Source organism: Balaenoptera borealis (genome assembly GCF_965194805.1).
Source record: "Balaenoptera borealis genome assembly, chromosome: 10".
NCBI classification, from domain to species: Eukaryota; Metazoa; Chordata; class Mammalia; order Artiodactyla; family Balaenopteridae; genus Balaenoptera; species Balaenoptera borealis.
Genome location: NC_138874.1, coordinates 117,779,172 through 117,840,119, shown reverse-complemented (window position 1 = coordinate 117,840,119; position 60,948 = coordinate 117,779,172). Strand labels below are relative to the sequence as shown.

The 60,948-nt window shown below is 60.3% G+C and overlaps 5 protein-coding genes and 1 long non-coding RNA gene across 12 annotated transcripts; 5 read left to right on the top strand and 1 right to left on the bottom strand.

Annotated features, from left to right (window-relative positions):
* The first annotated feature begins 1,504 nt into the window (after positions 1-1,504).
* Positions 1,505-3,043, top strand: LOC309635710 (homeobox protein MSX-3-like). Its single transcript, XM_082407275.1, has 2 exons — positions 1,505-1,936; positions 2,569-3,043. Exons 1-2 carry the CDS (start codon positions 1,588-1,590, stop codon positions 2,967-2,969), a joined length of 750 nt encoding a protein of 249 aa, XP_082263401.1. The 5' UTR covers positions 1,505-1,587; the 3' UTR covers positions 2,970-3,043.
* Positions 3,044-15,798: 12,755 nt separating this feature from the next.
* On the bottom strand, positions 15,799-19,543 carry ZNF511 (zinc finger protein 511). 4 transcript variants are annotated; one of them, XM_082407271.1, is made up of 6 exons: positions 19,264-19,538; positions 18,941-19,014; positions 18,436-18,652; positions 18,194-18,318; positions 16,924-17,073; positions 15,799-16,133 (listed from the first exon to the last, which is right to left on the bottom strand). In XM_082407271.1, the coding sequence occupies exons 1-6, from the start codon at positions 19,414-19,416 to the stop codon at positions 16,055-16,057; spliced, it is 798 nt and encodes a 265-aa protein (XP_082263397.1). In that variant the 5' UTR covers positions 19,417-19,538; the 3' UTR covers positions 15,799-16,054. The 4 variants fall into 4 exon arrangements, with proteins under 4 accessions (XP_082263397.1, XP_082263398.1, XP_082263399.1 ...); XM_082407272.1 differs by having other exon boundaries at positions 18,436-18,637; positions 19,264-19,535; XM_082407273.1 differs by having other exon boundaries at positions 15,952-16,104; positions 19,264-19,543.
* On the top strand, positions 19,440-38,158 carry TUBGCP2 (tubulin gamma complex component 2). 3 transcript variants are annotated; one of them, XM_082407267.1, is made up of 18 exons: positions 19,440-19,572; positions 21,388-21,557; positions 22,465-22,593; positions 23,318-23,494; positions 24,356-24,515; positions 27,922-28,129; positions 28,294-28,511; positions 28,763-28,952; positions 29,532-29,677; positions 31,102-31,282; positions 31,675-31,855; positions 33,868-34,040; positions 34,190-34,318; positions 34,588-34,708; positions 35,220-35,363; positions 35,486-35,614; positions 36,317-36,480; positions 37,904-38,158. In XM_082407267.1, the coding sequence occupies exons 2-18, from the start codon at positions 21,408-21,410 to the stop codon at positions 38,037-38,039; spliced, it is 2,736 nt and encodes a 911-aa protein (XP_082263393.1). In that variant the 5' UTR covers positions 19,440-19,572; positions 21,388-21,407; the 3' UTR covers positions 38,040-38,158. The 3 variants fall into 3 exon arrangements, with proteins under 3 accessions (XP_082263393.1, XP_082263391.1, XP_082263392.1); XM_082407265.1 differs by lacking the exon at positions 19,440-19,572 and adding an exon at positions 20,156-20,828; XM_082407266.1 differs by lacking the exon at positions 19,440-19,572 and adding an exon at positions 20,160-20,828 and having other exon boundaries at positions 28,312-28,511.
* Positions 38,159-40,215: 2,057 nt separating this feature from the next.
* Positions 40,216-52,706, top strand: ADAM8 (ADAM metallopeptidase domain 8). 2 transcript variants are annotated; one of them, XM_082407269.1, is made up of 24 exons: positions 40,216-40,491; positions 41,596-41,699; positions 42,641-42,717; positions 42,876-42,954; positions 43,049-43,125; positions 43,289-43,472; positions 43,788-43,850; positions 43,942-44,010; positions 44,316-44,485; positions 44,584-44,665; positions 44,973-45,121; positions 45,251-45,428; positions 45,684-45,773; positions 45,861-46,050; positions 46,146-46,227; positions 46,534-46,696; positions 47,134-47,211; positions 47,835-47,919; positions 48,645-48,804; positions 49,303-49,489; positions 49,934-49,999; positions 50,183-50,233; positions 51,546-51,623; positions 52,001-52,706. In XM_082407269.1, the coding sequence occupies exons 1-24, from the start codon at positions 40,446-40,448 to the stop codon at positions 52,049-52,051; spliced, it is 2,559 nt and encodes an 852-aa protein (XP_082263395.1). In that variant the 5' UTR covers positions 40,216-40,445; the 3' UTR covers positions 52,052-52,706. The 2 variants fall into 2 exon arrangements, with proteins under 2 accessions (XP_082263395.1, XP_082263394.1); XM_082407268.1 differs by having other exon boundaries at positions 40,338-40,491; positions 48,645-48,759; positions 52,001-52,705.
* On the top strand, positions 52,229-55,071 carry LOC309635629 (uncharacterized protein; the record flags this gene model as incomplete). The annotated part of the gene is made up of 5 exons (XM_082407118.1): positions 52,229-52,291; positions 52,653-52,887; positions 53,493-53,604; positions 54,604-54,864; positions 54,963-55,071. 5 exons carry the CDS (start codon positions 52,229-52,231, stop codon positions 55,069-55,071), a joined length of 780 nt encoding a protein of 259 aa, XP_082263244.1.
* Positions 55,072-55,112: 41 nt separating this feature from the next.
* LOC309604737 lies at positions 55,113-57,940 on the top strand. The gene is made up of 3 exons (XR_014231034.1): positions 55,113-55,672; positions 55,785-55,964; positions 56,500-57,940. It is a non-coding gene; the product is annotated as an uncharacterized lncRNA (long non-coding RNA).
* The last annotated feature ends 3,008 nt before the right edge of the window (positions 57,941-60,948 follow it).

Sequence of the window (60,948 nt, the reverse complement as noted above, 5' to 3'; positions counted from 1 at the left end):
ACCCCCAGGCTAACCAGGCCGCAGCCAGGCCCCCACTTCATCCACCCAGAGGCCACCTCCGGAGTGTCCTGAGTGGACATGGGGCAGGCGGAGGCAGCTGGCTGTCATCCTCATTAAAATTCTTTTTCAAACGCTCCTGTAAGTGGCCTGCTAAAGATAAACTATCAGGAGAGAGGCCTTCAAAGAAAGTGCTCTAATGATGCAATTATCTTCAATCAACTCAGAACATCTTTATTACATTAGAAAGGGGCAATCCATCTTGGAATGCAGAAAGAACTGATCTAGCCACAGACGCAGGCCTGGCCTGGAGGGGTCTGAGGGCCCCTTTCAGTCATGCTTCTAAATTTGCATGGAGAGAAACTTTCTAATTGAATTTCTCTAGCTGAACTGGATAAAGTGTCACCCAAAGCTAGATTTCATTAAACAACTTTGGTTTTTCAAAAATAAACATGTACGGATTTAGGCTGCTGTTTCCGTGTTCTGGGATATTAATCGGACATAAAGGCGTTACCTGCAAACCAATCTCATGATTTATTCTAAAACGCAGTCGGGGTTTCTTCCGTTCCGGGAGAGGCTGCAGAGCGGTGCCTCGTCTGCAGCACCCCAGAAGGTTTTTAAACCAAAGATTGGTTCAGTTTTGGAAAAATAATCCGAGTAAGTGCAAATCTCTGTCGGGCCTTGGCTCCACCTTCTACGAGCCGGGTCAGGGATCCCTCTCCGCCAGAGCCGCGGGGGCCCCGGGGACAGCCCGGCCCCGTCTGGCCGCGTCGGTCGGAAGCCCGCGCCGCGGGGCTTTTCCCAGGTCCCAGGTCCCGCGACTCCGGACGATTCGGCCGAGCAAGTGCGGAGCGGGAGAGGCTGACGGTGAATCCGACACCCAGCGACTGACCTCGCGCCCCGGCGGCCCGAGGCGCCCTGCCTGTGCCCCAAGCCCTGCGTCGCAGGCGGGTGAGAGGTCGGCCCCTCCGCCTTCTCCGCGGCTCCGGACCCTGCCCGGGGACCTTCGACGTGCCCCGCCGGCCGCTCCTGGGGCCAGGCCGTGGGACGCCAGGGAGAGCGCTCGGCAGCTACGGGTGCCTGAAAAGCCATTAAGGTCAGGGCACCTGAGGCCCGACCACAAGGCGACAGAAGCAGGGTCCTCAGTCCGGGCGCAGCGTCAGTCAAAAGCAGCCCCCAGGGTTCGGAGGGACGCCTGGGACACAGCAGGCACGCGCCGAGGGTTCAGGCTCCGGGCTGGGGGCAGCGGGAAGAGCAGCCGGCCAGCGACAGAGGGACGACACTACGGGAGGCGCCGGCGCCGCCTCTCATGGCGCCGAGCTCTCCGCGTCTCAGGGTCCGCGCGCGGTCCCGACCTGTGCCCGGACCGCGGCTCAACCAGGTCGCGCCCACTGTGGGCTCCTGCGAGTGGGGAGGCTGGGGCCAGCTCCTCGTGCTGCCCGGGTGTACCAGCCACCTCCCAACCGGGCCGCAGCGCTCCGGGAGAGGACAGCCGGGCTCTGGGAAACCGACAGGCGTGCGCCAGGCAGGCCGGGGCTGGGGCGCACGAGTCCCAGTCGGCCGTCCCGCCCTCCCGGGTCAGCGAAACCAATGGACGCCTGGGCCCACGCGGCAGCGACAGCGGCGATTGGAGAGCTGGGCATGAAAGGGGCGCCGCCTTTTTACAGGGCTCTGAGGGCGGGTCGCCGTGGAGCCCCCGCCAGCCCCGCGCCCGCCGGCCAGCGCATGGCCCCGGCGTCGCTCGGCATGAACCCTGCTGGGCTCAGGACGTGCAGCGGGGACCGTGCGGGGCCCGGCCCGTTGCCCTTCAGCGTCGAGTCGCTGCTGCAGGCAGAGCACTGGCTGGGCGCGGAGCCCGCGGAACCCCGGGAGGAGAGGCCGCGGGGCGCCGCGGAACCCGGGGCCTGGGTCCCGGCGGCCGCCCCCTTGTCCTCCCCACGTAAGTGCCCTGTCGCACGGTCCTGGGCTGCGAGAGGAGCCCGCCCGGCCCGGGGTCGGAGGACTAGGGCGGGAAGGACGCTGTCTCTCCTAACTTTGGAAAGTAACCAGCCACTAACGCGCCGGCCTGGGTGCAGAGAAAGAAACCAGCCCACAAGAGCCCACCCGACCCCTCCCGCGCGCGCGAACCCCACGGCGGCTCCCCGGTCCCACGCCAAACAGGCTTCTGCTCTACCCTGGGGCGGAGCCCGCAACCCAAGACCCGGGGCTTCTTGCCTCGGAGTCTGTCTGGCCGAGCACTCCCCGCGATCGTTGACTTCTGCTTGGCCTCTGCGCTCACCGCTCAGTTCTTGCGGCGGCTTCCCGCCCAAGTTTTTCGCTTCTCCAAGTGGGCAGAGTTCCCCTCCTCCCGAGGGACGCAGGGCCACCGATCTGGGGAGGAAAGCCCGAGTCCACAACGGCCCCCCTCTCCGCGCGCCGTGTCCCCGGTGCCTCGCTTCTATTACCCCGGAGGTTTGGGGGGATCTTGTCTCCACTGAGGCCCGCGGTCACGAAGCCGGGACACGCATCCGGAACCGTCCTTGGCGCGCACTGCTGGCGTTTGAGCGCCCGCTTTGTGCTCTTTCCCCCCAGGCGCCCCCAGCCCTTCACCCTGCGCCCTCAGGAAACACAAGAACAACCGCAAGCCGCGGACGCCCTTCACCACCGCGCAGCTGCTGGCGCTGGAGGGCAAGTTCCGCCAAAAGCAGTACCTGCCCATCGCGGAGCGCGCCGAGTTCTCCAGCAGCCTGAGCCTCTCCGAGACGCAGGTCAAGATCTGGTTTCAGAACCGCCGGGCCAAGGCCAAGCGACTGCAGGAGGCCGAGCTGGAGAAGCTGAAGCTGGCGGCCAAGCCGCTGCTGCCCTCGTTCGCCCTGCCCTTCCCGCTGGGCGCCCACCTTCACGGCTCCCCGGCCGTGTATGGCGGCGCGGCGCAGGTGCCGGGACTCCTCGCCGCGCCCGTGGCCGCCTACGGCATGTATTACCTGTCCTAGGGCTGCGAGGCCGTGTGCCCTGGGGGTCCGCTGGGGAGGAAGGGCCCGCGCGCGGCGGGGTGGGGGGTGTTGTGTTCCGCCACCGGGGCCGCCCCGTCCCAGGGTCGGAGACGGGTCCCCGCGAGCGAGCGGCGCCCCGGCCGGGTCCTTGCTCCTGGTGCGCGGCGGGCGTCTCGGGGTTCTCTTCTTGTCTCGTTTTTCAGGTTTTTGTTTTTGTTGTTGTTAATACTGTGTTAAAATGGATGCCGCAAGACTGTGAGTATCTTACGGATATTTAAAAACTGTTTTTAAAAAGTTATGTTAGTGCAAACTTGCCTGAAAGACAGTGAAAATAGTTTTATAGTGTCCTCGAAATGGACAAAATAGGGCTTTCCAATGTGTACAAAGCAGCCAATAAAGTATTCTGAGGTTTACTCTGTGGACCTGTCTCGGTAACCGCGGCGGCTCCGAAGAACTTAGTAGATTGTTTCTGGCTGCGGCGGCAGGAAACTGATTCGGAACAAAGAAACGACAGGAACAGTTTGGTGCCGGAATTGCTAAAGAGAAACTTACCAACTACTTTCACTAACTAGGTTTCTCAGCGTTGTGAGCGAGTGGAAACTTTCACGCTTATTGTAGGGAATTTTTCCCGCGTTCCTTTATTTATTTATTTATTTTACTAGAGAACGTCCGAGGCGAAGTGCTGTCTCTGTGGCATCATGTGCGCGAGGGTGTGTGTGGTGAGTGCGCGCGGGGCGTCCACGCGTGGGCCCCGCGGCCTCGGAACCGCGGACTCGGTGGAGCGCGGACCGCACCGCGGGCCTGGCGCCGTCGCTTGGCTTCCGCGGGGACGGAGCTGGAGCGGGACAGCGGTCGGCGTGGTCCGGCGGAAAGAGAAGGAATCGCAGCGCACCCGCCGCAGGACCGGCGGCGCCAGCGGCCAGCTACGTCCTACCGACTCGCCCGGATTGCCGGCGGCCGGGGACCTGCCGCTCAGCCTTCTGCTGCCTTTGACAACGTGCTGACATAACGTAGGAATCGGGCACCCAGGCGCCAAGCAAGAGGACGGTCCGACCCTCTCCCCTCTCCGAGGGTCTGCCCTGCCGCCCCCAATCCTCCGACTCAGGGCTGGGGCCGTGGCAGGCGATCTTGGGGTTAGCTCACCTCCCCTCCCTCACCCGCAGGGCTGGAGGGGTCACCTGGGTGGCAGACCGCCTCGGCCGCGTGGGCGTAGGGACACGCAGTGACCACGCGAGAGGCCAATTCCAGGCCCTTCTCTCCCTGTAATCACTGCAGGGCTGGGGTCCTGCCGCCTGCGAAGGGGAAGCACTGACTTTTACTGGGCAGGCAGCGGAGGTGCCGCTCCACGGGAAGCAAGGATATTACTGCATTAATTTGCATGTCCTAACCATCATTCTCCCTCGGTTTCCTGGAAAAATGCAAACTCAGGATGAATTTGAAAGAGAAACTAACGCAGTTCTTGAAGTGCAGCTGCTAAGAATGAAGGCCTGGTGATGGGAAGGGGGAGGAGGCCAGACGCGTCCATTCCCTCCTGGGTTGTGGGCCAGCGAATCCTGAACCTGTGCTGCTTAAGCTCAGAACCCAGCTCCAGTCACGATTTTCAAGGGGCCAGACCCGCCTGTGGTCTTGAAAGTGCCAGAGAAGGCAGGTGGGGGCCACTGCACCAAGGGAGCTGGACGAGGGGCCCAGGGGCCCTGAGAGCGACCACCCGCCTTCTGTGTGTGCCCAGGCACCTGCAGGAGCACATCTGCAACTTTTTAAGGCCCGTCAATACTTTGATCCTCTTCTCCACACCCCAGAGCGCTGGGCAGCCCGGGGCTGGCAGAGGAATCGGCTGCATCAACTTGCTACGGGTCTGCGTAACCAGTTCTGACCAAGACACCTCCCCAGGGCGCCTCTCCTCTCAGGACCCCACGGAGCCGCTCGACCATCCTTTGTCTGGCTCAGGGCTTGGCCCCCAGACCACTGGAGGGTGAGGGAGGCTCTGTGGAGGCCCAGAGCCCACCAGCTGGGTGCCCTTGCTGGGAAAGGCTGAAGCAAACTTCTCAAGACCAGGACTTTTCCGTTGTCCTAGACCAGGCTCCCAGCCAGGGCAGGAGCATTGTGGACCTCTACTGCCTGGCCACCTTCTCATAGACAACTCGGGCCCCTGAACGCCTTGGGCCAGGTCCTGGGGCCGGGGGACACTGCCGGCCATCTCCTCGGCCACTGTGTCTCCAAGGCCTTGAGGCTGCCCAAGCTGGCCTGAGCCAACGCGGGAGGATTCACCCATCAGGACCCTGCATGGAGGAGTCCGAACTCCAGAGTCCTGCTCCCCCCAACCCCGCTGGTTCCCAGCCACCTGCCTCATGCCCGGCTGCTGGATTTGGGGACAGCAGCCCTGCCCTTGGGAGACTACCTGGACAGGGGGACAGGAGAGCAGTTCAGGGCAGACCACGCCTCTCTGGAGGTGCAGGGGCCACCTGATCTGGGGACAAGGAGTGGGCCAAGTTATGCAAAGGTGTGGACTGTGGTGACCCCGGTAGTGCCAGAGTGGGGAAGGTGGGGCCATGGAGGACCCTAGACAGTGACCCACCCAGCAAGCCTGGGTCTCAGGAAGACTGCCCTGAAGCTCCCACGCCAGGGTCACCTCTGGTTCCTGGGTGGGGATCAGGCTGGACCCCAGGGTCCCTTCCTGTCACCCAGTCAGCTCTAGGGCCCCTGCTGGCCCCCGAACCAACCTTGCCTACTCTGTGTCTGGGGATGCTGCTCTTGGCCCACCCCAGGCATGGACCCCAGGCCACAGGTCTTGCGCCTGTGGACCGCTCAGAGGGTTGGGCCAGGTCAGTCCTGCTTCAGTACTTCTGGGGGAGGGACTCCCGCAATCTGACCATAGGTTTTGAACGATCATAAAGAAGCAGTTGCCGGGAGGGTAGAGGCCCTCTCATGGGACTCCTAAAAGTAAACACTGGCTGCTTCTTAAGCTGGGTTGTGGGGCTGTGGTATCTACTGTCCTTGCCAGGACGTGTGATTTATTTTATTTTATTTTTTATTTTTATAAATGTATTTATTTATTTATTATTTATTTTTGGCTGCATTGGGTCCTCGTTGCTGTGCGCGGCTTTCTCTAGTTGCGGCGAGCCGGGGCTACTCTTCGTTGCGGTGCGCAGGCTTCTCATTATGGTGGCCTCTCTTGTTGCGGAGCATGGGCTCTAGGCGCACGGGCTTCAGTAGTTGTGGCTCGCAGGCTCAGTAGTTGTGGCTCGCGGGCTCTAGAGCGCAGGCTCAGTAGTTGTGGCGCACGGGCTTAGTTGCTCTGCGGCATGTGGGATCTTCCCGGACCAGGGCTCGAGCCCATGTCCCCTGCATTGGCAGGCGGATTTTTAACCACTGCGCCACCAGGGAAGCCCAGACGTGTGATTTTACATTTGCTTTTGTGCGTTTAAAACATTTCATAACAAGAAAACACTACTTAGGCAGTACTTCCAACAGACTGTAAAGGTAAAATGATTGGCATGTTAAGAAAAATGCCATTTCTGCATCGCCAGAGATGTCATGCTTCATGGACACAGCCAGGGGCAGGCACAGGGCAGGGTTCTCTGCTGGCCTCGCTGGTCCTAAATCTGTGCACTCCCTCAGGAAGTATTTCTGAATCACTGTACTGCACTGTGTTTCCCTGGTGTGATAATGCATAATGCTATCCAGATGGCCTGAAGCTCTGGTACTTTCATTTGACTTTTAAAAAAGTGTTGCCTCATTAACTAAATATACACAGTGTTTGCTATTGCTGATATTCTATACATTATGCTGTATTTCCATTGATTAGACCATTAAGAAAAATAACCATATAGCAAGTTAACTGACATGGCCATGATGATAAGATGCTAAATTTCAGAGGCAGTAAAATGTGAGCAGGAAATGTCTCAGCATGTTATGAAGCACGTGTTTTTGAAAACCACACCAAACAGCTGCATTGTTCCTTTACGCATCCAAGAGGTGTTACCGTTCTTCCAGGCTGACTTTGAAAATCTGTAGAACGAGGAACCATGTACTCACCCCTACCCTCAGCGAGCCCCTGTTTCCACAACTTGGGGCGGTGAATGCTGCACTCAGAGGCCCAGAGGCAGCGCCCCCGGACCCTGCAGGAGGCTGGGGAGGCCTCAGGGGCCAGAGAGGATTGCGTTCCTACCCGTGTAAGCAATTGTTTGGGTTTTCTGTTAAATGGAACTGAAACAAAGCGCAGTGGTACCTGTCTCTTACCTCTTTCTCCTGTCTTACTGGGCTGGCTAGAGCCTGCAGCGTGAGTGTGGCTAGAAGTTTCCAGAAGGGGCATTTTGTCTTATCCTTGCTTTTTAAAGGAAATACTTTTAACATTTCACCATAAGCATGATATGTGCAGGGGGGTTTTCAAAATACCTTTTCCAGGTGACGTACATTTCCTTCTGCAACTAGTTAATAGGACGTTTTATCATCAGTGAATATTGTACTTTATCAAATGCTTTTTCTGCATATATTGAGATGATCAGTTGATTCCCCCATTCAATCTGTTAATGTGGTAAATTATAGTGCAAAGTTCGATTTCTCCATATTCTTTCCAACACTTGCTATTATCTGACATTTTGATTCCAGCCAGCGTAGTGGGTGTGAAGTCTCAGGCTTTAATTTGTGTTTCCCTGATGGCTAGGGATACTGACTATCTTCTCATGTGCTCATTGGCCATTTATATATCTTCTTCAGAGAAACATCTATTTAAGTCCTTTGCCCATTTTTCAGTTGGGTTGTCTTTTGTGTTGAGTTGTAGGAGTTCTTTATACATTCAGGATATTAAATCCTCATCAGATACAGGATTTGCAAATATTTTCTTCCATTATGTGGGTTGTCTTTCCACTTTCTTGATTGTGTCATTTGAAGCACAAACTATTTTAATTTTGATGATATCCAATTTATATATTTTTAATTTTGTTGCTCATGCTTTTGGTGTCATACCTAAGAATCCTTTGCCAAATCCAAGATCATGAAGATTCACTCTGTTTTTTTCTTAAGTGTTTTATAGTTTTGTCTCCTACATTTAGGTCTTTGATGCACTTTGAGATAATTCTTGAATATTTTGTGAGGTAAGGGTCCAACTAGATTCTTTCTCGTGTGGTTATCCAGTTATCCCACACCATTTGTTGAAAAGACTACTCTTTCCCCATTGGATGGTCTTTTTATGCTGTCAAATATTACTTGACCATAGGGGTATGGGTTTATTTCTGGACCCTCAGTCTATTCCATTGATCTATATATCTATCCTCCTGCCAGCACCACAGTGTCTTGACTACTGTTGCTTTGTAGTAAGTTTTGAAACCTTCCTATTTTGTTCTTCTGAATGTTTTGGCTATTCTGGGTTCCTTGCAATTCCATATTAGAATTAGGTTGTCAGTTTCCACAAAGACGTCCACTGGGATTCCGATAGAGATTGCATTGAATCTGCAGATTAGGGACTGTTTCAGGAAATATTGACATTTTAACAATGTTAAGTCTTCCAGTCATGAGCGTGAGATGTTTTTCCAATTATTTAGATCCTCTTCAATTTCTTTGAACAATGTTCTATAGCTTTCAGGGTATAAGTTTTGCCTTTTTTTTTGTTAAATTTATTCCTAAGCATTTTATTCTTTTTGATGCTATTGCAATTGGAATTGTTTTCTTAAGTCAATTTTTGGATTGTTCATTGCAAGGGTATAGAAAGATAATTGATTTTGTACATTGATCTTTTATCCTGCAACCTTGCTGAGTTCTTTTATCAGTTCTAATCATTTTTCAGTGAGCTCCTTAGGATTTTCTACATACAATATCATGTCATCTGTGAATAGAAATAGTTTTACTTCTTCCTTTACAATCTGGATGCTTTTTCTTTCTTTCTTTCTTTCTTTTCTTTTTCTTTTTTGCCTAATTACTCTGGCCAGAACCTCCAGTACAATGTTGGATAGAAGTGGCCAGACAGGTATCCTTGCCTTGTTCCTGAAAGCATCCAGTCTTTCAGCATTGAGTATGATGTGAGCTGTGGGGTTACCATAGATGCCATTATCAGATTAAAGAAGTTCCCTTCTATCCTTAGTTGGATTTTGTCAAATGACTTTTCTGCATCAATTGAGATGATCGTGTGGTTTTTGTTTTTTATTCTATTGATATGATGTATTATACTAAATGTTTTTCTGATGTTAAACCAACCTAGCATTCCTGGGATAAATCCCACTTAGTCATGGTGTATAATTCTTTTTTTTTTTTTAATATTTATTTATTTATTTGGTTGCACCGGGTCTTAGTTGCAGCAGGCAGGCTCCTCTTAGTTGCGGCTCCCAGGCTCCTTAGTTTCGGCACGTGGGCTCCTTAGTTGTGGCATGTGAACTCTTAGTTGCAGCATGTGGGATCTAGTTCCCTAACCAGGGATCGAACCTGGGCCCCCTGCATTGGGAGCATGGAGTCTTAACCACTGCACCACCAGGGAAGTCCCATGGTGTATAATTCTTTTTATATGTTGCTGGATTTGGTTTGCTAAAGTTTGTTGAGGATTTTTGCATCATAGTCACAACAGATATTGGACTATGCCTCCCTTGTGATGTCTTTGGTTCTGGTAACACACTAATACTGGACTATAAAAGGAGTTGGAAAGTGTTCCCTCCTCTTCTGTTTTTAGGAAGTTTTTGAAAAATTTGTATTAATTCTTCTTTAACTATTTGGTAGAATTGGTGAAACTATCTGGTCCTAAACTTTTCTTTAGGGGTAGTTTTTTTGTGTGTTTTTTTTTTAACTAATTTAATCTTTTCAGCTGTTATAGGTCTATTCAGATCGTCTGTTTCTTCTCGAGTCAGCTTATGATTCTGTGTCTTTCTAGAAATGTGCCCGTTTCATCTAAGTTATCTAATTTGTTGGGATACAATTGTTTCATAATATTCCTTCATAGTCTTTTTTATATCTGTATGGTATGTGGTGATGCCTCCACTTTCATTCTGATCACTGGATGTAGGATTCTTGACAAATTTTTTTTTCTTTTTTTTTTGGCTGCGCCTCAAGGCACGTGGGATCTTAGTTCCCCAACCAGGGATGACCCATGCTCCCTGCGTTGGAACTGTGGAGTCTTAACCACTGGACTGCCAGGGAAGTCCCCTTGACAGTTTTTTAATAGCATAAGAGCACTTTGAATATGTTATCTCACTTCTTTCTGGCGTTTGTTATTTCTGATGAGACGTCAGCTGCTACTTTTATTATGATGTGCCTGGACGCCCTTTGCATTTATCCTACTTGGAATTCATTGAGATTCCTGGATGTATAGGTTATTTGTTTTTCAATAAATTTGGGAAGCTTTCAGCCATTATTTCTTCAAATGTTTTTGCTCTTTTCTCTGTCTTCTCCCCCTGGTACTCCCATTACATGCATGTTGGTGTTCTTAATGGTGTCCCAAGTTTCACTGAGGCTCTCCTCATGTTTCTTCATTATTTTTCTCGATGTTTTTTGGCTTACATAATCTCAATCAATCTGTCTTCAAGTTCATTATTCTTTCTTCTGCTAGTTCAGCTCTAATGTTGGGTCCCTCTAGTGAGTTTTTAGAATTTTTCAGTTTTTGTACTTTTCAACTCCAGAATTTCCATTTTCTTTTTTAAAAAAATAATTTCTATCTCTTTATCGATAGTCTCTATTAGATGAGACATTGTCATCAACCCTTCTTTTCATTCTTTAATCATAGTTTCCTTTAGTCCTGTGAACATGTTTATAACATGCTTATAATGGCTACTTTGAAGTCTTTTCTGATAGATTTGACATCCTGTAATGTTCACAGGCAGTTTCTGTTGCTTGCTTTTGCAGATATATGGGTTATACATTCCTGTTTCTTTGCATGCCTCATAATTTTTTGTTGGAGATTGGACATTATAGATAGTATGTTGTAGCAACTCTGGGTACTGGTCCCCCTCCTCTGGGGCTTATTATTATTTGCTTGTTCATTGTTTTGGTGACTGGCTGGGTTATTTCCGTGAAGACTATCTGCCGCCCCACGCCCACACCCACAGTGTTAAGCCTCTGATGTCCTGAGGGAGATGCACCTCTGGGTAGGTCCACAGTCACCTGGGACCACACCCAGCTGTTAAACTCCAGTAATTGCCAGCTGATTGCTCTACTGTTTTCAACAATCCCCTAGGCATAAATTCCTCTACAAAGTAATCCAATCAAGTTCTCTGACACAGTCTTTTCTGAGTCAGCGTTTCATGTTTGTTTCCACCCCACCCCGCTTTTCTTATCACTTGTTTCCCTCCTGTGAACCAGCCTCCAACTTAGCCTGTATCTTGACCCTCCTCCTGAGTGCCCACCACTACCTCACTGTTCTTGAGAACTTGGGCTTGAACTTCTCCACAGTCTGTTGCAAACAGAGTCAGTTCCTTTGGGAAGAAATTAGGAGTGATCTGTTTTTCCGACTTGCTCATCACACCCCCCCATCCCCCCAATCTCTGAGCTGTGGCTCTGGAACTGGGGTGAGGACAAGGGCAAACTTCTGTGTGACGCCCCCTCCAGGAGCTCCACGAGAGGGGCACCAGCCTGGTGTCCTCTCAGCCGCCTCTCCTGGTGAGAACCACTGCCCCACAGCCAGGGAAGGTGAGCAGGGCCTCAGCACCCTCAGTGGTGCCAAGGTAGAGCCTCCACTCCAAGAGCTGGGCTGGGCAGGAGGGAGCCCCTGCTCTCAACCAGCCTCACCCGCACCTAGCCTCAGCAGCAGGCACTGGGCAGATAGAAACACCTAGGCCTGCTGCTCAGGTAAGGAAGCCCTTCCACGCGGAGCCAGGGGACAGGAAGTCTTGTGTTCTCAACTGCAGCCTCTGGCGCAGGGTCCCTGCGTCCCCGAGCTGAGTGGGGAGGAGGGAGTGGTCTTGGGTCAGATACCCCACTCTCCTTTCTTACCAAATTTTCATAGATTTTCTTGGATAGATGCTTCTCTATTTGCTGTTTGCCTGTAGGACCATTCCCAGAGGTTGTAGGTATTGTTGTCTTTTTGTTTTTGTTGTTATAGTTTTCACCAGTTTCATTGGAAATGGGTTGTGGAGCGCCTCACGCTGCCTTCATGTAAGTTAACCCGCAGGTAGTCTTGGTTTGGTTTTTTCAGTTTGTTTATTTGAACCTGGATCTCACTAAGGTCCACACACTGCCGCTGACTGGCGTGTGTCTTGGGGATTTGGTGTCTGGGTCTTGCTCCCTGCGTCCTGGGTGTGGTTCACGTGTTCTGTGTCTGGAAGCTTGACCAGGGCCCCGGTGCCTCTGTGCCTGCCTCACATCTCTCCGGCCAGCTGAGAAATGAGCAACTCCTCCTTGGGAGCACTCCTCCCAAGATGCCTGGGCCTGCCGACAGCATCTCCCACCGGCCGCTCTGAGGCTCCCCGCCCTGCGGCTTCTCTGACCACACTGACCCTTCACACTGCAGACCTGGAAGCGTGAGGGAGCGAGTTCATGCCCGTGGGGACGCCAGTGGACGAATCCTCTGCTCTCGGGTCTCCAGTGGGACAGAGCCTCAATTGCCCACAGTGGGGACCACTCCAATAATGCCCCCCTAGGGTGGGCTTTCCCTCTTTCCTTGTTTCACCCTCCCAGCCCCCCACTCCTGTCCCTCAGGATCATCTCTCAAAATAAACCACCTCCATGCAACCCCTTACCTCAGGCTCTGCCTTGATGTTTTGGCAAGACTATGTAATAGGTTGTGTGGTGAACATCTATCAGGAAACAGCCAGTGTCTGGTTCACCCTTTTCGTAATGTCCGCAGATGCTGACATCAACACCTCGTTACCCAGAGGTGTAGTTCTTTCCAGAAAGGCAGGAGAAGTCCTTGACTTTCCCTTGATTTAGCAGTTTTCAAAAGATGTCAATTCCTGATATCCTCCCAAAGGTAGTCAATGAGGTTTTGCTTTTAAAGAATGATCATGAACTCATGGATTTAAGTATATTTCATGTGTTTCATTCAATGGTAGCTACTGTTCTCAGTGCCACTCACGCTGCCCAGTTCTCGGCCAGCAGGACCTTTGTACGGTGGCTCCTGACGCCCAGCTTGGCGCTCCTCAGTAACTTCCTTGATTCCAAACAACTAGTCCAGGCTTTCAGTGAAGTTACTGATTTAATAAATATGGTATATACATTATGGGTTTATAGCAACACTTCAAATTCAGGACTATGGGGTTTTTATTAACTTCAGTGATCCTAAACCTGTATCTTCTTTCTCCCAAGCCAAAAAATTTAAGTTCTCAACACTACTCAGATCATTTGGTACTTGGGACATTTGAGCTGTTCTCAGTAATTGGCTATTAAAAATTTCACTGAATAGTGAAATACCTTTAGGGTAGATATTTTGAATTTTTGCCAATGTGAGTTCAGGACACATCCCCAGAAGTAGGACTGCTAGGTCAAAGGGTAAGTGCAGAAGTGATTTTGTTAGGCATTGGTAAACTCCACTTCGTAGGTGGCTGCAGCATTCAGCACCCCACTGACAACGTGTGAGAGTATGAGATGCGTGTCCCCCCGCCCCCTGCAACAGGGTGTGCCATCAAACCTTTGGGTTTTGTCAACTGGATGTGTAAGAAAGGGTCTGTGTGTTTTTATTTCTCTTTCTCTTGCTATGAGTGAAATAAGGGTGTGTGTTTCTGTCACTCAGATGCTCTGCTTTGGCTAAGGTTGTAGAAGGACAACACAGAAAAGGCATTTGCGGAAAAGTGAATTGGGGGTGAAAACTCATACCTAATGATTTTTTATTTATTTATTATTTTATAAATTTATTTTATTTACTTATTTTTGGCTGCGTTGGGTCTTCATTGCTGCGCGCGGGCTTTCTCTAGTTGCAGTGAGCGAGGGCTACTGTGTGTTGCGGTGCACGGGCTTCTCATTGCAGTGGCTTCTCTTGTTGTGGAGCACGGGCTCTAGGCGCGCGGGCTTCAGTAGTTGTGGCACGCGGGCTCAGTAGCTGTGGCTCCCAGGCTCTAGAGCGCAGGCTCAGTAGTTGCAGTGCACGGGCTTAGTTGCACCGTGGCATGTGGGATCTTCCCAGGCCAGGGCTCGAACCCGTGTCCCCTGCATTGGCAGGCGGATTCTTAACCACTGTGCCACCAGGGAAGCCCTTTTTTTTTATTTTAAATTTTATTTTCTTTATTTTTTTGGCTGTTTCGGGTCTTAGTTGCGGCATGCGGGATCTTCATTGAGGCATGCAGGATCTTTTCGTAGAGGTGCAGGCTCTTCGTTGTGATGCGCAGGCTTTTCTCTAGTTGTGGTGCGGGTTTTTTTTTTTTTCCTCTCTAGTTAAGGCGCATGGGCTCCAGGGCGTGTGGGCTCCGTGGTTTGTGGTGCTCAAGCTCAGCAGTTGTGGCATGTGGGCTTAGTTGCCCTGCAGCATGTGGGATCTTAGTTCCCCGATCAGGGATTGAACCCACATCCCCTGCATTGGAAGGCGGATTCTTTACCACTGGACCACCAGGGAAGTCCCTCTTTTTTTTCTAATAATTTATTTTAAAGTTAAAGTGGTCCTAGATCATAGCTCCCCAGTCACATGGCAGAAGCAAATACTAATTTTTTCAGGAAGAACCCAGATATGTCAGAGAAACTCCAGAGGTAAAGTTCCAAGAAATACAAACTCACAGCCAAAAATCACAGAATTCACCAGGAAACAAGGCACCATGAGTGAGTCAACAGAAAAAATGGACAGAAGAATCAGACCCACAGAGCCTTCAAACATTGATATTATCAACCAGAGAATGTACAATAAGTTTAACATGTTAAAAAAGAAAAGAATGAGTTGAAAATGTGATAAACGAAAGCTATAAAGTCCAGCAAATTAGAACAACAACATAGAACTTAAAGACTTGAAAATCGTAACTATGGAAATTAAACACTGAATGAGTTCAACAGCACATTTGATAACAGCTGATCAGAAAATTAGTGAACTGAAAAGTGGATCTTAAGAAATTATCCAGAATGTAGCAAAGACAGATAAGGAAAGGGAAATATGGAAGGGCTGTTAGAAGACAGAGGGAGGGTGTCTGACGTACATTTGGTTGGGGTTTTAGAAGGAGAAGGATCTTAAGAAATTATCCAGAACGTAGCAAAGACAGATAAGGAAAGGGAAATACGGAAGGGCTGTTAGAAGACAGAGGGAGGGTGTCTGACGTACATTTGGTTGGGGTTTTAGAAGGAGAAGAACAGAGATTGGGGTAAAGACAATATTTGAAGAGATAAAACCCAGATTCAAAACATTCAACAATGAGCAGGTAGGGTGATGATTACCTTCTCCTGACATCTTAGTGGAACCACAACAGACAAAGAGAAGACAAGTAATCTTCCAAAGAACAACTTTAAACTGACAACCACCAGCCCCGACCTGTGTCTGCAGAGCTGTGCACAGGGCTTGGCGGGGCGGTCGCAGGCCAGCACCCGCTGCCCCCACCAGACCGGAGCCCAGAGTGGGAGCAGGCCGGGCGAGATGGGCCGAGCGGGGCCTCGGGCGGGCACGGCCACACCGGGCACGCAGCGGGACAGCTGGCTGGTGGGTCCCCACTTCCCAGGCCCTGCCCGGGGGCCCTGCTGCCGTCAAATCGGAGGCAAGCCAGCCGCCCGCCTATGTCTGTGCTCCGCCCGCCCCGGCCCGGGTCCCTCCCGGCTCCCCAGCCCCACCCGAGGCTTCTGCTCACCTTGCCGAGCGCGGGTGCGAGGACCACGGGCATCTCCCTTGCAGCCCCGATGAGCTGCGCAAGCCAGTCACCCCCTCTGAGACGTGGCCGCTGAGAACAAAGTCCTCGCCAGTAATTGCTGCTGACCTCCCTCCCCCCAACACAGAACTCCGACCAGAGACCGCTAATGATAACCATTTACTCCACATGTTTCACAAGGACGTTGGGGGGCGGGGGCCGCTCCCCACACCCCAGTCACCGCACGAGGGGGCCCTTCCCGGAATCCGCGGCTCCCCCACGGCTTCCCACATAGCCACCGGCCTCGTTCAGTCGGTCACGGGCACGCGACACGGAGGGCGGCACGGGCCAGGGTCCTGGGGCCCCCGCGGGGCGAGAGGAAAAGCCCGGCAACACCGCCGCAGGGCCGCAGAGGAACCGCCGTTACTGGTGCTTATTTCTCTTCTTGGCGCTTTTAAATCCTCGTGAGGCACCTTGACCAAAACAGATGGTAGATGGTATCCTGAAATGAAAGACACCTTCACGCTAAACTGCTACGCTTTTGCTCACAAACAACCCAATTCATGCTGGCAGTCTCGTGGGCTTGCGGGGGTCTGATTCTTGCTCTGGACACTCCCTCTTCCCCCACGGACCGTGCAGGGTGTCCGCTCGCTCTCGCCCGGACTCTCCCCTCCCCGGCTGCAGCAGGCCAGCTGCTCCAAACCTGCTTCCGGTGGGAGACGCTCCCCGCCACTGACCACCTGCCGCCGACCACCTGCCGCCAACCACCCACCCAGGAGAATGTGTCCGGGCTCCAGCTCAGGCTCCCCGTGACCCGCCCTCCAGGTGGCACCTGGGACTCACTCTCAGGCCAAATTCTGGGCAACTGCGCGAGGGCAGCTGAAGGACACGAGTTCATCTCCCTGTCGGTTTGAATTTACTGGCGATTTTTTCCATTTCTCCAACATTTACCCCCAAATTAGATTTGAAATCAACTTTATCCCTGACGAAAGCACAGTTAATACTAGAAAGACAGACTCGTAGGTTGTAACTCGAGCAATCACACCCTGGGTCTCTCCATCCCAGCTTAGGCCACGGTCGAGGGGGGCAGTGCTTTGCGGCCCCGTGCTGCGGGGGCTCCAGGTCGTCCGAGGGCAGCAGGATGGCTGGCTTTCACCTCCCGCTGAAGCCAGCGCTCCAACCCAGCGGCGGTTTCTCTCGGCGAGAACTGGGCCGGCCCAGGGTCAAACCCGGAATTCTCCAGGAGAAGCACAGATTCAGAACCTGCTTCAGAAAGGTGCCCAGGTACTGACCTGTGGCTGTAGGCCCGCCTCTCTCCCGCGGGTTCTGGCGAGGGCTCCACGTGTTCAAAGCAGACTTCCATGGCGTCGCCTTCCGACGGTGCCGGGTCATCCCCCAGGGCTTCTGCCAACACCTGCTCAGCGGCACCGGGCACGGCTGGGCTGGGGAAGACAGGTGGTGAGGGCACTCCCAGGTGTCAGTGCCTGCAGCCCCAGCTTCCCCCAGGACTGAATTCGCAAAGCTATCTTATGACTGTTTTATCAGAGAGTAATTTTCAGGCTACCAGAACGTGGAGAAGTGAATGTTCATGTGACGTAAGCCACATTCTATGAATTTAGGTATGATAATCACACTCCGTCTTTTAAAAATAGTATTTTTATGGTGTCACGTGGTAAATGACTACCAACGGTACCAAACGTCTCTCCATCACAGTTACCGAGAAGTTTACTAAAAGCAACCGTACGATACTGAGCATCTCCTTAACGCCAGTGTCTCAATCCAGCATCGTAGGCTTCTTCTCCTTCAAATGATTCCTCGGAAAGGAAGGAGTTACCTTATACTCAAGGCCTTATAAAAATCTCCCATACTGAAGTCGGTTCTCCAGATTATTCTACTGTCAACAGCAAAGTCCTGTCTGGGGACAACAATTTAGTCTGAAACGACTTCAGTCAATGCAACTTTTAGATGGTGATGAAGCTTCACCTGAAGAAATCAGTTAATGAAAAGGCAAAGTAACGTAACACGCACTTACGGGCTACTCCCAGAGGTACTTCCCACAGTGTGTTCTGAACAGTACCATGTAACACGGGGCTGTGTCGTCAAGTTAGTAAACATATACTGACGGGACAAGGGAAAAACCAGACGGCCCCACGTGAGGTGAGGGGCTCACGGCCTGGGACAAATTCCCCAAGGCCCACATGAGGATGGAAGGGAGGTGATGAGCGGGGTTGAGGTGAAGCGTGAATGCAGAGGGACGCGGTGGTGTTCCTGCACGCCCGGCAGACCCCGAGATGGTACCCCCGCCACTCCCAGCACAGACCCGGGAAGGCAGGTTCTCCCCTTCCTGTCCTCCCTGCAGCCGGGGGGGCCACACACAGAACCACCCCATCTGCTTAACCCCTCTCGGTTAACGACTCCCGACTTCTCGGGGCTTCTGTAACCTGCACCTAAATGTAACGTTAGCGGCAGGGATGCTGAACGAGGGCATCTGCACCCTCAAAGTCTACGTGCGCAAAGGCTTTCTAGGCTCGGGAGGTGGCTTCGCGGCGCACCGCCACGCACCCTCTGCTCCTCCTCGGTTTATCGAAGCGGAAGTCCGCAGGGTAGAGATGACGCATCACCAGGTGCTCCTTCCGGTCTCTGCTGGTTCTGAACTTCTCTGTGCAGCCCTCCACCAGGCACTGATACTGAAACGGAAACAGCATCACCCCACCCTGACCCCAGGCTCTGGCACCACGAGGCACACGGCTCAGGGACGAGCCCCCGTGATGACTGCCCTTGGGAGCGGGCGAGCCGTCACCCACCATGTCTTGCCGCTCGGCCAGAATCTGGAAGAGGGAGTCATGCCACTCGAGGATGTGGGTGTCCAGCAGGTGGCCGGAAGGGAAGGCCCGCTTGCAGAAAGAGCAGACGTTTCTGTGCAGAGCGTGGTAGTGGTGCTCGTAGTCCTCCAGGGCGTCGAACACCTGGCAGCAGCCGGCCACCTGACAGGTGAACTCGGGCACCCTGGCGGAGGGACGCCTGGTGGGGATGCCATTCCGCGGCGGACAGAACGTCAGGCTCCCTGTCACCACTCCCCTTTAAGTGGACTGATAAAGCTTCGGATTTTCTCTTGCAAGCCCAAATCCTACTTTCGTAACAATTACATTTTTACAGACAAGCTAGGCGGTGCTGAGGCCAGACACGCAGGCTTCGCAGGCTTCGGTGGTGCTACAAGCAAAGGGGCGGTGCGGGCACCAGGGGCGGGGCGGGCAGAGGGAGGGACCAGGAGAGGGCAAGAAGCGCCCCTTGCTGGGCCACAGCACTCACCTGGGCCTCTCGGGCGCCCCGCCCACCTGCGTGAGCACATCCTGGAGGTAGAGGTGCCGCTGCACGTCCCCGTCCTGCGGGAGACAGCGTCGTGGGTTCAGACCCGGCTCCACCCCGGGCCCCGCCCCTAGGACCCCGCCCCTAGGACCCCGGCCCCACCCAGAGCCTCAGCCCCGCCCACCGGGAGTCTGCCCCCGCCCCACCCAGGCCCGGCCCACCCAGGCCCCGCCCCGAGCACTTCCCCCGCCCCATCCAAGCCCTGCCCCCAGGGCGCCGGCTCCACCCCCACCCACAACCCCTCTCTCCTTCCTCCGCTCACGCACCTCGAAGAAGTCGTGCTCCCGTGGGAAGCGCACCAGGCGCGGCGCGAAGCTGAAGGGCGTGGTCCCGGCCGCGGGGTCCCGCTCCACGGGTAGAGGCTCGGCCGACCCGGGTGCCCCCGCCAGGCGTGCGTGCAGCGCGGGTGGCAGCTGCATCGCCCTGAGCGCCAGCGGCGCCACGGCCTGTCGGCCACCGTCCGCGAGCCGGCCGGGGCGGGGCCGGACGTGACGTAGAGCGCCACTTCCGCCGCCGCCGGGGCTGCCCTGCGGGCTTGGCGGGCTCGGCGGGCTCGGGTCGGGCGCGCTCCTGCGGTGAGTCCCGGGGCGGAGGGGCCTAAGCCTGGGGGCGGCTTCTATGCGGAGCTGGCCTCGCGCGTCCCGCCGATGGTTCGGGTCCCTTTCCCGACCCCGAGCAGCGCAGGCTCCCGGCTGTAGAGGCTTCCTCCCTCCCTCCTCCCTCCCGTCCCGTTTGTTTCTACTTTTCTGATAACAACAGTGCAGGCCCTTAGGTGCTGTATTTAATCTCCACAACAGCTTCGTGGGCAGGATTTAGTACTCACCCCTTTTCAGAGGAAGCTTACAGAGGACAGGCTCCTTGTCCAGGGCCCTGCAGCCTGGAAGCACCAAGTCAGGGTTCAGGCTGCCTGGGACCCTGCAACCCAGGCCCCGTGCCCATGACTGTGATCACTGTGAGCCCTCCTGGTGTAGAATGTATGCATGCTGGCGAGTTCCACACCAGCTCACACTTACTGTTCTGCTTTCGTGTTTGGAGACACCCTGCCTCTGGCCGGTATTTGACGTTTATGTAGGTGACTGTGATATTTGTATGTGGGGAACTTGTTTTCCATCACTCAGGATTAGAGTCTCTGGATGTAGAGGTACAAGTTAATATCCACGTTGTGGGCGTGTGTGCCGAGCCTTCCCCACCTGCTGTTAACTCATGGCTTGTCTTCACTGGAGCTGTTGACACAGCTGTTCTAACCTTTTTAGAGTCGCAGCCTTTGAGAATCTGTTGAAGGACCCTTTCCTCAGAAAAATCACAGACAGAAATGACTTTGCCTGTAATTTCCAGCAGTCTTTGGTAGTTCGTGATCCCAAATTATGAACCCTGCGTAGGCACGTTGAAACGCTTATGTGAAGCATGTAAAGTTTGCTCATGTTTATTTGTTGAATCTATGACTAATTGGCCGTGTTTGTCTGTCTTACTCTTAATAATAATGGCTAATTGGACCAATCATCAGTGGGAGAACAGAAGTCCTCCTGCAGGACACTACTGTCCCTTTGGGGACATCTGCATAGAAGTCCTCTTGCAGGCTACCACTGTCTTCTTGGTGGGATCTCATTTATGGTTTTGACCAAAAATGAGATCCAGTGGGGAGACCCTAGGACATCTGATCGACAGGGCAGATTGAGCTGAAGGGGAAGCCCACCCAGCTCAAGTACATAGGAGATGTGTAGCAGTCTTAGCAAAGCCCAGCCTGGGCGAGAAAAGGCAGTGTCCTGGTTACCAGGGTGCACAGAGAACACACAGCTGGAGGCAACTGGAGCTGCAGGTGTAGGCCTCACAGGTGAGGCCGCGAGGGGCGGTGGCTTAGGCCTGTGCAGAGCTCCCTGTATAGATCAGGGTCCCTGAAGGGCTGGGACCACTGTATCTGCACAGCTGGGACTAGAAAGTGCTGTCTGCCACCTGAGGGGAGCAGCTCCCTGCTGGCCCAGGGCCACGTGTGGTTGAGGTCACCCAGGAGGAAGGGGGGCCTGGGCCTTAGGGCTACGTCCAGTCTGTGTGCACGTGCCAGCCCCCCCGAGCTGAGGAGTGAGCCTGGAACCTGGCTGGAGCTGATGGGGCTCAGCACTGATTCCCATGGGAGCTGCCTACTGAGACAGCGCCCAGGGAGAATGACAGACCCCAGCGGCGGGCGAGGAGGGCGAGGAGGAGTCTCCCCAGGAAGGGGCCCCACGTGCTGGTCGGAGCAGGCTGTGGTGGTGTCTTCACGGGGAACCTTCAGGCCAGGATGGGCCCTGTGACAATTTGGCTTCTCAAAGACCTGACATTGGCCAATTCAATTGCTTTAAAACTTTTTAATTTATAGCCTCTTGTTTTATAAATGGCTCTCCTTTTACCTTTAGGAGAACACAGAGCCAAAGTCATGAGTGAATTTCGGATTCACCACGACGTCAATGAGCTGCTCAGCCTTCTGCGAGTGCACGGAGGGGACGGGGCCGAGGTCTACATCGACCTGCTGCAGAGGAACAGGACCCCGTATGTCACAACCACTGTGTCAGCACACAGTGCCAAAGTGAGTGCCTGTCCCCGGTGCTGCACTGGGCACAGAGTTCACCTCCCTGCCGAGCAGCCACAGCGGTGCCAGTACGCTGGCAGACAGCACTTGTCAGGTGCTTTTCATGGACCATGTTTTCTGCTCAAGTCTGCTTCCGTTGGCTCCTCCCCATCACCCGTTGCACAGATGAGTAAATGAAGGCTCGGGGAGAGTGTTGGACTGGCAGCCTGACCTGGGAACCCAGACTCTTAGCCACGCCCTCCCTGCGCCCCATGAGGAGGGAGGCCCAGATGGTCCTGATTTCTGTTCACATCGTGACAGATTCTCCTCTGGGTGAAAGAGGAAGCTCCTGGCCTTAGCCACATTGAAATCCCTTCAAAGTGGATTTTTTTAAATTCAAATAATGTAAAATTCAAAATTATAAGTTTTCAGTAAAAGACAATTTTGAAATCTATTTTAAAAACACATTATGAGGCTTCATTTATTTTAACAGCCTAATGATGGCACAAGGATAATTCAGAAAACTTACTGAGCAGAATAGAGAGTTTAGGACACGTAGTTATGTCTAATTTATTTTAAGGGGAGCATTTTAATCAGTGAGAAAACATAGCCCCTGAACGTGTGTGTAATAATGAATTCCAGAGGGAGAAGAGTTAAGTGTATGGAATGAATGCATAAACTACTAGGAAAAACGTAAGTGGTTATTCTCTGACCTAAAGCTTAGGAAGCCTAACATGGGAGAAACCACATTAGAGAATATGGGTAAGTTTAACAAAGCATTTTGATGAGTTTTTTTCATTTTAGTTCAGAGACACATGACTATTCCATCTACCTAATTTCACTCTGTTTTTTTGGGTTTAGTTTTTGCAAGGCTTTTTAAAGTTCCTAGTTATCGTCTCTAAATCATTCTGTCTGTGCTTTTGAGGTTAAAATAGCAGAATTTTCTCGTACTCCTGAAGACTTTCTGAAGAAATATGATGAACTGAAATCTAAGAACACGAGGAACCTTGACCCCCTGGTGTACCTGCTGTCGAAGCTCACGGAGGACAGGGAGGTGGGTGCCGGGCTCGGGGGTGGCTATGTGAGGAAGAGAGCCTCTCTGCGTCTGGGGGGATGGACGGACGGGTGTCCCGCCTGGCCCCCGAGATCTGTCCTCGCCTGGGCGGCCCCTCGTTAACCCCCCCGGCCTCACACCTGTAGCACTGAGGTACGCGCGCCTGAACGGAAGTAACGCGCGGTGGTGATCAACACGAGGAGCGTTAACAGTGACCTCTGGGGCTGAGGGCCTTTGTCCTTCGTTGTCCAGGCCGTGTTCTTGTCTGTTTTAAACTGAGCGTGTGTTACTTGTGATACTGAGGGAAGTGCGTGCTGCCTGAGGAGCCGTGGCCCAGGGCATCCAGGGCTGGTCGGCGCTTCCTCTCGCATCACGAGGCCCAGGGTCCGTTCAGCGGGGAAGCGTGTGGCCGGGCGCATGGTGGCCACCTCGCCGGGACAGATAAAGGGACGTGGTCTCGAGCAGCAAGGGAGGCCGGTCTCGTGTGGAGAAAAGGCCGAGCCACTGGGAGCAGGGTTTGGGATCCCGACCTCCCGTGATCTGGGGGCGTGGCACCTCGTGGCGGGCAGCGTCGGGAGAAAAGGCTGCAGCTCCAGGGCGAGCGGGACCCCTGCTCTCGGCCTCCGCGTGGAGGCTGCAGCTGGGGGCAGTGGGGCGGGTCGGCGGGGCCCGGTGGAGGGCACGAGCGTGAGGCCCGCGTGACACCGGGGCCGTGTGCTTCCAGACCCTGCAGTATTTACAGCAGAATGCCAAGGAGAGAGCAGAGCTCGCGGCCGGCGCCACAGCCAGCAGCACTGCCAGCTTCGGCGCCCCCGCCGCAGCCTCCAAGATCTCCATGCAGGAGCTGGAGGAGCTGAGGAAGCAGCTAGGCAGCGTGGCCACGGGCCCCACGTGGCAGCAGGTACCATGTGGCAGAGGCGTCTGAGTGTGGATTCTGGCCCGGTGGGGACCTGGCTCTGGGACAGGAGCTCCGGGCCCCGGGCGGGGGGTTCTGACTCACCTGGGGGTCAGCGCCTGCTGCCCGCCCATTCTGTAGGCTTGGCCAGTGCAAGTCCCGGCTCCCCTCATGGACGCTGGGCAATTGGTTTGAGGTGATACTATATCTCCCTCATCTGCCGCTTTTCTTGCCTTTGACTTTGTGTCCAGCCCTGGTCTCCTGCCGTCCTTCTGTCTTCCCACAGTCTTGCCTCTGGCTCTCGAGCCCCTCAGAGCTGCATCCTGAGGTCTGAGCTGCAGGCCAGTGTGGGTTGGGCACGTCCTGTGTCCCCACCTCATGTGGTCCTCCCGCCACTGCCCCTCTCCTCGACGGCCCCTCGCCCCCTGCCAGTGCTTCTGAAAGCTGGGCGCCCGTGGGGACCACGGCTCCCTGCCCGAGCCAGAGTGGCCATCCCCCTCTGTCCTTCAGCCCCGAGGGGCTCGGGTAGGGGCGCCCCTTCTCCGGCCAGCTCTCACTGGGCCTTCCTTTCACCTGGCAGCTCGGGTCTAGACCTCGTGCCACCGGGAAAAGCGGTGAGCTGTGCCCAGAGGTCTGGAGAGTGGGCCTGCTTTACCCGTGGGCCCCGTGCAGACCAGACCCTGATGAGGGGCTGGGCTCCGTCTGCCTTGTCCCCGGCCCCTTGCACTGCGATGGGCTCAGACACGTGTGTTTCAGTTCCACACGTGTGCTCAGTGATCTGGTTTTTCATACTGCGGATATGTCAGTTTTAAGTGTTTGTACTGAAAGCGTATCTTTCTTTTTTGTTTTTAAAAACCCCCCCACCAGTCTCTAGAACTCACGAGAAAGATGCTTCGAGACAAGCAGAACAAAAAAAACTTGGGCCAGCGCCTCCCTGTCTTCCCAGCGTGGGTGTACGAGAGGCCCATGCTGCTCGGGGACTTCCTGACAGGCTCAGGCGCGAGCATGGACGTGGCTGTGCCCATCGGTAGGTGACGCGCTGACTTCTGACCGCCGGGGCCTCGCCGCGGCAGGGAGGGCTGAGCCCTGCGGAGACGGCGGGCCGGTGTTGTGCCATCACCCGGGCCCTCTGCTGCCCTTGGCCACGTGGCAAGGAGCAGTGCCCGCCGGACACCGTCCTTCATGTTCCCATCCCCGGTCAGCAGTGGGTGGTGATGTGCCAGTGTCTGGGCTGGCTCTTGCCTGGCTTTCAGGAGCGCCTGCGTCCCGGGGCTTGGGCAGCCCTGGGACAGCGGGATCACCGGGTCGGCCTTCCCAACAGTGAGTCATGCTGCTGCAGATTCTGCTGCACGGGTGACATGGCCTTGGCCGCACAGGCCTTTGTGTGTCGCATTCAGATGGACTATGGGGCATCTGGGGATGTGGGTTTGACTACCGTCTTGCCCTCTGGCTCCCGGGGCACATGGGAAGCAGGGGCAGCAGGGAACACTCGGTGCTCACAGAGAGGCGCTCACAGAGCCCGCCTGGGGAGGGGAGCGTGGCCACGCCCGCTCTGTGGCCATCAGAGGAGCCTGGGCCCCGGGGCCACATCCAAGGGTGAGAAGCAGGGCAGGCGGGGGCCCTGGTGCTGCAGGCCTGGGGCCTGGCGTTCCCAGGGGCTGGCTGGGCAGGCAGATGGGACGCCTCGGGCTCCGCTGCACGTGCGGCAGAACCTGGAGGACTTTGGCAGCAGAACCGCTGAGGGAGCCTCTTCCCCGCGGTCGTGGCGTCTCCGTGTTGCGTTTGCAGGCTTGGGCCAGTTAGAAGCCACGGAGGCTCCAGGCCCGCAGGAGGCGCCTTCGGGGGAGGCGCGACCAGTCGCTGGCTCTCCAGGGCAGGACGCGCTTACGGTGTTCAACGTGCAGGGTTTTGCGTGCAGGTTTCCTGTGTGGCGGCGCGCACACACCGGCCGCAGCGGGCGGGCCTCGCATGGGGGCGGCTCCGAGGCTGCCTTGCGTGGCGCCGTTCCCGGGGAGGACTCTGTCCGGGTGGGCAGCCTGGCCCGTGTCCCTTCTGCAGCCACACCTCATGCGCTCCGGAGGCCGGATTGACGCCCATCCCGCAGTCCTCTTGTCACCCTACTGCCCTCTGTCACCCCCTGGCCCAGGGCCTCAGGCCCTGACACAGCCTCCACGGCCCTCTGGCCCCATCTGTGTTCAGGTGCCTGTGGTCAGCGTGGTCGTCCTCGGCCCTGCCTTGGCCTCCCCCTGGGAGAGCCTCACCCGGGAGGGACCTGCCTCCGTAGGTGACATGCAGCGGCCCTGCGGGACACCCCCACCAGCCACGCGGTGTCACCCCACCAGCCGTCCCTAGTCATCTTGCCGTCTGAGTCCCTGTTGGGGCAGGTCCCCCCCAACCCACTTGCCCGCCTCCCACCCACAGCCGGGCTGACCCTCCTCGCGCCGGCCTCCAGCTCCGTGTGCTCACCGGGGCCAGCCCGTCCACGGCCAGACGGCGTGGCGACTCCCGCCCTCACGAGGCCTGCCCTGACCCGGGGCCTTGTCCCCAAGGTCACGAGCGCAGGTGTCTTGTAACCGCGTGTGCGCTCCTGCGCAGCAGCCTCTGATGGGCCCCGAGCCTCGGGCGCAGGTCTCGCAGACGCGGTCGCTTTTCTGGACGTTTGGGCAGCACAGGCACCGTCCTGCGCCACACACCCCCAGCCCCCCGGGGGACCCCTCGCCCCACCTCGTCTCGCATCCTCGGCCCGTGCTCCTGGTTCTCGTCAAAGGTCCCCTTCCCGGGTGACCACATCACTTTGAAGGAATCCAGCGTCCCCGGTGTGACCCCAGCTCTGTCCCTGGCGCCGCTCTCCTGAACTCCGGGAGGATCTGTGTGCTGAGCGTGTCCACAACGGGCTCCGACCTTCCCCGGCGTCTCCTCCTCGCCGCGTGGGGTTTGCGTCCCTCCCGCTGTGCCAGCCTGGCCCCAGCCCCACCTCCACCTGTCCTTTCAGCCTGAGGGCATTTGTCCACTCCCAACAGCTGGGGTCTCAGCACGGACCACAGAACTTTCTGTCTCGTCCAGTGCATGCACCGGCCACACGCAGCTGGTGGGCATTGAATGGCTGGCATGGCTGAGAATTGGATTTTTGGTTTTCTTTAACTTGACCTTGGTGGCCGGTGGCCCTACACGAGGGTACAGACCTGAGCCCTGTCCTGCCCGGCCCCCAGTGCTCGTCTCCGTCGTCCCAGAGCCGGGTTTGCATGTCCGGCCTGTGCCCTGCACCCCGGTGAGTTGCGGAGACCCCGGCGGCTCACGCGGGCTCCCAGCCCAGCCCCTGCACTGTGTCCCTCAGGGCTAGGCCTCAGGCTGGCCGTGCCTCCCGAAGGTCCTGTACGCAGTCTCTCGGCCCGCCTCACAGTAACGCAGCCCGCAACAATCTGCTGTCCACGCTGGCGGGAGAGGGGTTGGGGCCCGGGTGGCGTCTGCCCCAAGTCCCAAGGTGCCCACCCGGGGCCTGCACCCTGAGAGCCTCAGCCGGACCGTGGCCAGGGAGACGCCAAGGCTGGCGGTAAGCAGTGCAGAGGTTAGCAGCCCTGCACTCGGGGGTCAGGCAGCCGGACCTGCCTCCCTCAGGGGTCCTGAGGTCGGAGTCGGACCTGCCAGAGCCATAGAGGAAAACCACCTGAAGTTCAGGGGCGGCTCTGAGTCCGGAGTGACCCGTGCCTGGACAGGGGGCCACTGGCTCAGACCCGTCCTGCTTCCACCGGCAGGTGTGCGCCCGCGGACGTGCAAGGCCAGCAGGGCTTCTGTAAGCGTGGGCGTGTGGTGCGCCCCATCCCCAGCTGCCAGGCCCCGGTTCTGGGTGCCCTGGGGCTGACACGGGCGCCCACAGGGTGCCAGCGGTCCCTTGGACGCCTCCCTCCCAGTTCTGCCTTTGGCCCAGCAGTGTCGGGAGGGCGCCCAGGGCCACCTGGGCGGAGAACCAAGCGGTGGGGAGCTGCTGGGGCTGCGAAGCGTTTGCGGGGCCGCCCTGGTCCGTGGCCTGTGACTGTCCTGAGTCCATCGGGGTCGAAGGGAACCACCTCGCACCGTGAGAGAGAAATCATCAGCGTTTTAGAGCGTTCAGAGGAAACCTTTCTCTCCCTGAGTGACGCAGGCTTACCAGGTTGTAGTGAGTGTTACGAGCACGACACGTATCGGAAGTGCTCTGTCGTTCCCGACTTTGTCCTTTTAAGTGCAAGCGGGTTATTTCTGTGTGGAGGGTTTTACTTGCTTTAAGGCTCCGATAGGCCGGTCCAGGCTGTGTAATCTCCGCCTTTGGCGCCCCGACGGGATCAGTTAAGCCGAGGGATCGCCTTGGCTTTCGTGTCCACCAGCAATGGAGGGAGTCAACCAGGGGCGGCGGAGGGGGTTCTGGGGGAGGCGAGACCAGCTGGCGTCTGCGCCCACAGGCACACTGCCCCTGGCCGCCCAGGAGGCGGCCGTCGTGGAGGACCTGCTGTACGTGCTGGTGGGTGTGGACGGCAGGTACGTCACCGCCCAGCCCCTCACGGGGAGGCAGAGCCGCACCTTCCTCGTGGACCCCAGCCTGGACCTGTCCATCCGGGAGCTGGTGAGCAGGGTCCTCCCGGCAGCCTCCAGCTACTCCACCGTGACCAGGTAGGCGCCCAGAGGGGCGCACTCAGCCCCTTGCGGGGACAGTCGCCGCCTCACTCCTGGGCCTGGAAGAGGGAGGGAGGCATTGCCCACGGTGCCCTCTGGGGTTGGGGAAGAGGCTCCGACCATCCCTTCTGAGGCGCAGCTCTCACCCGCCCGGTGCTCAGGGCTGCCTTTCCTCGCAGGTTTGTCGAGGAAAAGTCCTCCTTCGAGTACGGGCAGGTGAACCACGCCTTGGCGGCCGCCATGAGAACACTGGTGAAAGAGTACCTGATCCTGGTTACGCAGCTAGAGCAGCTGCAGAGGCAGGGCCTCCTGTCCCTGCAGAAGCTCTGGTTCCACCTCCAGCCGGCCATGCGCACCGTGGACATCCTGGCTTCCCTGGGTGCGCGGGCCTGGCGGGAGGGGCACCCTGGGCCCGGGCACTCCTCCTCCGAGTCTTACTTTTGTGAGGCGAAAGCCGCGCAGCGTTGTGTTTTATTAGTTTGCGGGAGGAAGACTCCGGGAGCTTCCAAAAACCACAGCTTTATAGTTGGAGTTTATCCCAAAAGGAAGGCCTGTCCCCTGAGGAGGGGCTCTAGCCCGTCGTGGCCCGGTGGCCCCCTCGGCACTGAGCGCCGTCCTCTCCCCTGGCAGCCACCTCAGTGGACAAAGGCGAGTGTGTCGGGGGGTCGACCCTGAGCCTCCTGCACGACCGGAGCTTCAGCTACACGGGCGACAGCCAGGCACAGGAGCTGTGTCTGTACCTCACCACGGCCGCCAGCGTGCCCTACTTCGAGATCCTGGAGAAGTGGATCTACAGGGGCATCATCGACGACCCGTACAGGTAGGGGCCGCGGAGGCAGCGGGGTGGGGTGGGGGCCTGCGGGCCCTTCTCAGCTGACGCCACGTTCGGCGCACAGCGTGAAGCACGTCAGCTCGCGGAGAATTCTATGCTGATGTGTATCTGTTGTACACGTCGGAACATTAAAAAAAATGAAGCTGTTGTCTAGACGTAATTTACTAACGACCCAGATGACAAAATCTAGCATGAGGGCCTGGCGAGGAAGCCCTTCCACAGTAAGCGTAGGTGGCGTCAGGGTGTCTGGCTCTGCCGGTGACAGGAACATGGGCCCCGACGGGAGCGTCGTCTTGTTGCCCGCGTTCGAGATGGAAGAACACGCGAGGTTCCCGTAGGGGGGCGGGTGGAGTAGAGTGGAGTCAGCGTCCCGTCCAGCTCTGCAGACCTCAGTCCCCTCTGTGCCCGGGGAATGAGCACTTCGCCCCAGAGGGGGTCGGCGGGTGCGTCTCCGCTCGCGGCTGAGAATTAAGGGCGGCGAGGCCGTCCGTGGCCCCCGTGGCCTCATGTTGTTGGGGGCGGCCTGTGCGGCGAGCTCTGCCCGTCACCGGCGCCCGTGCCTTTCAGCGAGTTCATGGTGGAGGAGCACGAGCTGCGCAAGGAGAAGATCCAGGAGGACTACAACGACAAGTACTGGGACCAGCGCTACACGGTGGTGCCGCGGCAGATCCCGTCCTTCCTGCAGAAGATGGCGGGCAAGGCGCTCAGCACAGGTGACGGGGGGTGGGCCCGGGCGGGGCGGGCGCCCGCAGGGTGGACTCACTCCGTCCCCACCCCTGAGCTTGACTCACCGTCCTTTCGTGATTCTTAAAGCTCTGCGGCCACTTAAAGGAAGACTGTTTTCCGCTCCCAGCGCTTCTGACCGCAGGTGTGTGGGTTTCCGCACAGCAGTCAGTTCTCCGCTCCCTGTGGACACCAGCTGGGTGACACCCCCCCCCCCCGTTTAACTCAGTTCTGGCATTACGTGCCAGGGTCAGTGCACGCCCCACAGGGTCAGGGCTCCATCCCTCGAGGCAGCCCCCACCAGGCGCCGGTCACAAATGTCGGGTCCCCAGGCCACTGCACTCTGTCCAGTGTGGCCATGAATCGGGTTCCCACGACCCCCTCCTCAGGTTCGATGTTTGCCATGACAGCTCCCAGACTCAGGAAAACACTTGACTTAACTAGACCGCTGGTCTGTTACAGAGGACGTTGTAAAGGATGCAGATGAACAGCCCGATGAGGAGGCCCATGGGGCAGGTGTGGAAGGGTCCCGAGCACAGGAGAGTCTGTCCCCGTGGAGCTGGGGTGTGTCGGGCACCACCCTCCTGGCAGGTGGACACGTTCACCAGCCCAGAAGCTCTCCAAACCTCTACCCCCAGGGTTTTCATGCAGGTTCCGGGACAGGGCACGGCTGATGGGCTCGCGGGCCGTTGGTAATTAACTCAGCCTCCAGCCCCTCCCCTCCCCAGATATCGGGACGGGGCTGAGGGTTTCACTCTCCCATCACGTGGTTGGTTCCTCTGGCCGCCAGCCCCCATCCTGAAGCTCTGTAGGGATGGCCAGGAGTCACTTCTTGAGTGTAAACTCAGGTGTGGGTGAAAGGGGCTTGTGAACCACAAAATCCCAGGGGTTTTAGGAGCTCAGTGCCAGGAGCCAAGAACAAAGACCAGAGGTTTGTGTCTTATTTCTCAGTATCACAGGCTAGCACAGGAAAAGCAGTAAAGGACACGTGCCCCACTGGGCTGGCAGGGTTTTTAGTCATCTCCTTGTGGTCAGGAACGTGATTTAGAGACACATGTGGGATGAGTTACCTGGAGACACGCTCCAGCCAGGGCCTCACACTTTGGTTCTGAGATCTGGGCTGAGGGAAGGGGCCGGGAGGTGGTGTAGGATCTGGTTCTCGTGAGGCTCTCTGAGGTTATTCCTGTGCCGTTGATGAGGCAAGTGCAGGTATAAAGTCACAGGAGGTTGCGGCCCTTTGTGGCGACAGCTGTGCTGTTCTGCTCTGGGCGAGGGGGTTCCGGGATGTGCTCAGCTGGTTGGCCCTCTTGCCAGCCTCTGGCCAGCACTGGGGCTGCGACGTCTGCGGCTCAGGCCTGTGAGTTATCACGTATACAGCAAGCGTGGTAATCTGACTTTTTCCATCCCTTTCCAGGAAAGTATCTGAATGTGGTCAGAGAGTGTGGCCACGACGTCACCTGCCCTGTGGCCAAAGAGGTCATCTACACGCTGAAGGAGCGCGCGTACGTGGAGCAGATCGAGAAGGCCTTCAACTACGCCAGCAAGGTGCTGCTGGACTTCCTCATGGAGGAGAAGGAGCTCGTGGCCCGCCTGAGGTGCGCCCGCCCCCAGAGGCCGACAGGGGGCCGTGTTTGCCCGCGTCCCCTCGTCTGTGGTGGCACAGCTCCCTCCTTGCGGCTGCCAGCCCCCTCCTTGGCCCCCTGCCCTCCCAGGGACCTGTCTGCAGCCCCAGTGCCTTGCTGGCAGCATGTCCTGCACGGTGCTGTGACCCCGCTGTTCATTTCAGCACACTTGGAGCCGACCCCTGGTCCCCCCGTAAATGTGTTTCTTGGCGTGGGCACCCGTGGACTCGGGGCACCCGTGGGCATGGGAACCTCCTCCCGGTCTCCGCCCAGCTCCCCCCATCACCCCAGCACCCCTCGTGGGGATCACTCTGCGGGTCTGGGCTGTCCTCGTGTCCACGGCCTCTCGCCTCTCCTGCCCGCAGGTCCATCAAGCGCTACTTCCTGATGGACCAGGGCGACTTCTTCGTGCACTTCATGGACCTCACGGAGGAGGAGCTGAAGAAGCCGGTGGACGACATCACGCCCACCCGCCTGGAGGCGCTGCTGGAGCTGGCCCTGCGCATGAGCACCGCCAACACCGACCCCTTCAAAGATGACCTCAAGGTGAGCAGGCGCCCCCCAGCGACCTTGGAGAGAGAAACAGCAGAAGCCAGCCCTTGACGAGTGCTTTTCCTGCCTCGGTTGAAATGCTCACAGGGTTTTCCTTGGCTCTGTTAGGGACGTATCTCAGAGTCGTGGTGTGTGAGCCTCTCCATGGGCTGCTGTACCGGGGGGTCGGGGTCTCTGGGGGACTCTGCATCCGTGTCTGGCAGGGATGTTGGCTTTAGTCTTCTGTAGCATCTCTGGCCTCGTAGACTGATCTGGAAGGGTTCCCTCCTCCGGATTTCTGGAAGAGTTTCAAGAGGGTTGGTGTCAGCTCTTCCTGGAGTGTTTGGTAGAATTCACCAGTGAAGCTTTCTTTGTTGTGAAGGTTTGGTCGTTTCTTCCGTCTCCTCTCCGGTTACAGGTCTGTTCCAATTTTCTGTTTCTTCTTGAGTCAGTTTTGGTAGTTTGTGTGTGCTCAGGAATTTGTGTAGGAATTAGTTCTCATTATCCTGTTTATTTCTGTAAGGTTGACTGTAATGTCCCCACTTCCATTTCTGATTTTAGTAATATGAGTCTTCTCTCTTTTTTTAGTCAAACATAACTAAAAGCTTATCAATTTTGCTGATCTTTCAGAGAGCTAACTTGGTTTCATCAGTTTTCTCTGTTGTTTCTCTGTTCTGTGTTTTGTTTATTTCTTCTCTAATCTTTATTATCTTCTTCTTTGTGCTGACTTCCGGTTTAGTTTGCAGTTTTTCTAGTTTCTTAAGTTGTAAAGTTAGGTTGTTGACTTGAGATTGTTCTTTTTTAACGCGGGCATTTGCTGCTGAGTTTCTCTCTGAGCTCTGCTTTTACTGCATCCCATCAGTTTTGGTTATAGTGTTTTCATTTCCCTTCGTCTCAAGATGTTTTCGAATTTCTCTTGTGATTCTTCCTTGACCCATTTGTTTTTAAGAGCATATTTAATTTTCGCTATTTGTGAATTTTCTCATTTTATCCTACTACTGATTTCTAACTTCATCCTGTTGTAATCAGAGGGCATGTTACGATGTCAGTTTTGTTAACCTTATTAATAAGTCTTGCTTTGTGGCCTCACATATGGTCTGTCCTGGGGAGCGTTCTGTGTGCACTGGCTGTCTGGGGCCGTGTCCCGTGGGGGTCAGTCAGCTCTCTGTGCTCACGTCCTGTCTCTGACCTGCCCGGTTGTCTCTGTTGTTGACAGCAGGGTGTCAGGCCTCCCACTGTCACCGTAGACCCTTCTCAGTTCTGTCAGCTCGCACTTCATATGTTTTGGGGTCTCTTGTGAGGTGCAGGAGCGTTCTTATAGGATAAGATCCTGGAAGTCAGATTCTTGGGTCAAAGCACATGGCCAGTGCTCCACTGGGCTGACATCACTGACGCTCAGTCCCCGGGCTGCCCGCTGAGTCGGGCCACGGCCCTGGTGGGAGGGAGCACAGCCATTCAGGGTCCACTTCTGCAGCAGGTGACGTGAGTTCTCATCTGTGGATTCCTGCTTATTTCTTCATCCTTCCTTGTTTGTCTTTCATTGTGGTTCTGTCATTCATTCTCTATCCTCTCAGTTTCTCATCAGTTGACAGGAATTGTCCCACGTCTCTGGCACGTAGGTGGCACCTTGTAAGGGTGTGAATGAGGCAGTGTGTGGACCGCATTCCCTGCCCAGAACCACTGTGCTGTCCTCACCACGTGCTCCCTGCGCCTGGCCTGTGCAGGTGGTGGAGAAGGGCTAAGTCTCGCAGGATTCAGGGTTTCCCACTTGCCCTTGTTTCTCCTTGATACCATCAGGGATGTTTTTAAAGTAATTTCTCTGTACTCTTCTTTTTCTGTTTCGACTGAAAGCAGTTTTGTTTTTTAATTAAGGTTTATCAGTAGATGTTTGGTGTTTTAAGCCAGCCTCCCAGACTTAGAATCCATGTGTGGAGGAGATTCCTCGGCCCTGGACTCACTTTTCCATTTCGTGATGCAGGGGCGGGGCGGGGTTGGGACCTGATGCTTTTTTGTTTCTCTTTCCCCAGATCGACCTGATGCCTCACGACCTCATCACCCAGCTTCTGCGTGTCCTCGCCATCGAGACCAAGCAGGAGAAGGCGATGGTCCACGCTGACCCCACCGAACTCACGCTGAGCGGCCTGGAGGCCTTCTCCTTTGACTACGTGGTGAAGTGGCCCCTGTCTCTGATCATTAACAGGTAAGCATGCGGCTCTCGCGCCTGCTTAGGCCCCTGGGGGTTACTGGCTGCTCAGGTCACGCTCCACCCCGTGAGCCTCGCGTTTGACGTCTGGTGCCGGCAACAAGCCCCAGGCGTCCGTCGGAATCCGCCTTGTTCCTTCTTCGCAGGAAAGCCCTGACCCGCTATCAGATGCTCTTCAGACACGTGTTCTACTGCAAGCACGTGGAACGGCAGCTCTGCAACGTTTGGGTCAGCAACAAGGCTGCCAAGCAGTACCCCCTGCACTCGGCCAAGCGGTTCGTCCCCCGGGGCTCCCGTGGCGCACGCGGCCCCTCCACGCCCCGGAAACGGGGACCCAGGAGCTGCCGTGGGCGGCCTCCGTGCCTCTGACGCGCCGTGCTGCCGTCAGACTGTGGGATGGCGGGGCCTGTCTGGGCCAGAGCCCTTCGTGGAGCCCCGGCTCCTCCAGGGCTGGGAGCGCCTGCAGGCCCAGGGGTGCTCGGCACATCGCCAGTGCTGGGGGCCCGCGGGCGCCCTGTGTATCTGACGCCTTCGCCTGGCGCAGGTTCGCGGGCGCTTTCACCCTGCGGCAGCGGATGCTCAACTTCGTCCAGAACATCCAGTACTACATGATGTTCGAGGTGCTGGAGCCGACCTGGCACGTCCTGGAGAAGAGCCTGAGATCTGTGAGTTTAGCCCAGCTGGTCACGCCGCCTGGTCAGAGGTCAGGGAGGCGGAGGTGGGGCACAGACCCTACCGCTCCCCCGGTGGCCCCCCCGATGCCGCCAGAGCCGCGTTAGCAGTGGAGGGCAGGGCACGCAGCACCGCGTGGCCCAGGCTCAGGCTGCCGGAAGAGCGTGCGGCTCCCTCGGGGCCTCGGCGCTGGGTCAGTGCCCCATCCAGGCCCACCCCAGGGCCCCTGGGGGCCGTCAGCCAAAAAGTTCATGTCACCAAATTCCAGGAGCGGAAAGTGCAAGGGGGCAGTGTTTCCTCCTTGTTTTCTGTCTTTCAAAACGAAAACCTTGGACCTTTTAGGGCACATTCAGTGTGTTCTTTTAGCGATATTTTGAAGTTTTCCCCCAAAAGACCGCAGGATTGTTTAAAACATGGAAACGACACAGAGCATACAAAGCAGCCCAGGCAGGGCCTCGGCGCGGTCGTCTCAGCAGAGCGGCTCTCACAGTGTCTCCCGCCCAGGCCTCCAACATCGATGACGTGCTGGGCCACCACACCAGCTTCCTGGACAGCTGCCTGAAGGACTGCATGCTGACCAACCCCGAGCTGCTGCGCGTCTTCTCCAGGCTCATGTCCGTGTGCGTCATGTTCACCAACTGCATGCAGGTTCGCCGCCGGGGCTCTGGGTGGCGGGGGGCCCGTCCTGCAGGCCGCCCCAGCCACGTGGGGGCCGCGTTTCCTCGAGTGGGCTGGTCGTGGCTGATGAGCGTTTCCTCCCGACCCCCAAGAGATTCACGCAGAGCATGAAACTGGATAGCGAGCTGGGCCACCTGACCCTGGAGCACGGCACGATGCGGGGGCCGCCCACGGAGGCCGAGCGGGCCGAGGAGCGTGCCCGCAAGGAGCTTGCCCGCAAGGTGGGTGGTGGCCGAGCGGGCGTCCCCGAGACCCTCCTTTCTCCCGCTGGGATTTGACACAGCGTTAGGGTCACAGCGCTTAGAAAGCACACCTGCGACAGCCTGCCATTCCTGTCTTCCCTTTGATTGATAAAAAGACTCTTAACTTTATGTTCCAAATACAAGCCACGGAGAATCTCCCTTCCCGACTTCCCACAGCGAGGCTGCGTCGTTCAGGGGGCGTGTGGTAAGGCTGAGCCGTGGGGACGCCCCGCAGGGGCCTGCGGCTCAGCGGGCGTGGGGCTGGGGCCCTGCGGTCGCTGTGATTGCAGTCTGTCCGTGACTAGCAGGGCCAGGCATCTCGGCGGGTGCAGGTGTGCGTCCTGTAGGGTGGGGTGCGGCGGGGCAGGGTGAGCCCAGGCAGGCGCTCCCAGGTTCCCCGCTTGCTGAGCGGCGCTCGAGAGAGAACAGTGTGAGCTGGAAAATCTGAGCCACACACGGAAACCCTGAGGTTCGCGTCCTTCCTGGTTCCGTGTGGTGGGGCCGCAGGGCCGGCTACCTGGAGCGTCTCTAGGTCCTGCCGTCTCAGGGGTTTTCACAGTGCCTAACGTTTTACCTTTCATCACGTGAAGAAATCCCGAGACACATTTTTCTATTTAAAAAAAGAAGAAGGGGGGCTGAGCTGCTGGCGGGCGGCCGAGTCACTACAGCCGTGTCTTGCAGTGCCTGGCCGAGCACGTGGACGCCCCGCAGCTGGCCTCCAGCTTCGAGGCCACCATCAGTAAGTTCGATAAGAACTTCTCAGCCCACCTGCTCGACCTCCTGGCCCGGCTGAGCATCTACAGCACCAGCGACTGCGAGCATGGCATGGCCAGCGTCATCTCCAGGTGGGCGCCCCGCCCCCCGCCGGCTCCCTGCCCCGCCGCGCCCTCCCGCCGCTCGGAGCAGGTGTGACCGAGGCCGCGGCTGCTCAGCCGAGGCGCCGCCCTTGGCCTCCTCGTGCTGCTGCTGGTCACCTGCTGGAGGAATGGCATCTGGGCTTTCACACGTGTGAGGGTGTGCGTGTGTGTGTTCGCACGTGCGTCGTGCGTGCTCACATGCGTGCTCACGTGCGTGCACGTGTCGACCAGCACACGTCAGGCCGCCCCATCAGCCCCCTCCCCGTTTGTCTGTGTTCCGAGGGCCAGGCCTGGGTCAGCTGCACTGGCCGCTGTGCCCCAAGCCAGGACCCAGGACGCTGGAAGGGCCCTTTGGCCCCCAGCTACGGGCCGTCGCACTGTCTCCAGGTGAGCAGTGAGGAGGCGCTGCCTTCCCACTGGCGGCAGGTCAGAAGACCTCGGGGAACGCACGGAAGGTCAAGGCAGCGCTCGCCTGGCCTGCCGTGTTGGCATGTGGGGCCGGCCGCGCCTCGAGGGCCACGTTGGTGCCCCCCTGGGGTCCACCTCCCGAGACACCGGGAGTGGCGAGCGTGCAGGTCTGACGCAAGCAGGAGTCCGCGGAGTCTGGGGGGCCGTGGGGAGGACTGTGCAGAAACGGTGAGGACGGGTGCGCGGGGCCCGAGGGCCGGTCGGTGGGGTCTGTGGACCTGGGGCTGGCGGTTGCCTGCTCCTCAGAGGGGACGTGGCGGGCCTGCTCACTTTGGGGGCGGGTTCAGGTGAGGAGGGGGCTATCCTTGCCCTGGGAAGCCTCCTGTTGGGTAGCCTCGGGCTCGGCCAAACGTTGGGCTGCCCTGTTCTGCCCACAGGTGTTCCAATGTCCCGGGCTCCGGGGTTCGGAGAGCCCCAACATCCAGGGGCTGGAGACATTTGTCTCACTTCACCTGTGTCTTTTTTTTGTGTGGCTGTGTTGGGTCCTCGTTGCTGTGTGCAGGCTTTCTCTAGTTGCGGCGAGCAGGGGCTACTCTTCGTTGCAGTGCGCGGGTTTCTCATTGCGGTGGCTTCTCTTGTTGCAGAGCACAGGCTTCAGTAGTTGTGGCTCGCGGGCTCTAGAGCGCAAGCTCAGTAGTTGTGGCGCACGGGCTTAGTTGCTTCCCGGCATGTGGGATCTTCCCAGGCCAGGGCTCGAACCCGTGTCCCCTGCGTTGGCAGGCGGATTCTTAACCACTGCGCCACCAGGGAAGCCCTCACCTGTGTCTTTAAGCTTTATTCTCAGTATTGCTGGGGCAGGTGGAGCCTGGGGCCCATGTGTGTGTCCACGTGCGCGTGTGCTGGCGACTTGAGTGCCTCCCATGCTCTTCACTGTGGGGTGGTAAGGGGGTCGCCGGTGTGGCCATGGAGGCGTCTGCAGGGACCCTGCCCACTTCCCCTGCAGGCTTGACTTCAACGGCTTCTACACAGAGCGGCTGGAGCGCCTGTCTGCAGAGAGGAGCCAGAAGGCGGCCCCCCCAGTGCCCAGCCCGCGGGGGCCCCCAACTCCAGCGCCCAGGGTCGCCGTCACTGCGCAGTGAGGCCAGCGCTCCTGCCACAGCTGAAGCCTCAGGTGGATGAGTTCAGAGGTTTCTCACCAGATGTTTCCAGAACGCTTGTGCTGTGTGTCCTGTTTAAACATAAAGTTGAATTGTCTGCACTCAGCTCCTCTCGTTTCTCGGGGCTCGTGCACTCAGACCAGAGAGGGTCTGCTTGTCTGCGCGCTTTCCTGAAGCGAGCAGAGTCACGTTAAAGAGTTTTTTGGTTTCAAGTCAGACAAAGTGAGAACACATGGCCTTTGAACAACATCAGGACAGTCACCAAGGTGCCAGGCGGGGGCGAGGTCTGGGCCTGATGTCCACACCCGTCCCTGTGAAGTGGGGCTGGGCTCCCTGGGGTCGGCAGGAACCCCTCACACCGCAGGCAGGGGATTGGTCCAGGCAGCAGGGGGCAGCACAGCCCCTTGTCCCGAAGCTGGAGCAGCTTGGGGGGTGAGTCAGCGACACGCCCACTGAGGATGGAAGAGCTGCCTGGGACTGGCGGCTGACGCTGTGACCTCTGTCCTGTTAGGCCCAGCCTTGTCCGGCCCCTCCCGACGGGCAGTGGGTGGCACGGCCAGCCCCAAGGTGTGGCCTGCGGTGAATACCTTTGTGCTGCTCTGCTCCCCTCCCAGCCACGCTACCCCTTCCTGCAGAATTCCACGTGTGTCGTTTTCAAAATTCAGTTCTGACCGCCTGCTCCAGGTCCCCCCCCACGCCGACCTCCGCAGATAAGGAACGACAGGGTTCCCCTAGGGGCAGGGGTCGGGCAGCTCCCAGCCCTGCTGTTGCCCTGCGGAGGGGGCACCCTGAGCTGGGGGCCTGGACTCAAGCCACAGACTGCTTCCTCTTCTAAGCTGCAGTGCGTGCAGATGCACCCAAAATGCCACAGTCCGGGCTTCTGCAACACAGGCTCTGGGCAGAGGCGCCCACTGGCCCTCCCACCTGGCCCGAGGCCCAGAAGCCCTGCATCCCTGTCCTGGGCTCTGGGCATTGGGCTTTCCTGAAGGAGACACCTCCGGGTTACAGGTGTTGATGGCGAGAGGGGAGCACCCAGTGGGCTTGGGGAGGGGTTCTCTGTGGTAGGGGGGCTCTGTGGGCCCACGTTGGTCCTGTAGGTGGGGTGGGGGTGCCAGGGCTGAGCCCCTGTTGCCGAGTTCCCTGTTGAGGTCTGGGCAGCAGAGAATGTAGTCCCAGCAGCTGGGGTTTTTGCCCAAATAGGGACACGTAGCCTTTGAACTTCTGCTATCAGATAACACGCAATACCAAAAAAGAGAAGTACAATGGCCAGGAGGATTTGGGGTGGTTCACACGCATCGTTGTGTGAAACACGGTCATGTGTGGGCTCAGGGACACAAGCTGCCTGTGCCCCTTGCTCACTGTGGCCCTGGGGGCTTCTGTCACCCACGCCCGAGATACCCCAAAGAGTGTGCAAACCCCTCCTGCTTTGTTTTCCTTTTTCTGCTGTTCACTTTGGGGGAAATGATGGTCCGTTGAACTTTGACCTCTGGTCTGGACCCACTGTGGACACCACACCCTTTCACCTGAGGCCTTGACATGCTCTGATGTCCTGTCTTCCCAGGGGCACGTCCAGAATGAGGCTGGGGTGCCACCGGCTGGCTCAGCTGCAAGAAGCCTGGGTCCCCAGGTACCAGGCCAGAGTGGGGCGGCCCCAGCCTGCAGGGCAGGTCAGGGCGGGTAGAAACTGGGGGCCGGGGGCAGCAGCGGGCAGGCAGCTGCGGACTTTGGCCCATAGCAACCGCATCCCAGGGCTGTCCACTGGGCCTCCACATCCGCCCTCTCCACAGAGCAGGGTCTGCTCCCTGAGCCAGGCGGCTGCCCGGCACCTGGCCAGCAGCCCCCGCTGTGTGCTCCCCTTGCCCAGTCTCCCCAGTGAGGCCTCAGGAGCCTGGGAGCAGGGCTGGCCACGGGCTGCTGGAGCTTTCGCACGCCTCACACCCTCACACGCAGCAGGGCCTCCACTCCCAGCCCCACCCCCGCGGGGCCCCGGCAGCCCCAGCCTGTTTCTTCACCTGCCTGGGGGATGCGGTGGCAGGAGTGGCCCAGGGTAGTCTGTCCACCTGCCCTGCTTAATTCAGTCCACGTTGACAGAACTTCTGTGTGCTGAGCACTGGACACGGGACACTGTCCAGGAGCCCCAGGGGACCAGGAGACCGGGGAGGCGGGGTGGGGGCGGGACGCACCCTCAGGTACCCAGGTCCGGCCCCTCCCAGCCCTGAGGGGCTGATTGGCTGCGGGCAGGGGGCTGGTCGCTGGGGCAGGGCGGGGCGCGAGGGCACGAGCCTCAGAGGCGAGGGCGGGACCAGAGCCAGCCTGAGCACGGAGCTCCTTCTCCCCGGCCCCCCGGAACCGTGGGTTCGGATCCGCACCCCGCCCGCACCCCCCGCCATGCACGGCCTCGGGCTCCTGCTGCTTGCTGCGCTGTGGCTACAGGGTGAGTGAGCGCTGGGCGTCTGGCTCTGGCTGGTCCGGGCGCCTGACCCCCGCTCCCTGCGCGGGGCTCTGGGCTGGTCTCGGGGGTTCGGCGGCATACAGGTGGCCAGTCGGCGGGGAGGCCCTGGGCGGTGCACACACGGAAACTTCAAAAGGGAAGTGCGTGGGGAAACGGCCACCTGGGCGTTTCCTGCGCTGGAGGTGGGGACCGGCTGGGACAGAACGGGGTGGAGGGCCTGGCTGCTTCGGCTCCATTCCGGGGCCTCGGGGGGATTGCCCACCTCCACGGGGACCCCCCAGCCTGGCAGGGAAGGGAGGACCGAGGAGCAGTGGCCTGGAGCCGAGGGGTTGGGGGCACCCCAGGGGGTTGTTTTGCCACATGGGGACCTGCCTCTCCTCTGGGGGGACTGACTGTGCTGCTGGCCTTGGCCCCCACCCTAGCTCCTGAGAGCCTCCTGGGGTTCGGGGGAGAGGGCGCTTACGGGGCAGGCCCTCCCCACGGCCTTCACTCCGGGAGGTTTGCCAGATAGCGGTTACAGAGACACAACCATTAACACCTTGAAAGAGGGAGAAAAGAGTCACCTGGGGAGTAGGTTTCCAACTCGGCCTGGGCTGGGTCTCTGCTGTCTGTTGTTGGATACGGGGCAGCTTCTAGATCTGGGCTGGGTGAACCCTGAGGAAGAGGGCTGCCAGTTCCCCGTTAGATGCAGTCATGTGATTAGTTGGGATGAAAAATGTCAGCTCTAAGTGCTGGACGGGCAGACCTGTCGCCCCGCACCCCCCCCCCCCCCCCGCCGCCCAGGGCCGGTGTGTGTCCTCGTCCTGAGAGGAGGAGGGGCCGTCCGGGCCTCCCCAGGGTCTGGGAGGCAGCCTGGTGGGCTCCGGGAAGGGCAGGCGCAAGTCTGCCCGACGCCACCCACGGCGGGGCTCCTGTGGCCTTTTCCACGCGGAACCCGGCTTGGGCTGGGGAGCCCGGCCTCGGCGTCTGCGGTCCCCACGCTGCCGGGTGACTCCCCAAGGGGAGGTGCCGGCGCACAGCAGGCTGGGGAGGGACCCCCAGGGCGGGAGGGTGCCCTGTGCGCCTGCTGACCCCCCTCTCCTGCAGAGGCCGCCCCCAGGGCCAGCCTGCCCCACGTGGAGCAGTACGAGGTGGTGAGGCCCCGGCGCCTGCCAGCACCCCGCACCCGCCGAGCCCTGCCCTCCCACTCGGTAAGCCTGGGCAGGAGGCTGGCCTGGGGGTCCCTCCCCGGCCCTTCAGAGCCCGTGTCTGTCTGTGAGCAGGGTGATAGCTCCCCGTGTGCCCAGCGAGTCGTGAGGGGCCGCCTTTGGGGCTGAGGGCCAGGCGGGCTTCTGGGCTTTCGGGCAGACCCCTGGGGAGCTCACAACCCACCTGGGCCGTCTCTGCCTGGGCCGCCTTCCTCCTCCCCCCAGGGCTCACCTTCTTCTTCCGTCCCGCCCACCCTTGGGCAGGGCCACAGCCGCCCCGCCTCAGGGGGTGGGGGGTGCCGGCTGGGCAGGAGCTCCGCCAGCCGCGGCCACTCCCCAGTTTCACTCCAGCGATGAGTCAGACTCTTCTGAGACCGGAGGGGATGGCCCAGCAGGGGCGTAGCTTACGCCCCTCGGGAGTTTGGGGCTGGGATTCCCCGGGGCGCCTGGGGGCATTCTGAGACCTGCAACGTGTGCGCCTGCGTCTGGGCGGGTGTGCGGATGGACGTGCCCAAGTGCGTGTCGAGGACAGCCCCGTCCTGACCTCGGGGTGCGGGCACAGGGCACAGTGTCCTAGGGGTCAGCTGCGGGCTGGGGGCACCCCTCTAGTCGGGCCCAGGGCTGGAAGGGGCGGGGCCTCGCAGGGGCGGGTCACCTCTGCCGCCTGGGTTCTAAGGCTGCCTGTCAGGGGCTGTGTCCCCCCTCCCCTTGCTTCCTGGTAAGGGGCATTCTCCTTTTCCCTGTGTGGACTTGTGAGGAAACCGAGGCCTGAGGCACCCGAGGCGGTGGTTCCGGGTGGAGCTCCCCACCTGCCCACTGCCTCCGGTACGGCCTGAGGCCACACCTCCTCCTACTGGCCAGGTGCTACCCACCCCCAGGTTTGAGGTGGGCGTGGCCGGGGCAGGGCCCCTCTCTCTGGACCCCTCCCTTTTCTCCCGGCTCAGGGCCTGTATCCGGAGAGTGTGAGCTACGTCCTGGGGGCCCGAGGGCACACCTTCACCCTGCACCTTCGGAAGAACAGGTGAGCAGGGGCCTAAGCCTGCAGCCTGCTCCCACCCCTGCCCCCAGCACACCTGTGTCCTGGGCGTCCAGCTCCCTGGCCCAGCCTCTCCTCCACACCAGAGGTGGCTTCTGGGACAGGCAGGCGGGGCCCAGAGCATCACGGGGGCTCTCTTCCAGGGACCTGGTGGGCTCGGGCTACGTGGAGACCTACACGGCCGCCGATGGCGCCCAGGTGACAGAGCAGCTGCCGAGGCAGGTATGGCCCCCCGAGTGACCCTCCCCAAGGCCAGTGGTGGCGGTGCGGGGAGTGCGGGCACCGGGAGCGGAGCCCTCATGCCCTCCTCCCGCAGGACCACTGCTTCTACCAGGGCAACGTGGAGGGGCACCAGGGCTCCGCTGCCAGCCTCAGCACCTGCGCCGGCCTCAGGTGGGTGCTGCCGACCAGGCGGGGTGCGTCAGGATGTCAGGGCCCAGCGCTGTCTCACTCTCCAGCGAAGTGAACTGAGGCCAAGAAGAGAGGGGTGGGCTGGGGGCAGCTGCTGCCCTGGGTCCCTCACTAACTCAGAGCCATGGGCTTCGCTCTGCCTCAGGGGCTTCTTCCAGGCCGGCTCCACCGTCCACCTGATCGAGCCCCTGGATGGGGGCGGGGAAGAGGGGCAACACGCGCTGTACCAGGCGCAGCACCTGCAGCAGAAGGCCGGCACCTGCGGGGTCAACGACAGCAGCCTGGAGGCCGTCCTGGGGCCGCGGGTCTCGGCGGCCCTCAGGCCCCGGGTGAGGGGTGGCCCTGCCCGCTGCTTCCCCGTCCGCTTGGCCCGTGCATCCCCAGACTCCTGGGTGCCCAGCGAAGCGGGGGCGCTGCCTGCCACCCCCGTGGCTGGGGTGGGCCTGGGCCTGGCTGCACGCTGGCTGCAGAGCCAGCTCCTTAGTCTGCGCCAGAGCGCCCCCCCCGCCCCCCGCTCCCACCAAGGCTCCCCCAGCACTGCGGGGCCAGCTCCGGGGCCCAGAGCTGCTCAGTGTGCAGAGACGGGCTGAGGACAGGCGGGCTGTGGCTGGGTGGCTGACCGGCTTCTTGTCCCCACCCCTCAGAACTGGCCAGTGCCCCGAGAGACCCGCTACGTGGAGCTGTTCGTGGTCACGGACAGCACAGAGGTACCTGGGCCGGGGTGGGGCGGGGCGGGGCGGGGGCGGGGGCGGTGCAGGTGGGCCGACAGGCCGCAGCTGAGGGTCTGCTGTCCTCCAGTTCCAGCGGTTGGGGAGCAGAGAGGCTGTGCGCCAGCGGGTGCTGGAGGTGGTCAACCACGTGGACAAGGTGGGGGCCGCTTCGCCCTGGGGGCTTCCTCTCAGCAGGGGCTGCCGGGACCCCGCGGCAGCACACACCCAGCCCAACAGAAACCCTGGCTGTAGAGGCCTGTTGGGGCACCGGGAGAGGAGGCGAGGGCTGGCCATGGGGGGCGCCCAGCTGCCGGTAGAACCATCCGCCAGGTGATGGGGGGGCTAGGACTCTGCGCCAGCCCTCGTGACCTGTCCCACCTCAGCGGACGCTGGGGGGACCTCTGGCCCTTCGCTGGCCTCACCCTTGGAACCTGACCCTCGGGGCTCCCTATCCTCTGGCAGCTTTATCAGGAGCTCAATTTCCGCGTGGTGCTTGTGGGCCTGGAGATGTGGAACGGTGGGGACAAGATTCACGTCAGCACCCAGGCCGACACCACACTGAGCAACTTCCTGTCCTGGCGGGTGCAAGACCTGGCGGGGCGGCACCTGCACGACAACGCGCAGTTCATCACGTGAGTGGGCGGAGGGCCACGCTGTCGCCGGGACGAGGGGGCCCCCAGGGGAGGCGGGTTCCGAGGTGTCCACGTGCAGACACTGCTCTCCTTCCCAGCGGGGTCAACTTCGCAGGGACCACCGTGGGACTGGCCAAGGTGTCCGCCATGTGCTCCCAGGACTCGGGGGCTGTGAACCAGGTGCGGAGGATCCAGCTGGGTTTGCTGGACAGAGGCTGGAGCTGGCCACCGGGGGTGGGGGGCAGGGAGTGGGGATCGGAGCTTGAGCTGGGGCCTGTGAGGGGGGACCTCAGGACTCAGGTCCACCTGCTGGTCCCTACGCTGTCCCCCGGACACCTGAGCAGCTGCCTCTTCCGAAGGATGCACTGACGCTTTAGGTTTGAAGAAGTGATGTTGGCAGGAGGCACCGCCGAGCCCCTCAGCCTGCTGGGGGCGGGCGGGGGACTGGCCACCAGAGTGGCCCCAGCCAACATGGCCCCTCCTGTAGGACCACAGCCCGAACCCCATGGGCGTGGCGAGCACCATGGCCCACGAGATGGGCCACAACCTGGGCATGGACCACGACGAGAACATCCAGGACTGCTACTGCCCGGTGCCGCGGGCCGGCGGCGGCTGCGTGATGGCAGCCAGCATCAGGTGAGGCTCGGCCCCAGCCAGCCCGCCCGATGGCCCCCCGCCGAGCAGGGGTGTCCCAGGGCGCGGGCGGCCGGCCCCCACCCACCCACCCACCCACCCTTCTGATGACAGGGACTCCCCTCCCCACAGCTCCAACTTCCCCAGAAAGTTCAGCCACTGCAGCCGGGCTGACCTGGAGACATTCGTGGAGAAGGCCTGGACGGCTTGCCTGGTGGACGTGCCGGACCCCGCCCGGCTGGTGGGCGGCCCCGTGTGTGGGAACCAGTTCGTGGAGCGTGGGGAGCAGTGCGACTGCGGCGCCCCCCAGGTGCAGGGCCGGGCCCCACCGCCGCCCTCGGCGTTCCGCCCGCCCACATGGGGGGCCGGCCCCCATCCACAGGCTGGGGCGACCGTTCCTGACCCCCGGGCGCCCTGCGCTCGCACAGCGACACCTCCTGTCCTCTGGCACCGAAACGACTGGCAGGGCTCATGGGTGGGAGTGACCAGACCACCCGAGGGGAGGGCCTGGGGCCGGCCCAGCGTGCAGCCCACTCAGACCTTCGCCGTTGCCCCCGCCCCCCAGGAGTGTCAGAACCGCTGCTGCAATGCCAGCACCTGCCTGCTGGCCAAGGGGGCCGAGTGTGCCCACGGCACCTGCTGCCACGAGTGCAGGGTGAGCCTGGGGTTCTGGGGCACAGCAGCAGGCGTGGGTGTTTGGGGGCCTCCCGTTCCCGCGGTGAGCTTGGCTCTGCTGAACCAGGTGAAGCCGGCCGGAGAGCCGTGCCGCCCTGCAAAGGACCAGTGTGACCTCAGAGAGTACTGCGACGGCCGGCAGCCTGTGTGTCCCGAGGACGCCTTCTGGGAGAACGGCACGCCCTGCCCGGGGGGCTACTGCTACAACGGGGCCTGCCCCACGCTGGCCCAGAGGTGCCGGGACTTGTGGGGGCCAGGTGAGGCGGGCTTGGGCCCCGGTCATGGGACCCTCAGGCCTGCCAGGATGGCTGCCGGTCCTGAGCCGGAGGGCTGACCTGCTTCTGCCCCGCAGGCGCTCGGGTTGCCACGGAGACGTGCTACAGCTACAGCATCTCTGCAGGCTGCAGGAGCAGGATCCCCCTGGACTTTGGCAGGTGAGCGTCCACCCGTGGCCCGACTCCCCTGGGTCCAGGGCACGGAATGTTTCCACCGGGAGAGTCCTCTGCACAGAGGAGTCCGGGAGCTGAGTCAGGGGCCTCTCTGGGGGCCTACCTGGCCCTGCAGGACCCCCGGGCCAGAGCATGCTGCCCTTTGGGAGAGTGGGTCACTGCGGCTGGGCTGTGGACCCCTGCGAGTGGACCCAGGGCCTCACCCACGGCTCCTGGTGCGCTGAGCACGGCTGTGAGCGCCGAGCAGGAGTCCCCGTGGAGCTGGCTCCACGCACGTCCCTCTGTCCTCAGGGTCAACAGGTGTGGCACTCTGTTCTGTGAGTGGGGGCAGAAGCCCCCGGAGCGGAGTTCCTGCACCCTCACCTCCTCCTCGGGTGACTGCCAGGCTCTTGTCCAGGACAGCAGCAGCGCGTACGAGCCAGTGCCAGAAGGCACCAAGTGTGGCAAGGAGCAGGTGGGCCGGACGTGCCTCTCGGTCGGGCTGCTGGACCCCAGGGCGAGCTGGCGGGGCCCAGAGCAGGGCGGTGGCGGCTGGAGAAGGGCTCTGTTCTGGGTAGAAACTCGGAAGGCGCACGGGGGGTGCGGGAGAAGACCCTTCTCAGTTAATGGGTTTAAAGACTATTTGTCCTGCAAGCCCTCTGGGGATGGGCGGGGCCAGTCCTCTGTGGCCCCGGTGGCAGCAGAGGGCTGGCCGGGCAGTGCCTCTCCCCGTGGCCAAGGCCGGCCAGCAGATGGGCTGCGGGCGAGGCCACCAGGGGTGTGAAGGCTGTGGCCTGCCCCTCCGAAGCCCAGACGCAGGTTTTGGGTCCACTCTGGTTGATGGTGGAGAGCGGGGGTGCTTCAAGCAGGAGTCTAGACTGGCTGCCTACGGAGACCCCCACTGCCCTCCAGGTTTGCTGGAAAGGCTTCTGCCAGGACCTCCGTGTCTACAGATCCAGAAACTGCTCTGCCCGGTGTAGCAACCATGGGGTACGTGGGCCCAGGGGATGGCCTGCCACCAGCCCTTTGGGCTTGAAAGATGCGCAGGCCGTGCTTAGGATAGCCCAGACAAACAGAGGGCAGAGGCTGGTGCCCTGGGACTGTGCCAGGAGCCCGCTGGGGCTTCCCGAGGCTGGAACTGACAGAGATCTGGGCGTCCCGTGTAGACACGGAAGCCCGGGGTAGTCACGGTGCCGGTGGACACGTGGGCCAGGCCGGTCTGATGTTAAGTGTCCTATTCTGAGCTCTTAGTAACCTGTGCTATGACGTTGGGGAGGTCAGAGCTCTGAGGGCTAGAAACCGGGGGGCCTGGGGCAGTGCCCTCCTGTGCCCCCGTCTCAGGAGGACAGCCTGCCCCGAAGTCACCCTGCCCGTCCTGCGGCGATGCCTGCTTTGCTCAGAAAGCCCGCAGCGTCCCGTCAGAGCCCTCCTCCCTCACCTGGGGAGGGGCCGCTGCCATCAGCACATCTGACGAAACCTGGGTGGTGGCGGTCCTGGACCCCTAGCTTGTCCTCTGTCAGTAGGGGCCCCAGCAGAGCAGCCGGCGCCTCAGTGGGCACTGGGCAGTGCGGCAGGTGGGGGTCTGGAGGCCCTGACGCCTGGTCGTCCCCCAGGTGTGCAACCACAAGGACCAGTGCCACTGCCACCCGGGCTGGGCCCCGCCCTACTGCGCAGAGCTGCTGCCTAACGTGCGCACAGGTAGGCAGGGCCCGCCCCGCCCTGTGCCCCGCCCTGCGCCCCGCCCTGCACCTTCACACACCTTCACAAGCCCAGTGGGGTCTGGCTGCGGGTCCTGCCTTTTCTCAGGCCACCTGGGAGGGGCCGAGAAGGAGGCCGTGTGCCCCTAAACCGTGAGGGGCATGTTGAAGATGTGGCCTTGCAGCCCCCGGCATCCGGACCCCACAGGTCTGGAGCGGGGACCAGGATCCCGAGTCCCCACCTCGGCCCTATGGGAGGAGCGGGGCCCGTCCCAGAGGGAGGGCTGCAGGAGCAACGTGGGACAGCGCCAGCTCCTTGCCGGGTGATCCGCCCCATCCTGGGCCCGGGAGCCTCGGGGCCTCCCACCCCCACAGGTGTCTTCCTCCCCAGTGGTCAGGCCTACAGGGCCTGGCCTGGCCGCACCCACGTCACTGAGGGCCTGGGGCTACCCACTGCCAAGCCCTCCAACCGATCCCCTGAGAGCCCAGAGCGCTGGCGTCATGTACCGGTTCTCAGGGCCAAGGGTCCTCAGATGGCCCTGGCCTTCGCAGGGGGCCCAGGGCTCTGGGTTGTTGGCGTGGCCAAGGAGGGGGCACCTTCCTCAGGCCCCTCCTTGGCCCCAGGCTGGCCTGGACGGGCGCTGAGCTGCCAGCAGACCCTCCCAGCCCCTGCTGCCTCGAGGCACGTCCGGCCCTGGTGGCACCTGGCCTCTTGTGTCCCCACAGCTTCCGGGAGCCTCCTGGTGGGCGTGCTGGTGCCTGTGGCGCTCCTGGTGCCTCTGGCGCTGACCCTGGCAGGCGTGGTCATCTACCGCAAAGCCCAGACCCCCGTCCGAAGGAGGTGCGTGAGCTCTGGGCTTGCAGAGCGTCAGCGTGTGTGTGCAGAGTGAGTCGCCTGCTTGCACCGCTGGAGGGGGAGAATGTGCTCTGGGCCCCCTGCCTTCACTGACACGGGAGCAGGTGCGGGTTGTGGTGACAGGTTGGTGATGTGGAAACGCAGAGAGGACCCCGTCTCCCCCTCGCACCCCAGTGGGCGCCGGCCCACCGTCCTCGGTGGGCACTGCGCTCTGAGCCTGCCCTGGGCTCTGGGTGTCCCCGGTGCCCACTCTGGGGGGACCTCGACCCCCACGCTGGCCGCAGCAGGACACACTTGCCCAGTGGCCTCCAAGTACCTCCTGCGGGCCCACCTGGACCCCAGAGCCAATGGGGCCAGGACACGTGAGGCCGCCTCTCCCTCTGCGCATGGCTGTCACTGGCACATCCCGAGGGGCAGCTGCAGCTGAGTGGGCCTCTGGCCAGGCCAGGGTTCCCATGCCCAGGAGCCCCAAGTCCCTGGGCTGAATCCTGAGGCCAGGAAGCACTGACCCATCTTATTTCTCCCCAGGAATGTGGCAGCCAAGACGGCCATGGGGCTCTCCAACCCCCTGTTCCACGAGGGGCACAGGACACCCGTGAAGGGCAGGGACCCGGCTCCCACCAGGGGGCCCCCAGAGCCGGGCCTTTCCTCCCACCCCAGCCAGCCCCCCAAACCCACGGCTTCCACGGTGGCCCCTAAGTGGCCACGCCCTGCTGTAAGCACCAGGCATCCCCGACGGGCTCCCCAGGCCACCCCAAAGCTCAGGCCAGGATGCGGTCCCCTGGGGCTTAGAGTGGCCACCACGACCGCCATTTAGAGGCAAAACGAGGCTTTAGGACGAGTGGAGCTGGTGACAGAATTGAAGCTGAGGCTCGAGGCCTCTGCGAGGTCCACCTCGGGGCGGTTTTGAGGCCCAGACGCCCTCGCTGCCGTGCGGCGCCTGTGTGCGTCCCCAGGGCTGTGGGAAGGGAGCGTAACTCAGGGCCCTGCCCAGCGGTGGGGCAGGATGGCGCCCCCTCTGCACACACGGGGCTTTGTTCTTCCCACTCTGGGAGGGGCCGGAACCTTGGGTCCTCAGCTGGGTTGGGGGCAGCTCCGAAGCCAGGGCTCCCTGGAGGTGGCCGCCCTGAGACCCAGGCTCACGGCCACCTTCCTGCAGCCTCCAGCCACTATGTCCAGCCCACCGTCCCCAGTTCCTGTGTATACCCGGCAGGCTCCGGGCCAGGTGAGTGGGGGGCTGGCAGAGGGGCTGTCGCGGTGGCATAAAGCAGATCCTGGGAGGCGGAGGGTCTGGGGCTGGATTTGGTGGGCCAGGGACCCTAGGGTGGTGGCCACTGCACCCTCAGGGGGCCGACATGAACTGAACCCAGGGGAACTGGGGTCCTGACCGCTCCTCCCTTCCCACCAGCTCAGACCTGCTCCTCCCACCAAGCCCCTCCCGGTGCTGAAGGCCAAGCAGGTGAGAGGACCACTGGGGGAGGGGCACAGGGGTGTGCGGGGCCGTGGGCTCCATCGTGGTGCTCCCTTTGGTTTGAGGCTTCAGGGGTTTGGGAAGGGTCTCTCCCAAATGTGAGTCACTGGAGCCCCAGCAAGCCCCCTGCCTTTGGGCTCGCTCGGGAGGCCCTCCCGCCTGTCCTGAGGTCTGGCCCTGGCGGGTCCCCTCCTTTGCTGGGAGCCCCATGGGTACTGCCGCGGGTCCTGCGCACCTCTGGACAGGCACACTCACCTCCCGGCAGGCGGGGAGGTCACCTGCTCTGGCAAATTGTGAGGCAGGGAGACCCAGGCTCCTCTCTCCGCCCACCAGGAGCCTGGGGGGCCCCGCGGCAGCCTGTCCGCCGGGCGGTGTGGAGTCATCACTTGGTTGCAGTGGTGTCTGCAGGGCTCTAAATCTCTGTAGGGCCCGTCTTCCCTTAGCGGTTAATGTCGTGGAGATACTTGGAGCGATGCCCGGCTGGTTACTTTCTAAACTGACCCGCGGTGCCTCCGTGGGTGGATCTCGCCTACAACAACCATTACTGTGGCGTTTGCTTAACGGAGATTCTCTATTTTTTGCTTTTTATTTTGAATTAATTTTAGAGTTACAGTGAAGTTACAAAAATAGTCCGTAAAAAAGTCTTAGGAGGGGTTTTGACAGGCCAAACAGGGAAGGGGGGTTGGGCAGAGAGATTTCTGGCCAAGGAAATGGTGGCAGCCAGGGACTTGTGCTGGGGGAGGAAAGTGCAGGCGACTTCTCCCTCTCTGCTCAGCAGGGCCCTTCTCAGTGTGCTGGGCCCACCCCGTCCCCCTGGCGCTGGAATGAGCTGCCTGGGCTGAGCAGGGCCCCTGCTGGAGGTCTTCCTTCTCCATCCCAGCCCTGGCCCCGGGGAAAGCTGAGATGCAAACAAATGCAAATTCTAGTAGTGGATCCTTCGCTTTAGAGCTTCCAAAGACACACATTCTGGCAATTTAAGAGCTTTTCCTGGGTAATGTTGGGGTAGGGTGGAGGGGGGAGTTGAGGGAAGAGGGTGGGGGAGTTGAGGGAAGAGGGTGGGGCAGTGAGATAAGCCGATGGGCCCAGGAATGGGGGCCCTGCCACATTTCGGTTTCATTCCGGGGCAGTGGCAGCTGTGGGTGGGGAGGGGGTTGGGGGCACTTCTCTGTAGAGAGCTCAGCGAAGAGAAACGTGCAGTCCGGTCTGCAGCAGAGCAGAGCACCCAGGGAACTTTCTAGAAGGTGCTCGGAAGCTGGCGCCCTGGTCCAGCTGGCCATCAGCTGTGTCTACCTCCTTCCAGGTCGTCAAGCCAACCTGCACTCCACCGATGCCACCTGTCAAGCCCCGGGCCGGAGGGGCCCAGCCTGGACCCACTCAGGTGAGGCCCTCACACACAGGGCAGTGCCCACCTCGCCGGGCAGAGCGAGCTGTCTTTCCCCATCTGGCTGCCTGGGGCACAGCCCTGAGAGGGTATAACATCCGCCCTCTACCCTGTCAGAGGACTTTTCGGTGCTTGCCGCTTCTTCCAGCTGTTACTGTGTCTTTTTCTCCACTAGTGTAAGCACAGAAGTCTATTCTTGATAAAGCATCAGGTTAATACCCGGGCTGTCTCCACTCAGCTCTGAGCTCTGAGCCCAGTCATATCGTTGGATGAACTGAGGATCCAAATTTTAAGAAAAGTAAAAGGAAATTAGATTCAGCTGTGCTCTTTGTAGCAGATGGTTTTTAATGTCAGTTCTTTCTTCCTTTTCCAAGGGAGTTGTTGGCCCAAAGGTTGCTCTGAAACCCCCCGACCAGAGGAGGTGATGGGGCCTGAGCTCAAAGCACCCTGGGGGGCATCTGTGCGCCTGTCTGGACGTTGCCTGTGGTCATGTGACCTCGCCACCAGCACTGACAGACCAGCTGCCTGGCCCCAGGCCCTCCGTCCCCCTCCCTGAGGGCTGGGTCCACTGTGAAAAGTCCTAGCGGAAGAGCCAACTCCTCATGGCCAAGGTCACTCTTCACCCCACGGTCACAGCCCAGGCCCTCTCCGCCCAGGACTCCGCGGTTGGGCCCTCGGCTGCTGTCCTGACCTCAGGAACGGGGGCCAGGCCAGTGCCTTCTCACCCACGTGTGTCTCCAGACTGCCACTGGTGTCTTGTCTGGGTCTCTGGAAACCTCAGATGCACATTCAGTAGGGCTGAAAACTTTAATGAAATTTTTGTATTCTACAATTAAATTATTGATCAAATTCTAAATGACGGGAGATCGGTGGAAAATGTTGCATGCGAAACAATGTGGAATTTATAAGATTTAAGGGTCCAACGCTTGTTAAAATAAAAGTCTACTGTAAATGGGTAAGGTCAAACTTTCCCCTTATTTTCTTCTTAGACTTTATCGTAAGCCCTTCTCTGCCTAAACTAAGCAGCGCCCCTCCCCTTCCGACCCCGCTCCGGTCTCCCGGCAACGGCCCCGCCCTTCCGCCGCCGTCTCCCGGCAACGGCCCGACCACCCTCCCGGCTCCACGGTGGGCGCCGCCAGGCCGAGCCCCCCGCCCCGGCCGCCGCTGCTGCCCGGCGCCCTCCGTGGCCTCTACGCCTGGCTGGACGCACTGCCGCTCAGCCGCCGCGAGCGCCACCTGGCCCGGGACTTCAGCGACGGCGGTGAGGGCGGGGCGGCGGCCACGACGGGGGCCGGGGGCCGGGGTGACCGCCGGGGGTCCAGGCCGCAGGGCCGCCGCCTGTCAGCCGGGTCCTGGCGCTCTCTGCTCAGGGGAAGAGCCCAGCGGTCATCCCTCCCGGCCAGCGAGATGTGCCGGTAGTCGGGACGGCCAGGCAAGGGCCGCGGCCCCGGAAGTGTCCCCGCTCCCCGGGCTCCCTGCAAAATGCAGAAGACCCCAGAGGCAGGGCGTGAGGGGCCTCTGGAAAGAGTGGGCAGGACGTGGGAGGGGCGCTGCCTCGATGGCCCCAGAAGGAGGAGGAATGCGGCAAAGAGAGGGGCCGGTTATACGTTCAACCTGGCCACGGGAATTCCTCCTGCCCCCGGACCCCGCGTTCCCCGGGGGAGGATGGGGCAGACTGGGGGTCTCCTAGCAGCTCCTCTGACCCCGCCGGCTCTCACAGCCCTCTCCCCTGGGGCGCCCACACCCTGCGGCTGCTCCCCAGGACTTCTCTCTGTCCTCATCCGCCTCGGAGGCCCTGGATGACTGATGATTTAAGGCATCCAAGGACTCTTAGCTCACCTCGCGCCCCTGCCCGCTCTGCCCCAGTGATGCTGGCCGAGACTGTGAAGCTCTTCCGCCCCCGGCTTGAGGACATGCACAGCTACATCCCCACCTGCAACACGCTCCAGCAGCTCAGCAACTGGAGCATTCCCAACAGGCAGGGCTTCGTGGCGGGCCTTCTGCCCTTTCTGCTGGGGCCCCACTCCTCACTCTCCAAGGCTGGCCCCAGCCCCTCCCAGCCCCTGGGACAACTTTTCAGGCTGCGTCCCTGCTGTGGGTCTCCCTGACGCCGTCCAGTCCAACCTGGGGCTCCTTGGGGCGCCCCGCCAAGAGGATGGCACCGGTCAGCTCGAGACCCGCTCACCGGGGCGCCAGCCTTGCCCTCTGACCTCGTGACCAGCTCATGCTAACCACACCTCTCACCCACCCACCCGCCCGCCAACAACTCTGGCTGACAGGCTCTGCTCAGGCCCAGCAGACACAGCAGTAAATGGGCCCCTGCCTTCGTGGGGTGTACGTCTGTGGGGAAGACAGATAAATGAAGAGATGGGACCAGTGTCAGCTGTGACAAGTCACATGAGGGACAACGAGGCAGAACCTGTAAGCCAGTGACAGTGAACGGAGTGGGGCTGCAGTGGGGAGGGGGTGTCACCAAGGGTCCTCGGAGGACACTGCCTGGGGGGGGGGGGTCACTGCCGTGGCAGGGTCGAGGACTTATTCTGAGGAGAGAGGGGGCTTTGGGGAAGGGGGAGGAGGGGTGGGCTGACCCCGCCCCCAGAGGCGAGAGGATGGCAGCTGCAGGCAGATGTGGTGAGAGGTCAGGCTCTGAGCACTTTGGAGGTGAGCCAGAAGGACTTCCGCCCAGAACAGAGGAGACTCGGGAAAGAGGATGAGTCCTCCGCAGAGTCCCTGGGACACTTATCGGGGAGGTGGTGGCCCAGGCTGGGACTCGCCTGGCCTGAAGGCACAGGGCACCATGTGTCCTGTGACCCCTGATGGGGCGGCCGGGAACGAGATGGCCACGGGTCTCTGTGGGTACCGGGGTGGGGCAAGCAGGTGCCCCTGTCCCGGCCCCTCTGCGCGGAGGCGAGCCAGCCCCGCTGCCCGGCTCCGCGGGGCGCTCTGCTCTGAGGGCTGCACCCTGCTTCCTCTGCAGGAAAGTCCTCCACAAGCTGGGTTTCTGTGTCTCGGAGGAGGAGATCGGCAAGGTGGAGGCCAGCACGCCTGGGGCCATCGAGCCGGTCTTGTGTGCAGTGAGGGATAAGGTGGAGGCCGGCGAGGACCCGCCCGGCAGGGCTGGACATGCGGGTACCGTCGTACAGCCTTGGAACCTGCTGTGTTTGGACGTCGGCTCGTTATCTGCCAAAGAGAGAGTAAAACCAGGAAATAAGTGGGGATGCAGCCCCAGGTCCCCACGGCCCTGGGGCCCAGCCTGCAGTGAAGTCTTGGCTGCGCCGCCAGTGCAGGCCCAGGCCAGGGCCCCTTCCAGCCTGACCCGGCTGCTTCCCTTTTCAGAAGTGCTCAGGCCCAGCCCCCGCCAGTCAGCCCCTCCCCACTCCCCGTCTTTGACTGGGAGACCCAGCAGAGTCAGCCCCTCCCGCCGGTCTCCCTGCACAACGTTTGAACCCTCTGCAGGACCCAGGAGCCTCCAGTGGCGACACTGACAGACCATGGGTGGGGCTCACCGCCTCTGCACACGCTGGTAATGGCCAACACCCCCACACACACAAGTGGGCGCCCCTGGGCCCTGTCCACAGGCCGTGCGGGGAGGCCGTCGTTCAATGGTCGCCTCTCCAAACGGGGAAGCCGTTCAGGGGCACCGAGGGCTGCGCCTGGGCACCACGTTAGGCCCGACTGTGCCCCCGTGGTGCTGTCGGTGTGGGCTCAGCCCCCCATCCCACCGCGCCCCTGTGTGCCCCTCTCCCAGCCGGAGGCCCTGAGCTGGCGGTCCGCTCATCTTGCAGGCCGCCGAGCCCCTCAGCGCCCTCTGGGGCGGAGACCCTTGGGAGTCAGAGGGCTCCAGAGGAGACGGGCTGCTGGGCACACAGAGGGTGGGCCCCATGTCGAGCCCTCTGCGCCCCCAGCCCCACCTCCGCTGGCCCGCGGGCCGAGGGCCCCGGGTTTGCTTTTCAGTCGGGGCCCAGCTGGCGAGCCCCGGCAGCGCCTGGACCCTGGGCTGCAGCGCTGCTGGAGGAGAAACAGGCGTTCTGCAGGAGGCAGTCAAGGTACAGGCCTGGGCGCCCCTCCCAGCAGCTCGGACGGTGTGCGGGGAGGCGGTGGGGGGCAGGCGGGGCCCCTGACCGGGGACCCATGTTTAGTTTGATTATTTAAATACAGGACGTTCCGAAGATACCTAGAAGCCCCCATCCCCACAGACTGACCACCCAGCTTCACCAGTCATCAAACCTGGGGCCCACGAGCCAGGGGCTACAGACTCACAGGCGTTGCCACCGGATGTGCTGGACAGCAGCCCAGGGGCCGTGGGGCCGGGTCAGGGAGAGAAGGCACATCCCTAAGGTGCACACCTGGTTCTGGGGGCGCAGCCCAGTTCTGGGGGCGCAGCCCGGTTCTGAGGGCGCAGCCTTTTCCCCTCTCTCTCACCAAGGGTCTCCAGCATTCCTGGGTTCAGGACGTGCTCAGGTCCCTTCACTGCCACACAGCGACCACTGCGTGCTCCCCCAGCCCCCTGGGAGCACAGGCTGCATCTTTGGGCCCAAGACGGGGGGGCGGGGCGGGCGTGCAGGCCGAGCATGTCAGGCCTCAGGGTCCGAGGGGTTTTGAGGAATTGTGATGACAGCGCGGTTCCTGAGGGCTGCGCGGATCTTGACTCAGTTTTCTTGAGGAAGCAGGAAAGTGGCGTCATTGTGTGGTTTGCGTGTGTTAGACAGCAGAGAGGAAGCTGTGGTAGGAACGAAGCTGCTGTCTCAGCAAGGCCCCTTGCAGCCCTCGCGCCCATGGCCGTGGCTCTGGCCACTGGGCTGACACAGGGAGCCCTGGCCTCCGTGGGCCCTTGAATAACATGAGTTTGAACGGCGCGTGTGTTTTTCAGTAGATATGCACCACGGCGCTGCGCTGTCTGTGCCGCAGACCCAGGGTGCGGGACTGAAGGTAAAGTTGTAGGCGGGTTATTGATTGTGCGGGGCGAGGCGGGGTTTGGCACCCCTAACATCCCGCCGCCACTCCTCGCCGCATTGTTCAACTGCCAACTGTGTTTTATTTTATGAAACCCAGAGGGGAAAACAGTTCACCTGCCATTTAAGATGGTGACACAGGGCTTCCCTGGTGGCGCAGTGGTTGAGAATCTGCCTGCCAATGCAGGGGACACGGGTTCGAGCCCTGGTCTGGGAGGATTCCACATGCCGCGGAGCAACTGGGCCCGTGAGCCACAACTACTGAGCCTGCGCGTCTGGAGCCTGTGCTCCGCAACAAGAGAGGCCGCGATAGTGAGAGGCCCGTGCACCGCGATGAAGAGTGGCCCCCGCTCTCCGCAACTAGAGAAAGCCCTCGCACAGAAACGAAGACCCAACACAGCCAAAAATAAATAAATAAATAAATTAATTAAAATGAATAATGCTTAAAAAAAAAAAAAAGAAGCAAGCAACTGAGTTTAAAAAAAAAAAAAAAAGATGGTGACACAGTTAAGTGCCCTTCCCGTGACTGTCACTGATGTAAGATAAAGCAGGTGGGGGAAGGGCCGTGGAGAAGCAGCAGCCCAGGGGCCTGGGTGTGCCGGGCCGGAGCCTGCTGCGTCGACTGAAATTAGAACTGGACACGCTCAATCGGTGTGCCGCCTCGGGACGCCCCTGCCCTTCGCAGCTTGTCACTGGGGAGAGGTGTGGCCAGGTCGCATGGGGGGTAGCACACTGTCTCTGCTGGTGCACCCTGCCCAGGGGCCTCGGAGGGGTCTGTCTGCTGACATGCCGACCCCCTGCCTCGGCCAGCTGGAGCCATCTGTCCTTGGACACGGCATCTGGGGGCAGATGAGCTTTTCCAAATCTATTCTCTGTCTCACCTGCTTGAGCGAGGCGGGCTCTGTGTTCCCAGTAAGGGGAGGCTTGCGCCGTGGCCGCCCGTGGAAGGAGGCTCGGGAGGGCCAGCGGCTGCACTCGAGGCAGGACAGCGGAGCATGGGCGCCGGGAGGTCCCTCCCAACCGTCAGTCTTCACGGGAGCGTTTTCTTGGCTGTTTCCCTTCAGAAGTGACCCCTGCACATGGCGCTGCACCATACCTCAGCGGGCGTGCTCCAAGGACCTGCCCGGGGCCAGGCAGGGGCTGCAGAGGGGATAGGCCGGGAGGCTCCCGGAGGTCTCAGCCCACGGCTGGCAGGACCCAGGAGTAGGCTGGAAGGGATGGGGGAGGGAAGCCAGCCCCTCCCTCTCGTGTCCTGCCCTCCATCACCCTGGGTCCCTCAGGCTCATTTCGGGGAGATGAAGGCGGCCAGGCTGGAGCACCTGGTGAAGCTGGAGGACCAGCGGTTGGAGAGCTCATGCAACAGAGACCAGCCCCGGTGACAGAGCGACCCCCAGGGCTAGAGGGGCCACGCTCCCCGTCCACCAGACTCTGACCTTGAACCCACACGGAACTCCCCCAGACCAGGTGCTTCCGGGTGTGGCCGCACACCGTCCAGCAGGCTCAGAGCGCCGCGGGGGCCGAGCGAGTGTGTCCACAAGCGTGAGGCCTGGGCCCGTCCCGGCTGCGCGTCCCAGGGCTCCCGGCCGGCGTGGCTCCCCCGCGCCCGAGACTGGTTTGGACGTGAAGACTTGGGTCCGATTCCCCGGAGGCCCTAAGCTGTCCCGTCACCGCTGTGTCTGTGGATGTGGAGGGTCTGCGGCGTGCTGTGTGCTGTGGGGGCCCGGGGGCGGCAATGTTGCTTGTCAGCTGACCTGAATTCCCTGACGACCCCGGAGAAACAGCTCGCTGGGAGGTCGTGTGCCCTGAAGAGAGCCTGTGGGAACCGGCAGAGCCTCAGAGTAATCGCCCCACTCTGCTCTGGAGGCCGGGGGGTCAGAGCGGAGCCAGGACCTGTGGGATGGGCCCCACCCAGGTGACGTGGGGCCCCTGGCCCTGGGCGGGGACTTCAGGGCGGTGGGTGGGTGTGGCCAGGTGCCCCAGACGCTGAGGGGGGCTGGGGGGTGGGGACAGGGGCTGCATCCTGCTGGCATCCAGGCTGGGGGGCTGGGGGGCACCCCGGAGCCTTGGTTCTGCTCCCCGCCCACTGACTCACGCTCCTGGGCCCCTGCAGGGTTTCAGGAAGCGGCGTCAGAGCTGAAAACCTCTGTCAGGGTTTCAGGGCTGCTTCCAGCTCTGAGTCAGCCCGCATCCTCAGACTGCGCGGCCCGGGTCAGGGCCATGGCGCTCCAAGGGCGGGCTCCAAGGCCCTTGTGGAGAGAATGGGGGCTTGAGCTCCTTAGAAGCACGGCTGAGGCCGAGGACCTGCTCCCCCCGGGAGGGGCCCTGCCTCCGGGAGAGCCTGGAAGGGACCATCTCTGGGGGTTGCCCTGGACACAGCCTCCGGGGGGGCAGCACACTGCGGTGGGGGTAGCAGCCCTGCCTGTGGAGGCAGGACCGCAGGATCCACGTGCTGGGGCTTCCAGACTGCCGGCTACGAGGTTCTGGGCCACAAGCAGCCCCTGCTGATTCCTAGTGTCAGGAGCTGGCAGGCCCATGGAGATGAGCTCCCACAGCCCGGAGCTCACAGCGTCTTGCCAGCTGGGCAGGAGCCCAGGTGTGGTGCGGGCTCCTGCAGCCTCCCTCCACCTCAGGGTACAGCAAGGGGCTGCCACTGTGCTCCAGGGCCAGACACCCAGACGCGCACACGCGGGAGGCTGGCTGGCCCTTTGTTGAAGCAGGAGCCTGCTGTGCGTGTCACACACGTGCCCGTGTGTCAGGGAGTGCCCATGTGCTCGCTCACCCGGGGAGGTGGCCATGGGGCTGGCCCGGAGGCTGGGCTTTGGAGACAGAGGATGGGGCTTGGGAAACACAGCCCAGGGCACAGGGCTGCCCTGACAGGGACCTGGGAGCAGGTGCTGAGCTGCAGGGGCCAGAGGCGGGGCCGCTCCCAGGTGAGGAGCACAGCCCCCAAACCACCCAGATGCAGGCCCCGATCGCTGGCCGGAAGACGAGCCCACAGGTGGCCCCTGCAGGGGTCCCGGCCAGAGCCCCCGCCCTACTCCAGCTTCGAGGGGCCTTAAGCCCAGGGCTGGGGCTGGGGGCAGGCAGGGGGCTCACCAGGGGGCACGAGGCGGGGAGACCTCGGGGGGGGCTGGAATGCACAGGAGCAGCCCGGGTAGGGTTGGGCTCGGCGCGCATCGGCAGGGCCTGATTCGGGGGCCCTGGAGGGAGGCCCCTGCCCTGGCTGGTGGGCCTGGGGGACGTGTGACGGGCAGTGGGTCTGAGTCCTGCTGGGTTACGGGCAGAGCTGGCTCAGGCCTGGGTCCCGGGGGAGAAGCAGAGGCGGGGCTCTCTCTGGCAGAACGTGAGGGGGCGATGCCGCCCGAGGCCGCCCGCTGGTCCCTCCCGCCAACGCCGCCGTCGTGCTCTCACCGTCGCTGGCTGGCTGCGGACTCAAGGCAGCTCTCTGGTTGGAGCGGTTTAGGTCACTCCAGCTCTCTCTGTGCGGCACAGAGACTGCCCGGCAGTTAACGGGGAGGTTGAGGCCAGGCTGCCCCCCCCCCCGCCCAGGAAGCAGACCCCAAGGCCTGGTAAGTGTCTCCGTGGGCACAGGGTGGACGCTTGGGTACTTGGTGCGTCACTGGACAGGTCTTTTTGCACGTGTTAAATACTTCATAATTTTAAAAACATTTTTAAGGGGAAAACCTTAGGAGGCACAGAGGTGTAAATGAGATCCTGAGGGCCCAGGATCCAGTGACACCGTCCGCCCAGGGTGGGTCGAGGTCAGTGGGCAGCCCGGGCTTCCCCAACCTCCTTTGTGAAATGGGAAAGTGGAGGTGCCCGGGGCCGCCGCACCCACACTGCCCAGGAGCGGCGCCGGGCTGGCCCGAGGGCGACTCCGCGTGGCCAGGACAGAAATCGCGCCTTCCCGACCCTCCTTCAAAAGTGGTAACACGCTGTGAGTCCTGCAAAGAACCACCACCCTCTCCAGCGGCCGAGAGCCAGAGAGCAGGATGGAGCAGGGAAATGTGAGGCCTGGGGTGGGGGGGAGGGGCGCACCCCCCAGAAATAGAGCGGGTGGGGAGATAAAAACCGAGCCTGACATGTGGGAGTGGGGGCCACGGAAGCCCGCCACGCCTGACTCCTGAGTAAAGGCGTGAAGAAAATGAGGGGCTGGCGGCTCAGACAGAGGAGCAAGCGACACAGGGGCCTGGGCGGAGAGCAGGGCTCAGCCCTGGGGCTGCGGGGCGGGGAGGGCAGAGGGGCCGGGGTGGCAGCGAGGCACCTGACAGCCCTGGGGGACGAGGACCAGTATGCAGCAGCGAAGACCTGAGAAGTCTGGTTCCGGGGGCGCCTGGAAGGCAGAGCCGGTGGGCCCGACATCGCGGGCA

Bases quoted from the DNA above. Each gene is read 5' to 3' on its own strand.
- LOC309635710 (XM_082407275.1), top strand. From the start codon at position 1,588: ATGGACGCCTGGGCCCACGCGGCAGCGACAGCGGCGATTGGAGAGCTG. The intron at 1,937-2,568 runs GTAAGTGCCCTG...CTTTCCCCCCAG, and splicing joins CGCCCCCTTGTCCTCCCCAC to GCGCCCCCAGCCCTTCACCC.
- ZNF511 (XM_082407271.1), bottom strand. From the start codon at position 19,416: ATGCAGCTGCCACCCGCGCTGCACGCACGCCTGGCGGGGGCACCCGGG. The intron at 18,319-18,435 runs GTGGGTGACGGC...TTTCCGTTTCAG, and splicing joins TGGCCGAGCGGCAAGACATG to TATCAGTGCCTGGTGGAGGG. The intron at 17,074-18,193 runs GTGCGTGGCGGT...TGTCTTCCCCAG, and splicing joins AAACCGAGGAGGAGCAGAGG to CCCAGCCGTGCCCGGTGCCG.
- TUBGCP2 (XM_082407265.1), top strand. From the start codon at position 20,711: ATGTGTAGCAGTCTTAGCAAAGCCCAGCCTGGGCGAGAAAAGGCAGTG. The intron at 34,041-34,189 runs GTAAGCATGCGG...CCTTCTTCGCAG, and splicing joins CTGTCTCTGATCATTAACAG to GAAAGCCCTGACCCGCTATC. The intron at 34,319-34,587 runs GTTCGTCCCCCG...CGCCTGGCGCAG, and splicing joins CCCCTGCACTCGGCCAAGCG to GTTCGCGGGCGCTTTCACCC.
- ADAM8 (XM_082407269.1), top strand. From the start codon at position 40,446: ATGCACGGCCTCGGGCTCCTGCTGCTTGCTGCGCTGTGGCTACAGG. The intron at 44,486-44,583 runs GTGAGTGGGCGG...TCTCCTTCCCAG, and splicing joins GACAACGCGCAGTTCATCAC to CGGGGTCAACTTCGCAGGGA. The intron at 44,666-44,972 runs GTGCGGAGGATC...CCCCTCCTGTAG, and splicing joins ACTCGGGGGCTGTGAACCAG to GACCACAGCCCGAACCCCAT.